The sequence below is a fragment of the Rattus norvegicus genome, chromosome 1, assembly GCF_021556685.1.
Source record: "Rattus norvegicus strain SHRSP/BbbUtx chromosome 1, alternate assembly SHRSP_T2T, whole genome shotgun sequence".
NCBI lineage: Eukaryota > Metazoa > Chordata > Mammalia > Rodentia > Muridae > Rattus > Rattus norvegicus.
Genome location: NC_141534.1, coordinates 85,689,363 through 85,761,451, shown reverse-complemented (window position 1 = coordinate 85,761,451; position 72,089 = coordinate 85,689,363). Strand labels below are relative to the sequence as shown.

General features: G+C 40.4%; 1 protein-coding gene across 3 annotated transcripts; it reads right to left on the bottom strand.

Moving 5' to 3' along the window:
* Positions 1-23,842: 23,842 nt before the first annotated feature.
* Positions 23,843-66,339, bottom strand: Bsph1 (binder of sperm protein homolog 1). 3 transcript variants are annotated; one of them, XR_015626567.1, is made up of 6 exons: positions 66,211-66,339; positions 60,523-60,543; positions 44,322-44,351; positions 33,851-33,982; positions 25,231-27,473; positions 23,843-23,942 (listed from the first exon to the last, which is right to left on the bottom strand). XR_015626567.1 is itself a non-coding variant. In NM_001446954.1 (5 exon segments), coding segments are annotated over 5 exon segments (399 nt in total). In that variant the 5' UTR covers positions 66,284-66,318; the 3' UTR covers positions 27,170-27,330.
* Positions 66,340-72,089: the final 5,750 nt, after the last annotated feature.

The following is a 72,089-nucleotide window of genomic DNA, read 5'->3' as shown; positions in this document are numbered from 1 at the left end:
TTGAAAATTGATTTTATTTGATATTAGAATGGCTACTCCAGCTTGCTTCTTCCGACCATTTGCTTGGAAAGTTGTTTTCCAGCCTTTCACTCTGAGGTAGTGTCTGTCTTTGTCTCTGAGGTGTGTTTCCTGTAGGTAGCAGAATGCAGGGTCCTCGTTGCATATCCAGTTTGTTAATCTATGCCTTTTTATTGGGGAGTTGAGGCCATTGATGTTGAGAGATATTAAGGAATAGTGATTATTGCTTCCTGTTGTATTCATCTTTGGATGTGAGATTATGTTTCTGTGCTTTTCTTCTCTTTGTTTTGTTGCCAAGACGATTAGTTTCTTGATTTTTCTAGGGTGTAGCTTGCCTCCTTATGTTGGGCTTTACCATTTATTACCCTTTGTAGTACTGGATTTGTAGAAAGATATTGTATAAATTTGGTTTTGTCATGGAATATCTTGGTTTCTCCATCTATGTTAATTGAGAGTTTTGCAGGATACAGTAACCTGGGCTGGCATTTGTGTTCTCTTACGGTCCGTATGACATCTGTCCAGGTTCTTCTGGCTTTCATAGTCTCTGGCAAAAAGTCTGGTGTGATTCTGATAGGTCTGCCTTTATATGTTACTTGACTTTTTCCCTTACTGCTTTTAATATTCTTTTTTTATTTTGTGCATTTGTTGTTTTGACTATCATGTGTCGGGAGGTGTTTCTTTTCTGGTCTAATCTGTTTGGAGTTCTGTAGGCTTCTTGTATGCCTATGGGTATCTCTTTTTTTAGGTTAGGGAAGTTTTCTTCTATGATTTTGTTGAAGATATTTACTGGTTCTTTGAGCTGGGAGTCTTCACTCTCTTCTATACAGATTATCCTTAGGTTTGATCTTCTCTTTGAGTCCTGGATTTCCTGTATGTTTTGGACCAGTAGCTTTTTCCACTTTACATTATCTTTGACTGTTAAGTCGATGATTTCTATGGAATCTTCTGCTCCTGAGATTCTCTCTTCTATCTCTTGTATTCTGTTGGTGATGGTTGTATCTACAGCTCCTTGTCTCTTCCTTTGCTTCCAGGGTTGCTTCCATGTGTTCTTTCTTGATTGCTTCTATTTCTATTTTTAATTCCTTCAATTGTTTGATTGTGTTTTCCTGGAATTCTTTCAGGGATTTTTGTGAGTCCTCTCTGAAGGCTTCTACTTGTTTATTTATGTTTTCCTGTGTTTCTCTAAGGGAGTTCTTCATGTCTTTCTCGAAGTCCTCCAGCATCATGATCAAATATGATTTTGAAACTAGATCTTGCTTTTCTGGTGTGTTTGGATATTCTGTGTTTGCTTTAGTGGGAGAATTGGGCTCCGATGATGCCATGTAGTCTTGGTTGCTGTTGCTTGGGTTCCTGCGCTTGCCTCTTGCCATCAGATTGTCTCTAGTGTTACTTTGTTCTGCTATTTATTACAGTGGCTAGACTTTCCTATAAGCCTGTGTGTCAGGGGTGCTGTAGACCTGTTTTCCTGTTTTCTTTCAGCCACTTATGGGGACAGAGTGTTCTGCTTTCGGGCCTGTAGTTTTTTCTATCTACAGGTGTTCAGCTGTTCCTGTGGGCCTGTGTCTTGAGTTCACCAGACAGGTCGCTTGGAGCTGGAAGGTTTGTCTTACCTGTGGTCCCAAGGCTCAACTTTGCTCGTGGGGTGTTGCTTATGAGCTCTCCTCGGCAGCAGCAACCAGAAAGATCTGCACCACCCTTTCCGGGAGCTTCCGTGCACCAGGGTTCCAGATGGCGTTTGGTGTTTTCCTCTGGAGTCAGAGATGTGGGCAGAGTGTAGACTCTTCTGGTTTCCCAGGCGTGTCTGCCTCTCTGAAGGTTTAGCTCTCCCTCCCACGGGATTTGGGTGCAGAGAGAGCTGAACATTTCTTTAATTGCTTCTCAGTCATTCGATATTCCTCAGCTGTGAATTGTTTGTTTAGCTCTGTACCCCATTTTTAATAGGGTTATTTGGTCTCTGGAGTCTAACTTCCAATCACCATTTCTTGAGCATTTATACATAAATACTGTTTGCAACCATCATGTTTAATGAATAGCTCGGCTGGGTATAAAATTGTAGGTTCCCATGTTATCCATACATAACAAATAATGTTGTGTTTTCTTTATTATTTTCTCTTGATATATGTGAAGCCAACATGATAATTATATTCTAGCTAAATGTACAACAAGTGATGAATGAGTAAAAATCTCTGGTACATTTAGACAATGGAATATCACTGATACATTAAATATCATTAAGACATGTCATGCACAGTAACATAAATAGACCTGAAGGATATTATGTTAAGCAAACAACCCAGTGATATAAATAAATATTATATCATTTAACCCATGTGGAATCTAAAAACACTGATCATGTATAATAAAAATATACTATTGTTTACTACAGACCATGGATGGAGAGTGGCAGAGGCATGGAGAAGTTGCATGGCAAATGCAATGTTATGCTTAAATTGAAGGAATAAATCATGTTATTCATGGCACAGTAGGTGGCTATAACTTAAATACTTATTGTGCCACTTAATTTAGATAGAAGTGTGTTTTTTTTTCTTTTTACTGCTGTCTTCTGGTGTGATGCCTGAAGTAATCTCAATGCTTTGAATTGTGTCATTTTGCTTGAACAGGAATCAGCTTCACAACTGAGTCTATTTTTCTAGCATATCCTCATTATATATTGACTTGAGATTTGTCTTATAATGAGAAAAGTTTCTTGAACTATAACATGAAATCGTTTTCTAGACTATGCAATTACTTCTATGTTGTTTCATTTCTGCTGCCTTCTTTGCTAATCTACGTTGCTTTTGTCTTTCCAACACCATCATTTTTACTTTTGTAAAACAAGGCATTCTTCATAAAAAAGTCTATTTCACTTTTATATTCTGCCCTCCTCTACCTTTTCATGTCTCCATTTCTCCCTGTCCTCCTCTTTCTTCTCTTCTGTCTCTCTTCTCTCTCTCACTCTCTCTCACTTTAACTCTCTCTCCTGTTCTTTCTCCCTCTCTCCTCTCTTTCTTTCACTCCTCTCTCTTCTCTTTTCTTTTTTCTCTGCCTCTCTTCTTCTTTCCCACTCCTTATTCTAGATAAGTAAGTTGAGCCTCAAAACTAAGAAAATATCATTCCTTAAAAGTGACTCTAATAACCAGAAAGAGAAAAGCAAGTAATTGTCAATCAATAGAGAAGCACAAAAGGAATAATGACAATTGAAAGACTGAATTCAAGGGAATACCACCCACATCATTCAAATAAAATTAAGAACAAAAATTTAGTGGAGATAATGAAATAATACTATTTAAAAGGTAGAGTATCCACTAATATATTGCTCTTTATGTTGCAGAATGCAAGAGAACTGCCTGTGGCTCCAGCTCAAGGAGATAAAATGCCTCTGGCTTCCATGGACACCTACACTCTGAGGCACATGCATGCACACACACACACACACACACACACACACACACACACTATTGAATAATAATATGGAGGGTTTAGAAGAGAATACACAAAACAGAACTATAAATCACTTTCCCAGAAGAACATAAGTGGAAAAAATTTTACATATACCTGAAAATTGAATTCAGCCGCAAACTAAGATTATACCCACAAGTAAATGAAACCAACTGAAACCAAGACTACATGGCATAACTGGAGTCCAATTCTCCCACCAAAGCAAACACTGAATATCCAAGCACACAAGAAAAGCAAGATCTAGATTTAAAATCATATTTCATCATGATGATGGAGGACTTCAAGAGAGACATAAAGAACTCCCTTAGAGAAATGGAGGAAAACATAAATAAAAAAATAGAAGCCTACAGAGAGAGAGGAATCACAAAAATCTCTAAAAGAATTCCAGGAAAACACATTCAAACAGGTGAAGGAATTAAAAATGGAAATAGAAGCAATAAAGAAAGCACAAAGGGAAACAACCCTGTATATAGAAAAACAAAGGAAGAGACAAGGAGCCTTAGATACAAGCATCACCAACAGAATAAAAGAGATAGAAGAGAGAATCTCAGGAGCACAAGATTCCATAGAAATCATCGACACAACTGTCAAAGATAATGTAAAACAGAAAAAGCTACTGGTCCCAAACATACAGGAAATCAAGGACTCAATGAGAAGATTAAACCTAAGGATAATCTGTATAGAAGAGAGTGAAGACTCCCATCTCAAAGGACCAGTAAATATCATCAACAAAATCATAGAAGAAAATTTCCCTAACCTAAAGAAAGAGATGCCCATAAACACACAAGTAGCCTAGAGAATTCCAAATAGATTGGGCTAGAAAAGAAACTCCTCCCTTCACATAATAGTCCAAACACCAAATGCACAAAATAAAGAAAGAATATTAAAAGCAGTAAGGGAAAAAAGTCAAATAACATATAAAGTTAGACCTAGCAGAATCACACCAGACTTCTCACCAGAGACTATGAAAGCCAGAAGATCAGGGAAAGATGTCATACAGACCCTAAGAGAACACAAATGCCAGACCAGGTTACTGTATCCAGCAAAACTCTCAATTAACATAGAGGAAGAAACCAAGATATTTCATGACAAAACCAAATTTACACAATATCTGTCTACAAATCCAGCCCCACAAAGGATAATAAATTTTAAACCCCAACATAAGGAGGGAAGATACACACTGGAAAAAGCGAGAAAGTAACTGTCTTGAAATAAAACAAAGAGAAAAAAGGACAGACAAACATAATCTCACATCCAAATACGAATCTAACAGGAAGCAACAATCACTATTCCTTAATATCTATCAACATCAATTGACTCAATTCCCCAATAAAAGACATAGACTAACAAACTGGATATTCAATGAAGACCCTACATTCTGCTTCCTACAACAAACACACCTCAGAGACAAAGACAGACACTACCTCAGAGTGAAAAGCTGAAAAACTATTTTCCAAGCAAATGGTCTGAAGAAGCAAGCTGGAGTAGCCATTCTAATATCGAATAAAATCGATTTTCAACTAAAAGTTATCAAAAGTATAAGGAAGGACACTTCATATTAATCAAGGGAAAAATCCACAAAGATGAACTCTCAATCCTACATACCTATGCTCCAAATACAAGGGCAACTACATACATAAAAGAAACCTTACTAAAGCTCAAAGCACACATTGCTCCTCACACAATAATAGTAGATTTCAACACCCCACTCTCATCAATGAAGAGATCATGGAAACAGAACTTAAACGGAGACATAGACAGACTAAGAGAAGTCATAAACCAAATGGATTTAACAGATATTTATACAACATTCTATCCTAAAACAAAAGGATATACCTTCTTCTCACCACCTCATGGTAATTTCTCCAAAACTGACCATACAATTGGTCATAAAACAGGCTTCAACAGATACAGAAAGATAGAAATTAATCCCTGTGTCCTATCAGACCACCACGGGCTAAAGCTGTTCTTCAATAACAATAAGGGAAGAATCCCCACATATACAGGCAAGTTGAACACTATGCCATACTCAGTGATAACCAGGTCAAGGAAGAAATAAAGAAAGAAATTAAAGATTTCCTAGAATTTAATGAAAATGAAAGTACAACATACCCAAGCTTATGGGACACAATGAAAGCTGTGCTAAGAGGAAAACTCATAGCTCTGAGAGCCTGCAGAAAGAAATAGGTGGGCGCATATATCAGCAGCTTGACAGCACACCTAAAAGCTCTAGAAAAAAAGAAGCAAATACACCCAGGAGGAATAGAAGGCAGGAAATAATCAAACTCAGAGCTGAAATCAGCCAGGTAGAAACAAAAAGGACCATAGAAAGAATCAACAGAACAAAAAGTTGGTTATTTGAGAAAAATCAACAACATAGATAAACCTTTAGCCAGACTAATGAGAGGACACAAAGAGTGTGTCCAAATTAACAAAATCAGAAATGAAAAGGGAGACATAACAACAGAATCAGAGGAAATTCAAAAAATCATCAGATGCTACTACAAAAGCCTATATTCAACAAAACTAGAAAATCTGAAGGAAATGGACAATGTCCTAGACAGATACCAGGTACCGAAGTTAAATCAGCAACAGATAAACCATTTAAACAACCCCATAACTCCTAACGAAATAGAAGCAGTCATTAAAGGTCTCCCAACCAAAAAGAGCCCAGGTCCAGACGGGTTCAGTGGAGAGTTCTATCAGCCCTTCATAGAAGACCTCACACCAATACTATCCAGACTATTCCACAAAATTGAAACAGATGGAGCACTACTTCCTTCAAATGAAGTCACAATTACTTTTATACCTAAACCACACAAAGACCCAACAAAGAAACGGTACGTCAGACAACTTTCCCTTATGAATATCAACGCAAAACTACCAACAAAATTCTGGCAAACTGAATCTAATGGCACATTAAAACAATAATCCACTATGATCAAGTGGGCTTCATCTCAGGCATGCAGGAATGGCATAATATGTGGAAAACCATCAATGTAATCCACTATATAAACAAACTGAAGGAACAAAACCACATGATCATTTCATTAGATGCTGAGAAAGCATTTGACAAAATTCAACACCCCTTCATGATAAAAGTCCTAGAAAGAATAGGAATTCAAGGCCCATACCTAAACATATACAGTATATATAAAAGCCATATACAGCAAACCAGTAGCTAACATTAAACTAAATGGAGAGAAACTTAAAGCAATCTCAATAAAAACAGGGACTAGACAAGGCTGCCCACTGTCTCCCTACTTATTCAATATAGTTCTTGAAGTTCTATCCAGAGAAATCAGACAACAAAAGGAGATCAAAAGGATACAGATTGGAAAAGAAGAAGTCAAAATATCACTATTTGCAGATGATATGATAGTATATTTAAGTGATCCCACAAGTTCCATTGGAGAACTACTAAACTTGATAAACAACTTCAGCAAAGTGACTGGGTATAAAATTAACTCAAATAAATCTGTAGCCTTCCTCTACACAAAAGAGAAACAAGCTAAGAAAGAAATTAGGGAAACGACACCCTTCATAATTGTCCCAAATAATAAAAAATACCTCAGTGTGACTTTAACCAAACAATTGAAATATCTATATGATAAGAACTTCAAGCCTCGAAGAAAGAAATTGAAAAAGATCTCAGAAGATGATAAGATCTCCCTTGCTCATAGATTGGCAGGATTAATATAGTAAAAATGGCAATTTCACCAAAAGTACTCGACAGATTCAATGTAATCCCCATCAAAACACCAATCCAATTCTTCAGAGAGTTAGAACAATTTGCAAGTTCATCTGGAATAACAAAAACCCAGGATAGCTAAAACTATCCTCAACAATAAAAGAACTCCTTGGGGAATCACTATCCCTGAACTCAAGCAGTATTACAGAGCAATAGTGATAAAAACTGCATGGTATTGGTACAGAGATTGAGAGATAGACCAGTGGAATAGAATTGAAGACCCAGAAATGAACACACATACCTATGGCCCCTTATGTTTTGACAAGGGAGCCAAAACCATCCAATGGAAAAAGATAGCATTTTCAGCAAATGGTTCAACTGGAGGTCAGCATATAGAATAATGCATATCGATCCATGCTTATCACCCTGTACAAAGTTTAATTCCAAGTGGATCAAGGACCTCCACATCAAACTCTATTCACTCAAACTAATAGAAGAAAAAGTGGGAAAGTATCTCCAACACATGGGCACTGGAGAAAATTTCCTGAACACAATACCAATGGCTTATGTTCTAAGATCAAAAATCGACAAATGGGATCTCATAAAACTGCAAAGCTTCTGTAAGGCAAAGGACACTCTAGGTAGGATAAAATGGCAATCAACAGATTGGGAAAATATCTTTACCAATCCTACAACAGTTAGAGAACTTATATCCAAAATATAAAAAGAATTCAAGAAGTTAGACCGCCGGGAGACAAATAACCCTATTAAAAAATGGAGTTCAGAGCTAAACAAAGAATTCAGAGCTGAGGAATGCTGAATAGCTGAGAAACACCTAAAGAAATGTTCAACATCTTTAGTCATAAGGGAAATGCAAATCAAAACAACCCTGAGATTTCATCTCACACCAGTGACAATGGCTAAGATCAAAAATTCATGTGACAGCCGGTGCTGGGAATGATGTGGAGAAAGAAGAACACTCCTCCATTGTTGGTGGGATTGCAGACTGGTACAACCATTCTGGATGTCATTCTGGAGGTTACTCAGAAAATTGGAAATTTAAGTACCTGAGGACCCAGCTATACCTCTCTTGGGCATATACCCAAAAGATGCCCCAACATATAACAAAGATACATGCTCCACTATGTTCATAGCAGCCTTATTTATACTAGCCAGAGGCAGGAAAGAACTGAGATGCCCTTCAACAGAGGAATGGATACAGAAAAAGTGGTACATTTACACAATGGAATATTACTCAGCTATCAAAAACAATGAGTTTATGAAATTCATAGGCAAATGGATGCAACTGGAAAATATTATCCTGAGTGAGGTAACCCAATCACAGAAAAACACACATGGTATGCACTCATTGATAAGTGGGTATTAGCACAAATGCTTGAATTACCCTAGATGTACAGAACACATGAAACTCAAGAAGGATGACCAAAATGCGAATGCTTCACTCCTTCTTTAAAAATGGAACAAGAATACCCTTGGCAGGGAATAGGGAGGCAAGGTTTAGAACAGAAGCAGAAGGAACACACATTCAGAGCCTGCCCCACATGTGGCCCATACATATTCAGCCACCCAATCAGATAAGATGGATGAAGCAAAGAAGTGCAGGCTGACAAGAACCGGATGTAGATCTCTCCTGAGAGACACAGCCAGAATACAGCAAATACATAGGTGAATGCCAGCACTGAAGTGAGAACGGGACCCCCATTGAAGGAATCAGAGAAAGGACTGGAAGAGCTTGAAGGGGCTGGAGACCCCATATGAACAACAATGCCAAGCAACCAGAGCTTCCAAGGACTAAGCCACTACCCAAAGACTATATATGGACTGACCCTAGGCTCCAACCTCATAGGTAGCAATGAATAGCCTAGTAAGAGCACCAGTGGAAGGGGAAGCCCTTGGTCCTGCCAAGACTGAACCTTCAGTGAACGTGATTGTTGAGGGAAAGGGTGGTAATGGGGGGAGGATGGGGAGGGAAACACCCATATAGAAGGGGAGGGGGAGGGGGAGGGATTATGGGGATGTTGGCCTGGAAACCGGGAAGGAGAATAACAATCGACAATCGAAATGTAAATAAGAAATACTCAAGTTAATAAAGATTAAAAAAAAAGAAGAAATAAATGGCTGTGGTTCGATCAATGGCAGTATCAATAGACATTCTACTGAAAGGGAAAGTTCTAACATGGACCACAGCTCTAGGCAAAAATTTCAAGCGGGCAACTGATGACTGCTGAAAGAAGGAGAACCTAGCATCTCCCAAAGACTTTGTTTTGTTGTTTTTTTTTTCTTTCTTTTTTTTTATTTCCTATATTTATGTATTTTTTTTATTAACTTGAGTATTTCTTACATACATTTCGAGTGTTATTCCCTTTCCCGGTTTCCGGGCAAACATCCCCCTCCCCCCTCCCCTTCCTTATGGGTGTTCCCCTCCCAACCCTCCCCCCATTGCCGCCCTCCCCCCATAGACTAGTTCACTGGGGGTTCAGTCTTAGCAGGACCCAGGGCTTCCCCTTCCACTGGTGCTCTTACTAGGATATTCATTGCTACCTATGGGGACAGAGTCCAGGGTCAGTCCATGTATAGTCTTTAGGTAGTGGCTTAGTCCCTGGAAGCTCTGGTTGCTTGGCATTGTTGTACTTTTGGGGTCTCGAGCCCCTTCAAGCTCTTCCAGTTCTTTCTCTGATTCCTTCAATAGGGGACCTATTCTCAGTTCAGTGGTTTGTTGCTGGCATTCGCCTCTGTATTTGCTGTATTCTGGCTGTGTCTCTCAGGAGAGATCTACATCCGGCTCCTGTCGGCCTGCACTTCTTTGCTTCATACATCTTGTCTAATTGGGTGGCTGTATATGTATGGGCCACATGTGGGGCAGGCTCTGAATGGGTGTTCCTTCAGTCTCTGTTTTAATCTTTGCCTCTCCCTTCCCTGCCAAGGGTATTCTTTTTCCTCATTTAAAGAAGGAGTGAAGCATTCACATTTTGATCATCCGTCTTGAGTTTCATTTGTTCTAGGGATCTAAGGTAATTCAAGCATTTGGGCTAATAGCCACTTATCAATGAGTGCATACCATGTATGTCTTTCTGTGATTGGGTTAGCTCACTCAGGATGATATTTTCCAGTTCCAACCATTTGCCTACGAATTTCATAAACTCGTTGTTTTTGATAGCTGAGTAATATTCCATTGTGTAGATGTACCACATTTTCTGTATCCATTCCTCTGTTGAAGGGCATCTGGGTTCTTTCCATTTTCTGGCTATTATAAATAAGGCTGCGATGAACATAGTGGAGCACATGTCTCTTTTATATGTTGAGGTATCTTTTGGGTATATGCCCAAGAGAGGTATAGCTGGATCCTCAGGCATTTCAACGTCCAATTTTCTGAGGAACCTCCAGACTGATTTCCAGAATGGTTTTACCAGTCTGCAATCCCACCAACAATGGAGGAGTGTTCCTCTTTCTCCACATCCTCGCCAGCATCTGCTGCCACCTGAGTTTTTGATCTTAGCCATTCTCACTGGTGTGAGGTGAAATCTCAGGGTTGTTTTGATTTGCATTTCCCTTATGACTAAAGATGTTGAACATTTCTTTAGGTGTTTCTCAGCCATTCGGCATTCCTCAGCTGTGAATTCTTTGTTTAGCTCTGAACCCCATTTTTTAATAGGGTTATTTGTTTCCCTGCGGTCTAACTTCTTGAGTTCTTTGTATATTTTGGATATAAGGCCTCTATCTGTTGTAGGATTGGTAAAGATCTTTTCCCAATCTGTTGGTTGCCGTTTTGTCCTAACCACAGTGTTTTTTGCCTTACAGAAGCTTTGCAGTTTTATGAGATCCCATTTGTCGATTCTTGATGTTAGAGCATAAGCCATTGGTGTTTTGTTCAGGAAATTTTTTCCAGTGCCCATGTGTTCCAGATGCTTCCCTAGTTTTTCTTCTATTAGGTTGAGTGTGTCTGGTTTGATGTGGAGGTCCTTGATCCACTTGGACTTAAGCTTTGTACAGGGTAATAAGCATGGATCGATCTGCATTCTTCTACATGTTGCCCTCCAGTTGAACCAGCACCATTTGCTGAAAATGCTATCTTTTTTCCATTGGATGGTTTTGGCTCCTTTGTCAAAAATCAAGTGACCATAGGTGTGTGGGTTCATTTCTGGGTCTTCAATTCTATTCCATTGGTCTATCTGTCTGTCTCTGTACCAATACCATGCAGTTTTTATCACTATTGCTCTGTAATACTGCTTGAGTTCAGGGATAGTGATTCCCCCTGAAGTCCTTTTATTGTTGAGGATAGCTTTAGCTATCCTGGGTTTTTTGTTATTCCAGATGAATTTGCAAATTGTTCTGTCTAACTCTTTGAAGAATTGGATTGGTATTTTGATGGGGAGTGCATTGAATCTGTAGATTGCTTTTGGTAAAATGGCCATTTTTACTATATTAATCCTGCCAATCCATGGGCATGGGAGATCTTTCCATCTTCTGAGGTCTTCTTCAATTTCTTTCCTCAGTGTCTTGAAGTTCTTATTGTACAGATCTTTTACTTGCTTGGTTAAAATCACACCGAGGTACTTTATATAATTTGGGTCTATTATGAAGGGTGTCGTTTCCCTAATTTCTTTCTCGGCTTGTTTCTCTTTTGTATAGAGGAAGGCAACTGATTTATTTGAGTTAATTTTATACCCAGCCACTTTGCTGAAGTTGTTTATCAGCTTTAGTAGTTCTCTGGTGGAACTTTTGCAATCACTTAAATATACTATCATGTCATCTGCAAATAGTGATATTTTGACCTCTTCTTTTCCGATCTGTATCCCCTTGATCTCCTTTTGTTGTCTGATTGCTCTGGCTAGAACTTCAAGAACTATATTGAATAAGTAGGGAGAGAGTGGGCAGCCTTGTCTAGTCCCTGATTTTAGTGGGATTGCTTCAAGTTTCTCTCCATTTAGTTTAATGTTAGCAACTGGTTGGCTGTATATGGCTTTTACTATGTTTAGGTATGGGCCTTGAATTCCTATTCTTTCCAGGACTTTTATCATGAAGGGGTGTTGAATTTTGTCAAATGCTTTCTCAGCATCTAATGAAATGACCATGTGGTTCTGTTCTTTCAGTTTGTTTATATAATGGATCACGTTGATGGTTTTCCGTATATTAAACCATCCCTGCATGCCTGGGATGAAGCCTACTTGATCATGGTGGATGATTGTTTTGATGTGCTCTTGAATTCGGTTTGCCAGAATTTTGTTGAGTATTTTTGCGTCGATATTCATAAGGGAAATTGGTCTGAAGTTCTCTTTCTTTGTTGTGTCTTTGTGTGGTTTAGGTATAAGAGTAATTGTGGCTTCGTAGAAGGAATTCGGTAGGGCTCCATCTGTTTCAATTTTGTGGAATAGTTTGGATAATATTGGTATGAGGTCTTCTATGAAGGTTTGATAGAATTCTGCGCTAAACCCTTCTGGACCTGGGCTCTTTTTGGTTGGGAGACCTTTAATGACTGCTTCTATTTCCTTAGGAGTTATGGGGTTGTTTAACTGGTTTATCTGTTCCTGATTTAACTTCGATACCTGGTATCTGTCTAGGAAATTGTCCATTTCCTGAAGATTTTCAAATTTTGTTGAATTTAGGTTTTTATAGTAAGATCTGCTGATTTTTTGAATTTCCTCTGAATCTGTAGTTATGTCTCCCTTTTCATTTCTGATTTTGTTAATTTGGACGCACTCTCTGTGTCCTCTCGTTACTCTGGCTAAGGGTTTATCTATCTTGTTGATTTTCTCAAAGAACCAACTTTTGGTTCTGTTGATTCTTTCTATGGTCCTTTTTGTTTCTACTTGGTTGATTTCAGCTCTGAGTTTGATTATTTCCTGCCTTCTATTCCTCCTGGGTGTATTTGCTTCTTTTTGTTCTAGAGCTTTTAGGTGTGCTGTCAAGCTGCTGACATATGCTCTTTCCTGTTTCTTTCTGCAGGCACTCAGCGCTATGAGTTTTCCTCTTACCACAGCTTTCATTGTGTCCCATAAGTTTGAGTATGTTGTATCTTCATTTTCATTAAATTCTAAAAAGTTTTTAATTTCTTTCTTTATTTCTTCCTTGACCAAGTTATCATTGAGTAGAGCATTGTTCAATTTCCACATATATGTGGGCATTCTTCCCTTATAGTTATTGAAGACCAGTTTTAGGCCGTGGTGGTCCGATAGCACGCATGGGAGTATTTCTATCTGTCTGTACCTGTTGAGGCACGTTTTTTGACCAATTATATGTTCAATTTTGGAGAAAGTACCATGAGGAGCTGAGAAGAAGGTATATCCTTTTGCTTTAGGATAGAATGTTCTATAAATATCCGTTAAGTCCATTTGGCTCATGACTTCTCTTAGTCTGTCGACATCACTGTTTAATTTCTGTTTCCATGATCTGTCCATTGATGAGAGTGGGGTTTTGAAATCTCCCACTATTATTGTGTGAGGTGCAATGTGTGTTTTGAGCTTTAGTAAGGTTTCTTTTACGTATGTAGGTGCCCTTGTATTTGGGGCATAGATATTTAGGATTGAGAGTTCATCTTGGTGGATTTTTCCCTTGATGAATATGAAGTGTCCTTCCTTATCATTTTTGATGACTTTTAGTTGGAAATTGATTTTATTTGATATTAGAATGGCTACTCCAGCTTGCTTCTTCTGACCATTTGCTTGGAAAGTTGTTTTCCAGCCTTTCACTCTGAGGTAGTGTCTGTCTTTGTCTCTGAGGTGTGTTTCCTGTAGGCAGCAGAATGCAGGGTCCTCGTTGCGTATCCAATTTGTTAATCTATGTCTTTTTATTGGGGAGTTGAGGCCATTGATATTGAGAGATATTAAGGAATAGTGATTATTGTTTACCTTTATATTCATATTTGGATGTGAGGTTATGTTTCTGTGCTTTCATTCTCTTTGTTTTGTTGCCAGGACGATTAGTTTCTTGCTTCTTCTAGGGTATAGCTTGCCTCCTTATGTTGGGCTTTACCATTTATTATCCTTTGTAGTGCTGGATTTGTAGAAAGATATTGTGTAAATTTGGTTTTGTCATGGAATATCTTGGTTTCTCCATCAATGTTAATTGAGAGTTTTGCTGGATACAGTAACCTGGGCTGGCATTTGTGTTCTCTTAGGGTCTGTATGACATCAGTCCAGGATCTTCTGGCCTTCATAGTTTCTGGCGAGAAGTCTGGTGTGATTCTGATAGGTCTCCCTTTATATGTTACTTGACCTTTTTCCCTTACTGCTTTTAATATTCTTTCTTTATTTTGTGCGTTTGGTGTTTTGACAATTATGTGACGGGAGGTGTTTCTTTTCTGGTCCAATCTTTTGGAGTTCTGTAGGCTTCTTGTATGTCGATGGGTATCTCTTTTTTTAGGTTAGGGAAGTTTTCTTCTATGATTTTGTTGAAGATATTTACTTGTCCTTTGAGCTGGGAGTCTTCACTCTCTTCTATACCTATTATCCTTAGGTTTGATCTTCTCATTGAATCCTGGATTTCCTGTATGTTTTGGACCAGTAGCTTTTTCTGCTTTACATTATCTTTGACAGTTGAGTCAATGATTTCTATGGAATTTTCTGCTCCTGAGATTCTCTCTTCCATCTCTTGTATTCTGTTGGTGAAGCTTGTATCTACAGCTCCTTGTCTCTTCTTTTGGTTTTCTATATCCAGGGTTGTTTCCATGTGTTCTTTCTTGATTGCTTCTATTTCCATTTTTAATTCCTTCATCTGTTTGATTGTGTTTTCCTGGAATTCTTTCAGGGATTTTTGTGTCTCCTCTCTATGGGCTTCTACTTGGTTATTTATGTTTTCCTGGAATTCTTTCAGGGATTTTTGTGATTCTTTCAGGCATTTTTGCGATTCCTCTCTGTAGGCTTCTACTTGTTCTCTAAGGGAGTTCTTCATGTCTTTCTTGAAGTCCTCCAGCATCATGATCAAATATGATTTTGAAACTAGATCTTGCTTTTCTGGTGTGTTTGGATATTCCATGTTTGTTTTGGTGGGAGAATTGGGCTCCGATGATGCCATGTAGTCTTGGTTTCTGTTGCTTGTGTTCCTGCGCTTGCCTCTCGCCATCAGATTATCTCTAGTGTTACTTTGTTCTGCTATTTCTGACAGTGGCTAGACTGTCCTATAAGCCTGTGTGTCAGGAGTGCTGTAGACCTGTTTTCCTCTCTTTCAGTCAGTTATGGGGACAGAGTGTTCTGCTTTCGGGCGTGTAGTTTTTCCTCTCTACAGGTCTTCAGCTGTTCCTGTAGGCCTGTGTCTTGAGTTCACCAGGCAGCTTTCTTGCAGCAGAAAATTTGGTCTTACCTGTGGTCCTGAGGCTCAAGTTCGCTCGTGGGGTGCTGCCCAGGGGCTCTCTGCAGCGGCAGCAATCAGGAAGACCTGTGCTGCCCCTTCCGGGAGCTTCAGTGCACCAGGGTTCCAGATGGTCTTTGGCTTTTTCCTCTGGAGTCTGAGATGTGTGTGCAGGGAGCAGTCTCTTCTGGTTTCCCAGGCTTTTCTGCCTCTCTGAAGGTTTAGCTCTCCCTCCCACGGGATTTGGGTGCAGAGAACTGTTTATCCGGTCTGTTTCTTTCAGGTTCCGGTGGTGTCTCAGGCAGGGGTCCTGCCGCTCCTGGGCCCTCCCCCACGGGAGCCCAGAGGCCTTATACAGTTTCCTCTTGGGCCAGGGATGTGGGCAGGGGTGAGCAGAGTTGGTGGTCTCTTCCGCTCTGCAGCCTCAGGAGTGCCCACCTGACCAGGCGGTTGGGTCTCTCTCTCACCGGGTCTGGGAGCAGAGAGCGGCTGCGGGCCGGGATCTGCGGGTGTGGGACTTCTGGTAAACACAGAACGTGCCCGGTCCTAGAGAAATTCTGCTTCCGTGTGTCCCAAGCTCACCAGGCAGCTTTCTTGCAGCAGACAAGTTGGTCTTACCTGTGGTCCTGAGGCTCAGGTTCGCTCGTGGGGTGCTGCCCACGGGCTCTCGGCAGCGGCAGCAACCAGGAAGACCTGTGCCGCCCCTTCCGGGAGCTTCAGTGCACCAGGGTTCCAGATGGTCTTTGGCTTTTTCCTCTGGCGTCCGAGATGTGTGTGCAGGGAGTAGTCTACAATGGCTCAGACATAAGCTATGAGAACACCTCTTACTCTTTTATTCTTTGTTTTGTTTTCCTTTTCTTTTTTTCGGAGCTGGGGACCGAACCCAGGGCCTTGCGCTCGCTAGGCAAGTGCTCTACCGCTGAGCTAAATCCCGAACCCCGATTATTCTTTGTTTTTTTTATTTTTATTTTTACATCCCAATCGCTGCCCCCCTCTTGAAGTCCCACACACACAGTTCCTCCCCCCATCCTCCATCCCCACTCCCCTTCTCCTCTGAGATGGTGGAGCCCCCCGCCCTGATATCCCCCCACACCCTGGCACATGAAGTCTCTCCAGAGCTGGGCCTGCATTCCTTCCCACTGAGGCCAAACAAGGCAACCCAGTTAGGGGAACATATTCCACAGACAGGCAACAGCTTCAGGGATAGCTCAAGCCCTAGTTGTTATAGCACCCACATGAAGACAAGTTGCACATTTGCTATATATTGCAGAGGGCCTAGGTTCAACCTATGCATGCTCTTTGGTTGGGGAATCTGTCTCTGAAAGCCCCCATTAGTTCAGGATAGTTGATTCTGTCGGTTTCCTGTGAAGTGTCTATCCTGTTTGGGGCTCTCAATCCTTTCCCCAATTCTTCTATGAGAGCCTCTGAGTTCTGTCCAATGTTTAACTGTGGGTTTATTCATATGTTTCTGTCATCTGCTAGGTGGAGGCTTTCAGAAAAGTCATATTAGACTCCTGTCTGCAAGCATAACAGTATCATTAATAGTGTCAGGAATTGGTGCTTGCCCATGGAATGGGTTTCAAGTTGGGCTGGTTATTGGTTGGCAATTCCCTCAGTATCTGCTCTATCTCCATACTTAATTTCTTGTAGACAGTATAAATTTTGGATTGAAAATTTCTTTTCTTTTTAATTCATCTCTGATGCTTCTATTTGCCATCCCACCCAAGAAAAGAGCAGGCCTCCCAGAGACATCAACCAAATATGGCATAACAAGGTGGAATGAGACCAGGCACAAACTCTCAAATCAAGGCAGCTCAAGCAACCAAGTAAGAGGAAAAGGGTGGCAAGAATAGGCAAAATAGTCAGAGACACTACCACTTCCACTGTCAGGAGTCCCACAACATTCAGCTACATAGCCATAACACAGATGCAGAGGACCTACTGCAGACCCATACAGGCGCCATGATTTCTGTTTCCATCTCTGTAAGCCCTATTTGGTTGATTCTGTGGGCTCTGTTCTTGTGGTGTCCTCAACCCCTTCAGCTACTGTAATCCCTCCTCCTCCTCTTCTGTGTGGTTCCCCTGGCTCTGCCTAATGTTTGACTGTGTGTCTCTGCATCTGCTCCCATCAGTTGCTGGATGAAGCCTCTCTAATGACAGTTGGCCTGGGCACCTATATGATGAGTATAGAAGAATATCATTAAGAATTATTTAATTTACTCTCTGTCTCTCTGTCTCTCTGTCTCTGTTTCTGTCTCTCTCTCTGTCTCTCTCAAACTCACACACACACACACACACACACACACACACACACACACACACACACCCTCCCTCTAGTTGTGTCTAGTTCTACCTTAGGTCTTTGGGCCATCCAGCTTCTGGTTCCCAGCCATTCAGGCAGTGTGAAAAATAGGCATCCTCTGGTACAATGGGCCTCTGGCATAATAATCCCAATTAAACTCTTTGCCTTATAAGTTACCTTAGCTCTAGTGTCTTATCACAACAATAGAAAAGTAACCAATACAAGTGCTTCTCCTACATGTATCTTGATGTACCTTGTGTGAGGTACTTTTGGAAGCCAGATCAAAGTAGAGCATCCCCTGGAACTGGACATTACAAACAATTGTGAGCAAATAATTGAGTGTTGTGAATTGAAGGTGGGACCACTGGAAGAGCAGCAACTACTCTTAACTCCCAAGCTGTCTCTCCTGTACATAAACTCAAAGGTTTAGCATTCAGTAATTCATCATAACAAAGTTGGGACACAGATCATTCATGGCTATAGAAAAGAAGCATGAAACAGTTAATCACATTGTGTTTACAGTCAGTAAACGGCAACAAAGAAAATGGGTTCTAGTGTTCCATTCACTTTCTTCTTTGCACTCAGTTCATGACCCCAGACCATAGAATGGTGTCTTTCATTCAAGGTAAGCCTTCTCTCAATGAAAAGATCCTATAGAAACAGTGAGGCAAAATCAGATATAGGTTGGCATCAGCCAAACCAAAACTTTGAAAAATATAACCAGTTTCTCATTACAGACCATAAGGGCAGTGATAAGGGCTCACAAGGTGATTATAGATCACTTGCCTGCCTCAGAAATGGGTACTCTTCCCATTCAATTTACAGTTTCTTTACTGTGCATCTGCAGTCATCAACATCACAGTAAAAAATGCCTCCTTGCTCTTCAGTCATCAGGACCATGAATCATGGGCCTCCTCGCAGTTTCTGGTGACAGCACTGACCAGGAATACAGCCCATGATGCAGTAGGACAACAGACCTTGATAAGGCCCTCAAAGGCAGCCCAGACTGTAGACATCAACATGGCCCTCAGTGGCATCATGGGCCAAACAGCACACACACCCTAGCTGAACTAGGACCACAAACCCAGACATGACCCTTGGTGGCAGCACAAACCTAGACATCACCATGGTCTCAAGCTGCAGCACAGACTACAGACATCTGCCTGGCCATTAGTCGTAACATGGGCCACAAACATCAACACAGGCCCAAGCCATATCAGGACCATAGACCCAGGCATTGCCCTTGGCAGCATCATGGACTTTGGACCTCAACATGACCCCAAGTGGCAGAACTGGCCACTCACATAATCCTGATCCTTAGTAACAGCACAGCTCATGGGCATGAATATGGCCTCAGGTCTACTCATAAGCTAATAAGCAACAATACTTTGCCTCTTCCAGATTCTTCATGCCTTTGGGCATGTGTAAAAATGTTTGACTCTGATACACAGAATACTCGGCTGCTGTTTCTGGTCCACCATGGAAAAAAGTCTTTAGCCAACAGCTCACATATTCCTCTTTTGTCTCTTTTGTCACCTTACTTAGTGACTTAATACCCTTATGATCAGCTCATATACAAGCCTTACTTCCCTGTACATTTAGATTGTCTGTTTGTCTATCTATCTATCTATCTATCTATCTATCTATCTATCTATCTATCTATCTATCTATCTATCTACATCTCTCTCTGTCTTACTCCATCTCTTTTTCTCTGTCTCCCTCTGTATCTCTATCTCCATCTGTCTTGCTCTGTCTCTGTCTCTCTGTCTCTGTCTCTCTCTCTCTTTCTCTCTCTCTGTCAAAACTGTATTTCTTAAAAAGAAGGGGAAAGTAGAATGGGAGTTAAGAATATGATGACAAAATAATTCATATAGATAGCTCAGGTATTCTTCTAACTTGGTGGGAAACCCAAAACTTGTACCATCTCTCCAAGGTTAAGATTTCAAATATGTCAGAGGTATGCTGTACCCTATGGCCAAGAACTGGCTGAAGGTCTCTGGGATGCATATCCATGAGCTCACAAACAAAAATGCAAATCTTCCAAGTGAGTGTAGCTCAATCCATGTTGGTCACTTGTTCTGACAGGAATGTTAAATAAGAGAATTGCTCCTTTTTTTGTAAACTCCCAATCTCCCCTTTTGAAGAGACCATGTATACAAGAGATAAAATTCACATGAGACTCAGTGGGAATAACACGTCTAAGCCTTGCCACATGCCCAAAGACTTTAGGGGGCAATAGGAACATCCACAAATTTCCTTTTTCTTTGATATAATGTGTCATCCCTTAGTTTCTGTCACTGAATGGGACTGGGTAAAGCCAGGCATCCACATTCCTCTTCTAAAAGACTAAAATGAAGCAGTGAGGAAAAACCCACTGTTAGAACCCTCAACTAGCTCCCAAGAGACCCTGTAGTTAGTGCCAGTAGCATAGGCATAGACATACACATGAAGACTGAAATAGAATGTGAACGTTAGCTAAGACTGAAACTGTAGAACTGAGGTTAAATCATCTATGTACATCTTCCAATAGGCAAACCCTTCCCAAAGGAGGACTCGTGATCAGGCTTCTCTCTGAAGAACATTGAGTCGTCAAACTGTGCAGACCACTCCTGACTGCCCCTCTTCTTTCAGTTCAAGTTTCTTTGGAGAATAGGAAGGTTTATAAGATATTTTGAATTTTCGTGAGTGGAAAAGATGAAACCTATGTGGTCTGGTAACTCTGTCCACAATGTCCTCTGAATTCACAAATGTGTGGCAGATCCCTTCACTAGCATCTCCTTACAGATTTTTGTCTCTTCTAATCATTAGGAGTGAGGATTTTTTAAGATTCTCATATGATTTGTAATTAGATAAATATTGGAGTGTAGAATTGCCTTTCTCATTTATTATTCTCTTAGCCTTCTGCATCACAGCAGCTGACTACTTTATCTCCCTGGCATTTGCCTTTTGTGTCTTTAGATGACCTAACTTTCCTAGGGGCCATTGGTTCTGTACTCAATTCTCCGACTCTTTTCATTCTCTTAAATTTCTCATAAATGGCATGTTTTAAAATTCCTTTCCATTCTCCTTGCTGTTTTATTCTTTCCTTGGAAATGATGAGTATTACTGATAATTTAGGTTTGAGAAGGTTTGGGAAGGGATGTTCTTTTTAGGTTGGTTGGTTTTTGAGACAGGGGCTGGTGTAGCCCAGATAGACCTCAAACCACCAGAATTTCCATGAACTTCTGAGCCTCTTGTCTCTAGCTCCCAAGTTATGAGATTACTGGGTTGCAAAGTCATACCTAGTTTATGAAGTGCTGAGGACAGAACTCAAGGGACTGCACACATTAGGCATGCACTCCATCAGAAGAGCTCTATGTGTAGACCTACTACTGTTGATATATCAATCCTAACTTCCCAAGTTCTGCATTTCCACTTTGACAAGCCTTTATAAATTCAAATTTCTCTTTTCCTTATCAGATGAACAAATAGCATAGTACTGATTTTTTTTCAAAGTCATGTTTTCTGGAGTCTTTCTGCTATGGATTTGCATTGGTACATAATCAATTACAATTACACAGTTGTGATGCCTTGAAGATCTAGTTCTGATTTGGCCATGCCATGTGAGGAGAAATCACTCTCACTGTGGGTAAGCATGATTCCCTGAACAACTTGATCCTTATGTTATTTTTTACCTTTTTAAAAATATAATTTGTTTTTACTTATTCATTTTACATCCCACTCATTGCCCCCTCGATGCCACCTCCTCCTTTCACTTCTCCTCTAGGAAATTAGGGGGCCCCTGGATATACCCCTGACCCTGGCACTTCAAGTCTCTTCAAGGCTAGGCTCTTCTTCTCCCACTGAGGTCAGAAAAGGCAGTCCAGCTAGTAGACCATATCCTACATACAGGCAACAGCTTTTTGGCTAGCCCCCATTCCAGTTGTTCAGGACCCAGATGAAGGTCAAGCTGTACATCTGATACATATGAGTAGGGAAGCCTAGGTTTAGCCCTTATGTTCTTTGGTTGTTGATTTCAGATTCTGAGAGCCCCAAGGGTCCAGGTTAATTGACTCTGTTGGTCTTTCCACTTATTGATGCTTGCCGATGGCATGGGTCTCAAGTTGAGCCAATTATTGGTTGGATATCCTCCCATTCTCTGCTCACCTCCAGGCCTGCATTACTTGTAGACAGGATAAATTTGGGGTTGAAAATTTTGTGAGTGGGTTGGTATCTCTATCGCTCCACTGGGGTTCCTGCCTAGATACAGGAGGTAGTCTCTTCAGGTTCCATATTCCCAACATAGTGGTAGGTCACAGATAAGGTCACCTTCATTGAGTCCTAGATGCCTTCCTTGTCCCAGTCCATGTCTCCTCCTGGGAGATGACCCTCGCAACCCCCTCACCACATCAGGTGCAGATTTCTATTAATTTTCATGGCCATCTAGCCATTTCTTCTCTCTTTTACCATACCTGATCCTAAATGCCCCATTCCCCGCCACACCCCTCCCTCCAAGTTCCCTCCCTACATCTGCCTTTTATGACTATTTTATTCCCATTTCTAAGTGAAATTCAAGCTTCCTCACATGGACCTTCCTTCTTGTTTAGCTTCTTTGGGTCTGTAGAATGTAACATGGCACCCATATTTTATGGCTAATATCCACTTATAAGTGAGGATACCATGCATGTCCTGGGGGACTGGGTTACCTAAATCAGATCAGGATATTCTCAAGTTCCATCCATTTATCTGCAAAATTCATGATATCTTGATCTTTAATAGATGAACAGTATTCCAATGTGTAGATGCATCACATTTTCTTTATCCATTATTCATTTGAGTGTCATTTAGGTTGTTTCCAGTTTCTTGTTATTTTGAATAAAGCTGCTATGAACATACTTGAGGAAGGGTCTTTGTGAGATGTTGGAGCATCTTTTGTTTATATGCCCAGGAGTGGTATAACTATGTCTTGAGGTAGAATTATTCTCAGTTTTCTTTGAGTGTAATCAATATTCCTGACCTCAACCCATACTATAGACCAATAGTGATAAGAAAAATTGCATGGTATTGAAACAGAAACAGACATGTTGATCAATGGAATCAAATCAAAGACCCAGAAATAAACCCACACACCTATGGACATTTGATTTTTGATAAAGCCAAAAACATACAATGAAAAATTGAAAGTATCTTCAATACATGGTGCTGGACTAGCTAGATGTCTACATGTGGAAAAGGAAAAATAGATCCATACTTATCACCTTGCACAAAACTCAAATCCAAGTGGATCAAGGACTTCAATATAAAACGGAATACAGTAAATGTCATAGAAGAGAAAGTGGGAAATACCCTTGAATACATTGGTACAGGAGACAAATTTTTGAATAGATCACCAATGGCTCAGGTTCTAAGATCAACAATTGATAAATGGGAGCTCAGGAAACTGCAAAGCTTTTTGTTAAAGCAAAGGATTTGTCAATAGGACAAATTGGCAGTGCTCAGACAGGGAAAAGACTCTTCACTAACCCAATATCTGACAGAGGGCTAATATCCAAGATTTACAAAGACCTTAAGAAGTTAGGCACCAACAACCCAAATAAACGAATTTGAAAATGGTGTCTGGAACTAAACAAAGAATTTCCAACAGAAAAATCCCCAAATATTCAAAGTCCTTAGTCATAAGGGAAATGCAAATCAAAACAACTCTGGTGTTCCATTTTACACCTATCAGAATGGCTGAAATAAAAGACTCAAGAGACAGCAATACCATTGAGGATGTGAAGCAAGGAGAACACTCCTCCATTGATGACGGGAGTGAAAACTTGTAAAATCACTATGAAAATCATTATTTAACTTTTTGTTGATTCTTTGAGAGTTTTGCATTATGCAGCCCAGTTCTGTTCATCTCCCTGCACCCTCATTTCTATTCTTTACCTTTGCAACCGCTGCTCCAAAATAAAACATACGTAAACAACAAAAATAAAGCATAGAAAACATCTCATCCTGGAAACTGTAATGTGTCACAGTGTGTCCCACAAAATACTATTTTGTCCACACATCTTCAGTTACAAATGTTTATTGCTATGACTTACTTGATTCAAGCTCTCTGGCTTCAGTGAAAGCATCAATATTGGATCTTCATGACTCCTCCCAGTTATCCTGTTGTTGTCCTGTGTCATTGAGATCCTGCAGCTTTGGAACAGGAGGAATGGCACCTTCACATACCCCAACCATTTACAGATGATAAGTTTGGGGGTGGGCCAAGTCAGAGGCCTAGATCTGGACCTGGGTGATAGCTGAGCTAGTCAGCCCACAATCTCTCCCTTTTCCACATTATCAGGGCTATCTTTATAGCATTTCTCTAGCTAGGCTACCCAGTGATACCTACCATTAGCAGGTGGCAGGATCAGCTCTTCTGCTCTCATGCCCATGGGGTTGGCTCACTCACACCCATGCCTCCAGAGTCAGCTACACTGGACTGCCCAGTCAAGGTACAAAACCCACTACCCCAAATGCTATATTCTGTAAGGGGCTTGGCCAACATTCCCACTCTCATACCCTCAGTCCTGAGGTTCACATATACCCACACCACCTAGGACCAGCTTTACGGTGCTGCTCAGGTGAGGTGCAGGTCCTGAGTGCTGTATCTGGCAAGGAACAGCTCTCTCACACTCATGACCCAGGGCCAGATCTTTTGACTGTCATGGGTGGTGAGGAGTTAGTGGGAAAGACATAATTCCCTCACCCATGCTACCTCATGCCAGAATCAGTGTATGGCCAACTCTCTCAAGCTCTTACCCTCAGGGCTGGCTCACCTGTGTCCCTGCCACCAGGACAGCTCTGCTGATCTGTCCAGGAAAGGTGCAGGGCCCATTTCCCTTAGTGCTGCAGCTGGTGAGAGGCAGGGCTAGTTCTCCTTAGCTCAAGACCCTGTAGGCAGCTTTCTGGGCTACAAAAGGTGGCAACAGGGTGGCATCACCTCCATATCTCTGCCACTACATGGCAATATGGTAGGGTCATCTCCCCCACACTCACACCCTTGGGACTATGTCACCTACCACCAGGGCCAGTCTACTATGCTGCCTGAAGTGAGGTGCAGGGCCTGTTCTTCTGAGTGATGCTGAAGGTGAGAGATTGGGCTAGCTTTTCAGAGTGCCAAATCCAGAGATGGGCAAGGCCAATTATGCACAGCCTGCAGACACTGACTTGGTCCCCAACAACTGTCAGAACCAGGGATATCGCCATTTTCTCTAGTGGTAATATGAGCCATGGACATCTTATCAACCCTGCCACATGGCCATAGAATCAGTCATGACCCTCAGGATCAACTCAGACTAGGACCACACCATGGCCTCGGGTGGCAGAGTTGGCCACTCAAAGGCTTCTCCTCTCCACCCTGGGGTCCCCAGTTCCATCCCTCTTCATAATACTCAAGCTGCTTCACTTCTCTTTCTCTCCTATCTGATCATCTGATACTCACACATTATGATGGCTCCTGCTGCAGGCTGGTCACACAGCTGGCAGGTCTCTGGGTGACATCTTCCATCTGTGCTACAAGGCATGGTAGTCAACCTGAGCCATGCACTGGAGAGCAGGACTATGGGTGAAATAGTGGCTTGCAGTTCTCTCTTTGTCTTCCTCTTCCAACAGTGTACTGTTTGGATTTGATTTGATTTGATTTTTATGAGTCCTAGGGGTAAGACAGATTTGGCCACCAAGCCAGGCATCAGGCTAGGCTGAACAAAGGGTTGCTATCTTCTATGCCCCTGACTGAATTAAGAACAACAGGACAAAAAGGTGTCTCTTTATCCGTTGCCAGGAATGTCTAATTTTTAGTTGCATTTATTTATCTTTAATTGTGTGGAAGGAAGAAGAGGTCAGAGGACAACTTGCAAGAGCCTGTTCTCCCCTTCTACTATATAGATTCTAGGAATTGAACTCAGATCATTAGGCTTGGTGGCAAGCAATTTTACAAACTGAGACAACTCAGTAGTCTCTACATTGTGATTTTCGAATGCGTCAGTATTGCAGCAGGCATGATGGTGAGGCACTGTAATCCCAGCACTTGGAAGGCTATGGTAGGAACTCACCAGTTTAAGGCAAACCTTGCTTATATACCAAGACACCATCTTTTTCTGAAATGTTATAAACATTGCAAAATGCAGACACTGAGTGAGGAGGCTCAGTGCAAACCATTTTAAGGCACAAAAAGCTTGGGAATGGAGACCTAGACTTCCAGTTTCTATTGTATTCTTGCATTAACTCTAATGTCCAGCTCTAGAACAGACACTTTTTCAGACAGCTTTCAGGAACCACTGCCTCTGCTTCCTAGATAAGAAAGGACACAGACAAAGATCACTAGTACACATATTATTAGCTTTCTCCTTTCAGGAACCAAGTGGGTGCTGATGTCAGATAAACATACCTAGCAGCCAAGGAAAGCCAAGGCCTAGATATGCATAAAGATTGCTACCTGGGTTCTAAGGTAGGGACTACTCAACAGGGTACTTCTGGCATCCTGTCAATCCTCCACCCAACCAAGTGTCATGTGATCATGCTGACAAGCTCACTGAATTTATGTCAACTATCTTGTTACATATAGCAACAATCCTACAGTAGTTGAGGTTTGCATAGGCTTCTTTATGTACTGGATGAAGTAGGAGACAGTTATAATGCCCACTAATTTGCACAGTGCTAGATTCAGCTCCTACTCTCTAGTGTTGAAAATTCCTCAGTATATTATCTTTGAAATCCATCTTTGAATTCTGCTCAGTTGACTTCACCTATTGGACAATTTAGAAAGATTTTGCTTCCCAGTAGAGTGCTTGAAAGTTGCATTGTGTTGCTGTGGTATTTCCATGGCAAAACACTTTCCTTCTATTAGAATGGATTTAGGGGTCAGCTGTTCCCTTTTGGGTAAAAATGTGAAGCATTTGCTATGTATTCTTCACTGTCAGGTACAAATGGTGTTAGAAGCAGAAAGGGCTGAGCATGATTTGGCTTGGTTCAGATACAAAACAAAGTGGACACAGAGCTGGGGAAGAACTTTGTTCTCAAAATTTGGCCTTTGTTCACAATGAAATTCTAATTGACTTAACTGTACCACTTTCCTCTTCAAAGCAAAAACAAGAAGAATTTATGGAGATTTCCCATACTCACTTTGTCCCCAAACATGCATCATGTCCCCTATAATCAATGTGTCCAATTGAGTAGTGTGACTATGACAACTTACCAAAGACTACATTGGCAGGCCCCTTTTACCCTGATATTATTTTTAATGTTTTAATTTTATAAACATAGCAAATAGAAAGTAGAGGCTGAATAATAACTCTCCATCTTAAAATCCCACATTCCATCATCTATACCCTAAGTCATCTCTAGTCAGAGCATCTTCAACTTGAAGCCCAGAAAAAGAACTATTAAATGTAAACAAAAACTTGCAATAAAGATTCAATCTCTTCCACTCTTGACCAAAAGAAAGGATAGAAAGTCCTTTCTAAGAAGAATTAGTATTTTTCTTCCTTTTCCTCCAAACAATTAATGCATTGATGACATCATCATCTTCCAGTAAATCTCACCACTATATACAATATTTCCAAACATGGTCTTTGTTGAAATTTGGGGTGAGTGAACACCACTTTTTTCCAAACATGTCCCCATCCTTTGTGCAATCCCAGTAGATCATACGTCTGTACCAGAAAGGAAAGGCACATGGAGCATAGTCTGTAAAAGGAAGAGGCAGTGAGAAGTGGAATACTTTCTTCTTTGCAGTACACACACATACACACACACACACACACACACACACACACACACACACACACACACACTTCTGCATAATCTGTCCTTCCATGTAGCTTCTGAAAATGTGATTGCAACTACGTTGTAATTAATTTCTCCTTGATATTCTACTAGGAGTTCTCTTACCAAGATGATGGAATCAAAAACACCTCTAGGAAGCTATACCTTCAAAGGGGCAGACATGCCTGAGAAGCCAGAGGCCACTACTCTGCCCACATTTCTGACTCTAGAGGAAAATGCCTAGCACTATCTGGGCGCCCTGTGCACAGGGTCCCAAGAAAAGGCAGGGCAGGACCTCCTGGTTGCTGCCCTCACAGAGAGCTGAAACCCACTGCTGAGGAGCAGCTTCAGGCCTGGGACCAAAGGTAAGACCAACTTTTCTGCTCCAAGTGACCTGCCTGTTGGACTCAGGACATACAAAGGCAAAATTCTTCTGGGACCAGACACTTCTAGTTTCTAGCAGGAGCCTAAAACTCGCTGATCCCCGAAAACAGCTCCCATGGGAGAGAGAGCTCATTGCCCAGACAGGTGGGTACTCCTGAGACTGCAGGGCAGGAGAGACCGCCAGTACTGCCCACCCTTGCCCACATCCTTGGCCCAAGAAGAAACTGTATAGGGCCTCTGGGAACAGGAAGATAGGGGCACTCAAGCTGCAGGTCCCCTGCAGTCCAGACCTCGCCCGGATCTGAAGGGACCCGATCAAAGAACTCCCAGCACCCAAATCCTGTGGGAGGGAGAGCTAAACCTTCAGAGAGGCAGACACACTTGAGAAGGAGAAGAGACTACTCTCTGCCCACATTTCTGACTCTAAAGGAAAATGCTTAGCAACATCTGGGCCACCTGTACACAGGGTTCAGAGAAAAGGTGGGGAAGGTACTTCTGGTTGCTGCTTTCATGGGTAACATAGAAAGGCAGACCTATCAGAATTACACCAGACTTCTCACCAGAGATTATGAAAGCCAGAAGACGCTGGAAAGATGTCATACAGACCCTAAGAGAACACAAAGGCCAGCCCAGGTTACTGTATCCAGCAAAACTCTCAATTAACATAGATGGATAAACCAAGATATTCCATGAAAAACCAAATTAACACAATATCTTTCTACAAATCCAGCCCTACAAAGGATAATAAATGGTAAAGTCCAACATAAGGAGGCAAGATACACCCTAGAAAAAGCAAGAAAGTAACTTTCTTGAAACAAAGCAAAGAGAAGACAAGCACACAATCATAACCTCACATTCAAACACAAATATAACAGGAAGCAACAATCACTATTCCTTAATATCTCTCAATATCAGTGGTCTTGATTCCCCAATAAAAAGACATAGATTAACAAACTGGATACACAATGAGGACTCAGCATTCTGCTGCCTACAGGAAACAAACCTCAGAGAAAAGACAGACACTACCTCACAGTAAACAGCTGGAAAACGACTTTCCAAGCACATGGTCTGAATGAACAAGCTATAGTAGACATTCTAATATGGAATAAAATCAATTTTCAACCAAAAGTCATCAAAAACGATAAGGAAGGACATTTCACATTCATCGGAAGAAAAATCCACCAGGATGAACTCTCAATCCTAAATATCTATGCCCCAAATACAAGGTCACCTACATATATAAAAGAAACCTTACTAAAGCACAAGCACACATTGCACCTCACACAATAATAGTAGGAGATTTCAGCACCCCTCTCTCATCAATCAACAGATCATGGAAACAGAAATTAAACAGAGACATACACAGATTAAGAGAAGTCATGAACCAAATGGACTTAACAGATATTGATAGAACATTCCATCCTAAAACAAGAGGATATACCTTCTCACCTCTTCTGGTACTTTCTTCAAAATTGACCATATAATCAGTCATAAAATATGCCTCAACAGTTATAGAAAGATAGAAGTAATCCCATGTGTCCTATCAGACCACCACGGGTTAAAGCTGGTCTTCAATAAAAATAAGGGAAAAACTTCCACATAGACATGGAAGTTTAATAATACTCTACTCAATGATAACCTAGGCAAGGGAGAAATAAAAAAGAAATTAAAAACTTCTTAGAATTTGATGAAAATGAAGGTACAACATACCCAAACTTATGGGACACAGTGAAAGCTGTGCTAAGAGGACAACTCATAGCTCTGAGTGCCTGCAGAGAGAAACAGGAGAGAGCATATATCAGCAGCTTGACAGCACACCTAAAAGCTCTAGAACAAAAAGAAGCAAAGGGAAGGAAGGGAAGGGAAGAAGGAAGGGAAGGCAGGAAATAATAAAATTCTGAGCTGAAATCAACCAAGTAGAAACAAAAAGGACTGTACAAAGAATCAACAGAACAGAAAGCTGGTTCTTAAGAAAATCAACAAGATAGAAAAACCCTTATCCAGACTAACCAGAGGACACAGAGAGTGTGTCCAAATTAACAAAATCAGAAATGAAAAGGGAGACATAACTACAGAATCAGAGGAAATTCAAAAATTCATCAACTACAAAAGCCTATATTCAACAAAACTTGAAAATCTGCAGGAAATGGACAATTTCCTAGATGGATAACAGGTACTGAACTTAAATCAGGAACAGATAAACCATTTAAACAACCCCATAACTCCTGAAGAAATAGAAGTAGTCATTAAAGGTCTCCCAACCAAAAAGAGGCCTGATCCAGATGGGTTCAGTGCAGAATTCTATCAGACCTTCATAGAAGACCTCATACCAATACTATCCAAACTATTCCACAAAATTGAAACAGATGGAGCACTACCGAATTCCTTCTATGAAGCCACAATTTCTCTTATACCTAAACCACACAAAGACCCAACAAAGAAAGAGAACTTCAGACCAATTTCCCTTATGAATACCGACGCAAAAATACTCAATAAAATTCTGGCAAATCGAATCCAAGAGCACATCAAAACAATCATCCACCATGATCAAGTAGGCTTCATCCCAGGCATGAAGGGATGGCTTAATATATGGAAAACCATCAACTTAATCCATTATATAAACAAATTGAAAGATAAAAACCACATGATCATTTCATTAGATGCTGAGAAAACATTTGACAAAATTCAACACCCCTTCATGATAAAAGTCCTGGAAAGAACAGGAATTCAAGGCCCATACCTAAACACAGTAAAATCCATATACAGCAAACCAGTAGCTAACATGAAACTAAATGGAGAGAAATTTGAAGCAATCCCACTATAATCGGGGACTGGACAAGACTGCTCACTCTCTCCCTGATTACTCAATGTAGTTCTTGAATTTCTAGCCTGAGAAACAGAAAACAAAAGGAGATCAAGGGGATACAGATTGGAAAAGAAGAAGTCAAAATATCACTATTTGCAGATGATATGATAGTATATTTAAGTGATCCACACAAGAACTACTAAACCTGATAAACACCTTCAACAAAATGCATGGGTATAAAATTAATTCAAATAAATCAATAGCCTTCCTCTACATAAAAGAGAAACAGAGCTAGAAAGTAATTAGGGAAATGACACCCTTCATAATAGTCCCAAATAATATAAATTACCTCGGTGTGATTTTAAGCAAGTGAGTGAAAAGTCTGTATGATAAGAACTTCAAGCCTCTGAAGGAAGAAATTGAAGAAGATCTCAGAAGATGGAAAGATCTCCCATGCTCATGGATTGGCAGGATTAATATTAGTAAAAATGGCCATTTATCAAAAGCGATCTACACATTCAATCCAATCCCCACCAAAATACCAATCCAGTTCTTCAGAGATAGAGCAATTTGGAAATTAATCTGGAATAAAAAAAAAAAAACGGGATAGGTAAAACTATCCTCAACAATAAAAGGACTTCCGGGGGAATCACTATCCCTGAACTCAAGCAGTATTACAGAGCAATAGTGATAAAAACTGCATGGTATTGGTACAGAGACAGACAGATAGAGCAATGGAATAGAATTGAAGACACAGAAATGGACCTACATACCTATGGTCACTTGATTTTTTACAAAGGTGCCAAAACCATCCAATGGAAAAAAGATAGCATTTTCAGCAAATGGTGCTGGTTCAACTGGAGGTCAACATGTAGAAGAATGCAGATCGATCCATGCTTATCACCCAGTAAAAAGCTTAAGTCCAAGTGGATCAAGGACCTCCACATTGAACCAGATACACTCAAACTAATAGAAGAAAAAGTGGGGAGGCATCTCAAATACATGGGCACTGGAGAAAATTTCCTGAACAAAACACCAATGACTTATGGTCTAAGATCAAGAATCGACAAATGGGACCTCATAAAACTGCAAAGCTTCTGTAAGGCAAAGGACACTGTTGTTAAGACAAAATGGCAAAAAACAGATTGGGAAAAGATCTTTACCAATCCTACAACAGATAGAGGCCTTATATCCAAAATATACAAAGAACTCAAGAAGTTAGACTGCATTAAAAAATGGGGTTCAGAGCTAAACAAAGTATTCACAGCTGAGGAATGCCTAATGGCTGAGAAACACCTAAAGAAATGTTCAACATCTTTAGTCATAAGGAAAATGCAACTCAAAACAACCCTGAGATTTCACCTCACACCAGTGAGAATGGCTAAGATCAAAAACTGAGGTGACAGCATATGCTGGCAAGGATGTGGAGAAAGAGGCACACTCCTCCGTTGTTGGTGAGATTACAGACTGGTACAACCATTCTGGAAATCAGTCTGGAGGTTCCTCAGAAAATTGGACATTGAACTACCTGAGGACCCAGCTATACCTCTCTAGGGCATATACCCAAAAGATGCCCCAACATATAACAAAGACACATGCTCTACTATGTTCATAGCAGCCTTATTTATAATAGCCAGAAGCTGTAAAGAACCCAGATGCACTTCAACAGAGGAATGGATACAGAAATTGTGATACATCTACACAATGGAATATTACTCAGCTATCAAAAACTATGACTTTATGAAATTCATAGGCAAATGGATGGAACTGGAAAATATCATCCTGAGTGAGGTAACCCAATCACAGAAAAACACACATGGTATGCACTCATTGATAAATGGCTATTAGCCCGAATGCTTCAATTGTCCTAGATGCACCGAATACATGAAACTCAAGAGGGGTGGTCCAAATGCAAATGCTTCACTCCTTCTTTAAAAGGGGAACAAGAATAGCCTTTGGAGGGAATAGGGAGGCAAAGTTTAGAACATAGGCTGAAGGAATGCCCATTCAGAGCCTGCCCCACATGTGGCCCATATATATACAGGCCACCAAACTAGATAAGATGGATGAAGCAAGGAAGTCCAGGATGACAGGAACCGGATGTAGATCTCTCCCAAGATACACAGCCAGAATATGGCAAATTCATAGGCGAATGCCAGCAGCAAACCACTGAACTGAGAATGGAACCCCCATTCAAGGAATCAGAGAAAAGACTGAAAGAGCTTGAAGTGTCTTGAGTCCCCATATAAACAACAATGCCAAGCAACCAGAGCTTCCAGGAACTAAGCCACTGCCCAAAGACTATACATGGACTGACCCTGGGCTGTACCTGCATAGGTAGCAATGAATAGCCTAGTAAGGCCATCAGTGGAAGGGGAAGCCCTTGGTCCTGCCAAGACTGAACCCCCAGTAAAAGGGGTTGTTGGGGGGAAGACGTTAATGGGAGGAGCATGGGGAGGGGAACACCCATATTAAAGCGGAGTGGGAGGGGTGAGAGTGATGTTGGCCCGGAAACCGGAAAGGGGAATAACAATCGAAATGTAAGTAGAAATGCTCAAGTTAATAAAGATGGAAAAAAAAGAAATGCCCAATTTAATAAAGATGGAGAAAAAACACCTCTACAATATCTTTAATTCCGTGTGATTTTTGATGTTGTCAGAAATACACATCTTGGGGAATTGGAAGACAGTTCAGTATCTAAAGTCCTCACTGTGCAACTTACCTTGGACCCAAATAAAAATTCAGGTATAGAATTACATGCCTCCAATTTCCGAGGAAGGGTAGAGAGAGAAAATCCCCTGCCCTTGCTGAACAGATAGTTTCAACAAATCAGCAACTACAAAGTTTAATGAGAGACCCTGTCTCAAAATATAAATAATAATAAAAAGTTAAAGAGTAATAGAAAGAGAAACATGGCATTGACCTCTGGCCTCTGCACACTCACAGGTATACACCCACACAGCATTTGGACTCACTGAACAGCAACAAAGAAGTTGTGTGACTCTTATTTTCACAACAGAATTTGCTCTGGATTTTGTGTTCTTGTCTATCACAACAAATGATCCCCAAGACAAGGGATGACCCTCCCATCTGTGAATCAAGCACTTACCTGAAAGAGCACAGTACTTCCAGTAACCTTGAAAAGTCTTGTTCAATGAACACCACTTGTGTTTCACATTGAAAGTGACACAGTCATAGAATATTTCACTTCTATACCAGAATGGAAAGACACATACGCCATCTGAAAGAAAACAAAAATGCTTTATCTTTCCCTAAGTGTGTTAGTAGAGTGGTTTTTAGAGGGAGGGAGGGAGGAAGAGAGATAGAGGGGAGGGAAAGGGAATGGGGTGGGGCGATAAGAGAACACGATCTGGTATTAGGTAGGGGAAAAAGACTGAAACCGTGAACACCAGACGAAGGAATGGAAACAGGAGAACTCAGAAGGAAGGAAGTTGAGAGGACCCTCTAGAATGTAACAGAGACCTGGGAAGTGAGAGACTCTCAGAACTCAAAGAGGGGTACCTTAGATGAAATGCCTTACAGTGAGGAGAGGGAACTTATTGAACCCACCTCCAGCAGAAAGTCAGGGCATCAAGTGAGGGATGGGGTTGCTATCCCACAGTCAAAACTCTGATCCATAGTTCTTCCTGTTTGAAAGAAATGCAAGGATGGAAATGGAGAAGAGCCTACTGAACAGAATGTTCAGTGCTAAGTCCAAAGTGGGTTCCAGCTCAAGGGAAGACCCCAAGACCAGACACCATTACTGAAGTTATGGTGCATTCATAAAAAGTGACCTACCAAGAAAGTTCACCGCCCGGATAGGTGCGGACTCCTGAGACTGCAGAGCAGAAGAGACCACCAACACTGCCCACCCCTGCCAACATCGCTGGCCCAAGAGGAAACTGTATATGTCCTTTGGGATCCAGCAGATAAGGGCACTGGAGCATTAGGTCCCCTGCGCCTGAGACACCGCTGGAACCTGAAGGGACCAACCGGATCAACAGTTCTCTGCATGCAAATCCCGTGGGAGGGAGAGATAAACCTTCAGAGAGGCAGACACACCTGGGGAGCCAGAAGAGACTACACTCTGCCCACATTTCTGACTCCAGAGAAAAAGACCAAACCCCATCTGGGACCCTGGTGTACGGGGGCACCCGGAAAGGGCAGCGCAGGTCCTCCTGGTTGCTGCCCTCTCGGAGAGCTCATAAGCAACACCCCACGAGCAAACTTGAGCCTCGGGACCACAGGTAAGACCAAATTTTCTGCTCCAAGCGGCCTGAATGGTGACCTCAGGACACACAGAGGCAAACTTCTTCTAGGACCGGACACTTCCGGTTTTTACCTGGATTCCCAACCTCGCTGATCCCCGTCGGCAGCTCACTGCTCTGAAACACCTTGGGAGAGAGAGGTCACTGCCCGGACAGCTGGGCACTCCTGAGCCTGCAGAGCGGAAGAGACCACCAACACTGCCCACCCCTGCCCACATCCCTGGCCTGAGAGGAAACTGTATGTGTCCTCTGGGATCTGGTAGATAAGGCCACTGAAGCTGCAGGTGCCCTGGGCCAGGAGGCACCACAGAAACCTGAAGGGACCGACCGGATCAAAAGTTCTCTGCACCCATATCCCATGGGAGGGAGAGCTAAACCTTCAGAGAGGGAGACATGCCTGGGAAGCCAGAAAAGACTACACTCTATCCACATTTCTTATGCCAGAGGAAAACACCAAACACCATCTGGGACCCTGGTGCACGGGGGTTCCCGGAAAGGGCGGTGCAGTTCCTCCTTGTGGCTGCCCTCGCGGAAAACTCATAAGCAATACCCCATGAGCAAACTTGAGCCTCCCGACCACAGGTAAGATCAACTTTTCAGCTCAAAGTGACCTGCCTGGTGAACTCAGGACACAGGCCCACAGGAACAGCTGAAGACCTGTAGATAGGAAAAACTACACGCCAAAAGCAGAACATTCTGTTCCCATAACTGGCTGAAAGAAAACAGGAAAACAGGTCTAAAGCACTCCTGACACACAGGCATATAGAACAGTTTAGGAACTGTCAGGAATAGAAGAACAAAGTAACACGAGAGATGATCTGATGGTGAGAGGCAAGCTCAGGAACCCAAGCAACAGAAACCACGACTACATGACATCATCAGAACCCAATTCTCTCACCAAAGCAAACACTGCCTATCCAAACACACCAGAAAATCAAGATCTAGATTCAAAATCATATTTGATCATGATGCTGGAGGACTTCAAGAAAGACATGAAGAACTCCCTTAGAGAGACGCAGGAAAACATAAATAAACAAGTAGAAGCCTATAGAGAGTAACCACAAAAATCCCTGAAAGAATTCCAGGAAAACACAATCAAACAGTTGAAGGAATTAAAAATGGAAATAGAAGCAATCAAGAAAGAATACAGTGAAACAACCCTGGATATAGAAAACCAAAGGAAGAGACAAGGAGCTGTAGATACAAGCATCACCAACAGAATACAAGAGATAGAAGAGAGAATCTCAGGAGCAGAAGATTCCATAAAAATCATCGACACAACTGTCAAAGATAATTCAAAAAGGAAAAAGCTACTGGTCCAAAACATACAGGAAATTCAGGACTCAATGAGAAGATCAAACCTAAGGATAATACGTATAGAAGAGAGTGAAGACTCCCAGCTCAAAGGACCAGTAAATATCTTCAACAAAATCATAGAAGAAAACTACCCTAACGTTAAAAAAGAGATGCCCATAAGCACACAAGAAGCCTAAAGAATTCCAAATAGATTGGACCAGAAAAGAAACTCCACCCGTCACATAATAGTCAAAACACCAAATGCACAAAATAAAGAAAGAATATTAAAAGGAGTAAGGGAAAAAGGTCAAGTAACATATAAAGGCAGACCTATCAGAATCAGACCAGACTTTTCGCCAGAGACTATGAAAGCCAGAAATCCTGGACAGATGTCACACAGACACTAAGAGAACCCAAATTACAGCCCAGGTTAGTGTATCCTGCAAAACTCTCAATTAACATAGGTGGAAAAACCAAGATATTCCATGACAAAACCATATTTTCACAATATCTTCCTACAAATCCAGTGCTACAAAAGATAATAAATGGTAAAGCCCAACATAAGTAGAGAAGCTACACCCTAGAAAAAGCAAGAAACTAATCACCTTGGCAACAAAACAAAGAGAAGAAAAGCACACAAACATAACCTCACATCCAAATATGAATATAACATGAAGCAATAATCACTATTACTTAATATCTCTCAACATCAGTGGTCTCAACTCCCCAATAAAAAGACATAGATTAACAAACTGGATATGCAATGAGGACCCTGCATTCTGCTTCCTACAGGAAATATACCTCAAAGACAAAGACAGACACTACCTTAGAATGAAAGGCTGGCAAACAACTTCCCAAGCAAATGGTCTGAAGAAGCAAGCTGGAGTAGCCATTCTAATATCGAATAAAATCAATTTTCAACTAAAAGTCATCAAAAAAGATAAGGAAAGACACTTCATGTTCATCAAAGGAAAATCCACCAAGATGAACTCTCAATCCTACATATCTATGTTCCAAAAACGAGGGCACATACATACGTAAAAGAAACCTTACTAAAGTTCAAAACACACATTGCACCTCATACAATAATAGTAGGAAATTTCAACACCCCACTCTCATCAATGGACAGGTCATGGAAACAGAAATTAAACAGATAGACAGTCTAAGAGAAGTCATGAACCAAATGGACTTAACAGATATTTATAAAACATTCTATCCTAAAGCAAAAGGATATACATTCTTCTCAGCTCCTCATGGTACTTTCTCCAAAATTGACAATATAATTGGTCAAAAAACGGGTCTCAACAGATACAGGAAGATAGAAATAATCCCATGGGTGATATCATACCACCTTGGGATAAAGCTGGTCTTCAATAACAATAAGGGAAGAACGCCCACATATACGTGGAAGTTGAACAATGCTCTACTCAACGATAACCTGGTCAAGGAAGAAATAAAGAAAGAAATTAAAGATTTCTTAGAATTTAAGGAAAATGAAGGTACAACATACCCAAACTTATGGGACACAGTGAAAGCTGTGCTAAGAGGAAAACTCATAGCTCTGAGTGCCTGCAGAGATAAACAGGAGAGAGCATATATCAGCAGTTTGACAGCACACCTAAAAGCTCTGAACAAAGAGAAGCAAATACACCCAGGAGGAGTAAAAGGCAGGAAATAGTCAAACTCAGAGCTGAAATCAACCAAATAGAAAAAAAAGGACCATAGAAAGAATCAACAGAACCAAGAGTTGGTTCTTTGAGAAAATCAACAAGATAGATAAACCCTTAGCCAGACGAATGAGAGGACACAGAGAGTGTGTCCAAATTAACAAAATCAGAAATGAAAAGGGAGACATAACTACAAAATCAGAGGAAATTCCAAAAATCAGCAGATCTTACTATAAAAGCCTATATTCAACAAAACTTGAAAATCTGCAGGAAATGGACAATTTCCTAGACAGATACCAGGTACCGAAGTTAAATCAGGAACAGATAAACCATTTAAACAACCCCATAACTCCTGAAGAAATAGAAGTAGTCATTAAAGGTCTCCCAACCAAAAAGAGCCCAGGTCCAGATGGGTTTAGTGCAGAATTCTATCAGACCCTCATAGAAGACCTCATACCAATACTATCCAAACTATTTCACAAAATTGAAACAGATGGAGCACTACCGAATTCGTTCTATGAAGCCACAATTTCTCTTATACCTAAACCACACAAAGACCCAACAAAGAAAGAGAACTTCAGACCAATTTCCCTTATGAATATCGACGCAAAAATACTCAATAAAATTCTGGCAAACCGAATTCAAGAGCACATCAAAACAATCATCCACCATGACCAAGTAGGCTTCATCCCAGGCATGCAGGGATGGCTTAATATATGGAAAACCATCAACGTGATCCACTGTATAAACAAACTGAAAGATAAAAACCACATGATCATTTCATTAGATGCTGAGAAAGCATTTGACAAAATTCAACACCCCTTCATGATAAAAGTCCTGGAAAGAACAGGAATTCAAGGCCCATACCTAAACACAGTAAAATCCATATACAGTAAACCAGTAGCTAACATGAAACTAAATGGAGAGAAAGTTGAAGCAATCCCACTAAAATAAAGGATGAAACAAGGCTGCCCACTCTCTCCCTACTTATTCAATATAGTTCTTGAAGTTCTAGCCAGAGCAATCAGACAACCAACGGAGATCAAGGGGACACAGACTGCAAACGAAGAAGTCAAAATATCACTATTTGCAGATGATATGATAGTATATTTAAGTGATCCCAAAAGTTCCACCAGAGAACTACTAAAGCTGATAAACAACTTCAGCAAAGTGGCTGGGTATAAAATTAACTCAAATAAATCAATAGCCTTCCTCTACACAAAAGAGAAACAAGCCGAGAAAGAAATTAGGGAAACATCACCCTTCATAATAGTCCCAAATAATATAAAGTACCTTGGTGTGACTTTAACCAAGAAAGTAAACGATCTGTACAATAAGAACTTCAAGCCTCTGAAGGAAGAAATTGAAGAAGACCTCAGAAGATGGAAAGATCTCCCATGCTCATGGATTGGCAGGATTAATACAGTAAAAATGGCCATTTTACCAAAAGCGATCTACAGATTCAATGCAATCCCCACCAAAATACCAATTCAGTTCTTCAGAGATAGATCAATTTGGAAATTCATGTGGAATTAAAAAAAAAAAACGGGATAGGTAAAACTATCCTCAACAATAAAAGGACTTCCGGGGGAATCACTATCCCTGAACTCAAGCTGTATTACAGAGCAATAGTGATAAAAACTGCATGGTATTGGTACAGAGGCAGACAGATAGAGCAATGGAATAGAATTGAAGACCCAGAAATGAACCTACATACCTATGGTCACTTGATTTTTTACAAAGGTGCCAAAACCATCCAATGGAAAAAAGATAGCATTTTCAGCAAATGGTGCTGGTTCAACTGGAGGTCAACATGTAGAACAATGCAGATTGATCCATGCTTATCACCCAGTACAAAGCTTAAGTCCAAGTGGATCAAGGGCCTCCACATTGAACCAGATACACTCAAACTAATAGAAGAAAAAGTGGGGAAGCATCTCAAACACATGGGCACTGGAGAAAATTTCCTGAACAAAACACCAATGACTTATGCTCTAAGATCAAGAATCGACAAATGGGACCTCATAAAACTGGAAAGCTTCTGTACGGCAAAGGACACTGTTGTTAAGACAAAATGGCAAAAAACAGATTGGGAAAAGATCTTTACCAATCCTACAACAGATAGAGGCCTTATATCCAAAATATACAAAGAACTCAAGAAGTTAGGCCACAGGGAGACAAATAACCCTATTAAATATTGGGTTCAGAGCTAAACAAAGAATTCACAGCTGAGGAATGCCTAATGGCTGAGAAACACCTAAAGAAATGTTCAACATCTTTAGTCATAATGGAAATGCAAATCAAAACAACCCTGAGATTTCACCTCACACCAGTGACAATTGCTAAGATCAAAAACTGAGGTGACAGCAAATGCTGGCGACGATATGGAGAAAAAGGAACACTCCTCCATTTTTGGTGGGATTGTAGACTGGTACAACCATTCTGGAAATCAGTCTGGAGGTTCCTCAGAACATTAGACATTGAACTACCTGAGGACCCAGCTATACCTCTCTTGGGCATATACCCAAAAGATGCCCCAACATATCACAAAGACAGGTGCTCTACTATGTTCATAGCAGCCTTATTCATAATAGCCAGAAGCTGGAAAGAACCCAGATGCCCTTCAACATAGGAATGGATACAGAAAAAGTGGTACATCTACACAATGAAATATTACTCAGCTATCAAAATCAATGAGTCTATGAAATTCATTGGCAAGTGGATGGAACTGGAAAATATCATCCTGAGTGAGGTAGCCCAATCATAGAAAAACACACATGGTATGCACTCAGTGATAAGTGGCTATTAGCACCAATGCTTGAATTACCCTAGATGCACAGAACACATGAATCTCAAGGATGATCAAAATGTGAATGCTTCACTCCTTCTTTAAAAGGGGAACAAGAATACCCTTGGCAGGGAATAGAGGCAAACTTTAAAACAGAGACAGAAGATGACAAAATCATAAAAAACTGAGTTTATGGAAGACAGCATTTTAAAACAATGCATTTTTAAAAAGATATTAAAACTGTATTGACATGCATTTATATAAAAGGATAAAAGATAATGATGAAAGGTTTATAGGTTGGACAATATATGTAATTCTCCCTTTTATTTTTACAATGTTCTTTACTATATTACCTGAGCAATCTGAGAAAAAACATTAAAGAGGCAATGATAATCAAAGATATAAATAAAAGACTTGAATAAATTTATTTCTCAAAAAAAAAACCCACAAAAAACAGAGACAGAAGGAACACCCATTCTGAGACTGCCCCCCATGTGGCCCATACATATACAGCCACCCAATAAGACAAGATGGATGAAGCAAAGAAGTGCAGGCAGACAGGAACCGGATGTAGATCTCTCCTGAGAGACACAGCCAGAATACAGCAAATACAGAGGCGAGTGCCAGCAGCACACCACTGAACTGAGAACAGGACGCCTGTTGAAGGATTCAGAGAAAGGACTGGAAGAGCTTTAAGGGGCTGAAGACCCCATATGAACAACAATGCCAAGCAACCAGAGCTTCCAGGGACTAAGCCACTACCTAAAGACTATACATGGAATGACCCTGGACTCTAACCTCGTAGGTAGCAATGAATATCCTAGTAAGATCACCAGTGGAAGGGGAAGCCCTGGGTCCTGCTAAGACTGAACCCCCAGTGAACGTGATTGTTGGGGGAGGGTGGTAATGGGGGGAGAATTGGGAGGGGAACACCCATGATGAAGGGGAGGTGGAGGGGTTAGGGGGATGTTGGCCCGGAAATCGGGAAAGGGATTAACATTTGAAATGTAAATAAGAAATACTCAAGTTATTAAAAAAAAGGAAAAAAAGTGACCTACCATGACTGTTCTCCAAAAGACCCAACAAGCAGCTGAAAAAGTCAGATGCAGATATATGCTCATTGGTTAATGAGCAGAAGCTGCTGGCCTCTTTGGTTGCATTAGCAAAAAGCCAGAGGAAGCTAAGGAGGAAGGAAACCCTGTAGGAAAACCAGCAGTCTCAATTAACCTGGACCCCTGAGATCTCTTAGACACTGGATCACCAACCAGGCATCATACACCAGCTGAGATGAGACCTCCAACACATAAATAGCAGAGGACTCCTGGGTCAGAGAAGATGCACCTAATCTTCAAGAAACTGGAGGCCCCAGGTAATTTAGAGGTCTGGTGGAGTGGGTGAGGTGGAGACATCCTTGTGGAGACTGGGGGAGGGGGAGGCAGAAAGGAGGAATGGAATGTGGAACAGTTGGGGGGAGTGGACTGGAAGGGGAATAAAATCTGGAGTGTAAAAACAAACAAATAAATAAATAATTTATACGGAACCACAAAAATGAAGAATGCCTGAACTAAATGAGACATCTACATCAACACCCACATACACACACACAAGGTTCAGGGAATATCTCATAAATGGGGTGAAAAGAATGTAATGACACAAGGATGGAAAGGAGAGTTGTGGCATGCTGTCTTCTAGACATGGCATGGCCATTCCTCTCATCAACTCACTGCAGCTGTGGGGAGATGCCTAGCATTAAGCCAACAGGCATCACTGATTGAACTCAGTTAAAATGAAAAAAAAAAGGAAGAGGACATGAAAGGAGGAGAGAAAGAAATGTGAGAAGTTGGATTGAGTGTTAGAAATGGACATGATCAAAATACATTGTCTACATATATGAAATTGACATTTATAAACCATTTTGTATAAGACATTTTAATTAAAATAGAATTACGGGCTGGAGACATGAGTCAGTGGTTAAGAGCAGTGACTGCTCTTCCAGAGGTCCTGAGTTCAAATTCCAGCAACCACATGGTGGCTCACAACCATCTGTAATAAAATCTGATGCCCTCTTCTGGTGTATCTGAAGACAGCTACAGTATACTCACATATATAATATAAATAAATAAATAAATAAATAAATAAATAAATAAATAAATAAATAAAATAGAATTACATCACACTCCCTTTTAATGTATTAGATTTATATTTTTAAAAACATTATTCTATTTTAAATCTTTAAGTGAGTTCTTTCAGGGCTAAAGGGATGGCTGAGTGGTTAAGAGCTCATATTGTTATTTCATAGCATCCATGTCCAGTTCTAAGCACCCCAGTGTGGCAACTCACAATTTCCTGTAACTCAGGCTCCAGGGAAGATCCTATACCTCTGACCTCCAAAGGCATTTGCACTCACATGAGCACACCCAAATTCAGACACAAACACATACACAACTAAAAGCTAAATGTAACTTTTTTAAAAGCTGAGTTATTCCTCAGAATCCTTTACTTTAAAGATCAAAGCCTCTATTAGAACTGTGATAACCATTGCGAAAAAACAGGCAGGACCTGGGACTCAGGTTTCTATTGCTGTGAAGGGACACCATGAACATGGCACCTCTTATAAAGGAAACATTTCTTTGGGTTTACAATTTCAGAGGCTTAGTCACTTATTGTCATGGATCCAGTAAGGCAGCATGCAGGTAGATATGGTGCAGGAGAAGGAGCTGAGAATTCTACATCTGGATCGGCATGCAGCACAAACTGAAATGACTTGAGCTTCTAAGACTTCAAAGTCTGTTCTCTAGTGACTGATTCCAATAAGGGCATACCTACTCCAGCAAGGCCACAACTCCTAATAGTAGCACTCCCTATGAGACTATGGGGTCATTTTTATTCAAACTACCACAACCTGAATCCCACAAGTATTAAAAAAATATTACTTATTTGATTCAACCTAGGTCAATACCATGTTTTTTATATTGAAACATCTATAACATGGTTAGACAACTGATTATAAGACAACATATTTTGCTCCTTAAGTATTGTTTTGTTTGCAATATCCCAAATTATTATTGGCTGATTTTTATATGATTTTTTAAAATCTAGCATTCCCTTTTAGAATGGCAGAAATTTAAAAGTATAAATTTTTAGTGCTGGGTAAGGATTCATGGAGGCATATTTCACTCTTTTATCTATTTAAAAGGGAAACATACAGTGTTTTATGAAAAAAGAGAAAAACTTACTAGAAAAAAATCACTGAGTTCACATTTTTATGGAATCAGAAGAGAACACTCAGGGACTAAAGAGATAGCTCAGTGATTAGGAGCACTGGATGCTCTTCCAAAAGACCTGAGTTCAGTTGTCAGAACCTATATCACTTCTCAAAACCATTTGTAACTTCAATTCCATGGAATGTGGTGCCTTCTTCTGGCCTCCACTGACAGTAGGCATTCATGTGGTGAACACACATACAGACAGGCAAAACACCCATACACATAGAATTAAAATAAAGAAAAAATTTAAAGATAACAAACATACATTAATAATGAAAATTTCTGATTAACTTACCTTCTGTCTCTGGATTTCTAATTATAGACTCTGAAAAATAAATATTTAAGTAAAGTTGATTTCATTCATAGGCTTTAAAACAGACTTTTCTGGCACATGACATTAACAGATGTGTTAGTCTTAGGAAATGAGTATTGGCATGAGATTGTATCAAGGAAGAATCACATGACCACAGCAACTCTTCGGCAAAAAAAAAAATACTTAATTGGGACTGGCTTACAGTTTCAGAGGTCTAGTCCATTATAATCATGATAGGAAGCATGATAGTGCATGAATAGACATGGTTCTGGAGAAAGAGCTGAGAATTTTACATCATGATGCACAAACAGCAGAAGACTGTATATCATACTGGGTACAGCTTTGGCATAGGAGACTTTAAAGCCTACCCCTACAATGACACACTTCCCTTTAGCAAGGCCACATTTATTTCAATAATGTCACACTTCCTAATGGTGCCACCCACTATGGGCCCCACATTCAAACCCATGAGTCTATGGGAAGTATACCTATTCAAACCATCATAGATACCACACATACTCTATTTTCAGATCTAGTTTTATGCTCCTGAAATAGTTTACTGTTTAGAAATCCTACAATCCTACATCTTTTTCATTGCTAATGATTGAACCTCCAGACCCTCACTTGGGAAATTTTTGGTAGGTTCTCTACTTATCCTATACATTTCTTAATGACTTCATTATCCATGTAAAACAGAATAGTACTTCCTCTTTTATCAGTTTCTTAATGTTAATTATCCAGAAAAAGTATTTATAATATATTTATCCTATAAGAGCCACAAAGCCAGATTCTAGTAATTTCTGCGAGGTTGACTAGTAGCCTATTGTTTTATATCAGCTTATACATTATTTCTCATTCATAATATCATATATATTAGAAGTTCCCTCTCTAGTCAAGTTAACTAGTATTTTTGACAATATATAGTCCTGTGTTTTTCGCTTTAGTTGGAATGGTGTTCTAATTAAAATTCCAATCCCATTGCAAATCACAACTGGTCAAAGTGCAAAGAATAAGTGTCTGTGGAGTGTTTGGCCACAGATAAAACATCTATGACATATACGCCTCCCCTGAGGCTCAAGGAATATCATGGTTGAGGGAAGGAAAATTTGTAACATTCAAAGAACAGGTAAGACTGAACCAGAAAATCTAATGCTCTCTCTCGGCCTCAGTAGGCACCAGCACTAATATATACATACCCATAGGCAGACATACACACATATGCACAACCAAAACTGAAATAACTCTTTTCAAAATAGTAAATTAAAAATAAAATATCAATCAGAAAGGGAATTTTAAAGAAAAATATTTTTATAATATATTACCAAAAATGTTACCAAAAATGACCTTAGGAACAGATACAGAAAAAGAGTCTGATTTGTTACTTTTTGAAGTATTCAGTCTTTGAGAAAAGAAAATAACAGTTTGATATATCCATAATGACACATTAAATTGCTCTGTCAGAGACATATTTTCCTTTTAGCCTACAACTCAACCCAGGGCAGAGACTGCACTCCAGACCACCTCCAACACCTAGAGATAGCTTGACAGCCAGGGATCCATCACAACCAAGCTCACAGGAGGGTCAGGATCTAGTGAGAAACAGTGAAGGCAATTTACACTTGAGATACTAGATGGTGAGAGGCAAGCACATAAACATAAGTAACAGAAACAAATGCCACTTAGCAATATCAGAACCCAATTCTCCCTCCATAGAAAGCCTTGGATACCCCAACTCACCTGAAAATCAAGATTCTGATCTAAAATCCCATATCATGAAGATGATAAGACAACCTTAAGGAGGACATAAATAGCTCCCTTAAAGAAATACAGGAGAACACAGGTAAACAGGTAGAAGCCCTTCAAGAGGAAACACATAAATCTCTTATACAGAAAACACAATCAAACATGTGAAGAAATTGAATAAAACAGCTGAGGATCTAAAAATGGAAATAAACAATAAAGAAATCACAAAGGAAAGCATACTAGAGATGGAAAAACTAGGAGGGTGATCAGGAGTTACAGATGCAAGCACCACCAACAGAATACAAAGGATAGGGATAGGGAGAATCTCAGGTATAGAAGATACCATAGAATATACTGACATTATAGTTAGAAAAATACTAAGCACAATATGCTTCTAACCCAAAACATCTAGGAAATTAAGGATACAATGAAAACACCAAACCTAAGAATAATAGGAACACAATAGAGTGAAGATTCCCAATTCACAGGGCCAAGAAACATCTTCAACAAAATCATAGAAGAAAACTTTTCTAACCTGTAGAAAGAGATGATCATAAATATGCAAGAATCCCACAGAACACCAAATATATTGGACCAAAAATATTCCTCCCATCACAATATATTCAAATTAGGAAATACACATAACAAGAAAACATATTAAAAGCTCTAAGAGAAAAAATCTAAGTAACATATAAAGGCAGATCTACCAAATTACAACAGACTTCTCATCAGAGACTCTACAAGCTAGATGATCTTGGAAAGATGTTATGCAGTTCATCAGAGAACACAAATGCCAGCCAAGGCTACTATATCCAGCAAAACTCTCAATTAATGTAGATGGAGAAACCAAGATACTCCACAACAAAAATAAACTTAAACAAAAAAAAATAAACTTAAACAATATCATTCCACTAATCCAGCCCCACAGAAAATGATAGGAGGAAAACCCCAACACATGGAGGAAAAATATACTGAAGACAAGCCACAAAATTAATAACTTCATAAGAAACCAAAAAGAAGAGAACCACACAAATATAATACCACATCTAAACAAAAATAACAGTAACAAAGAATGATTGCTCTTTGATATCTTTCAACATCAGTGAACTCAATTCCCCAATAAAAACACATACGCTAACAGACTGGCTACATAAATAGCATGCAGCATTTTGTTGTATTCAAGAAACACACATCAGTGACAAAGACAGACATAACCTTGGAGTAAAAGGCTGGAAAAAATTTCCCAAGCAAATGGTTTCAAGAAACAAGCTGGAATAACCACTGTAATACACAAAAAAATCAACTTTAAACCAAAAGTTATTAAAAGAGATGAGAAAGGACACTTTTTACTAATCAAAGGAAAAATCCACCAAGACCAACTTTCAAATCTGAATATCTACCACCCAATGCAAGGGCACCCATATTTGTAAAAGAAATGTTATTAAAGTTCAAAACACACACTGAATCCCCCACAATGATAGTGGGAGACTTCAACACCCCACTCTCAACAAGAGAAAGATCATGGAAACTGAAACTGAACAGAGACACACAGAAACTAACAGGAGTTATGAATCAAATGGATTTAACAGATATCTAAAGAGCATTTCAACCTAAAACAAAAGAATATTCCTTCTTCTCAGCACCTCATGATACTGTCTCCAAAACTGACCATATAATGGGACAGAAAACAAGCCTCAAAAGATACAAGAAGATTAAAATAATCCCATACATTCTATCAGACCTCCACAGAATAAGAACCATCTTCAAAAACAACAAAACAGGAAGTCCACATACCCATAGAAAGTGAATAACTCTCTACTTGGTCGATAACTTGGTCAGGTAAGAAATAAGGAAAGATATTAATGACTTTAGAATTTGATGAAAATGAAGGCAGAGCATACATAAACTTATGAGTCACAGTGAAAGCAGTGCAAAGGGGAAAATTCATAGCATGGAGTGCCTTAATAAAAAAAATGGAGAGAACATATATTAACAACGTAACAGCACATCTGAAAGTTCTAGAACAAAAGAAGCAAATACACCCAAGAGGAGTAAACAGCAGGAAATAATCAAACTCAGGACTGAAATCAACCAATTAGAAACAAGGAGAAGTATACAAAGAATCAACAGTACCAAGAGCTGGTTCTTTAATAAAACCAACACAATAAACTCTTAGCCAAAAGAAATAAAGGGCACAGAGAGAGTATCCAAATTAACAAAATTAAAAGTGAAAAGGTAGACATAACAATAGAAACTGAGAAAATTGAAAAAAAATCAGATCTTATTACAAAAGCCTATGCTCAACAAAACTGGAAAATCTAAATGAAATGGAAGTCTTATATATGTATTCCCTATTCTGAAGTTGAGTCAATACCAGATAAACTATCTAAACAGTCTTATAACCCCTAAGGAAATATTAGCAATCATTAAAAGTCTCTCCCCACCTCCCAAATGCCCAGAGCCAGATGGTTTTTGTGCAGAAATCTATCAGACCTTCAAAGAAGCCCTAATATCAATACTCTTCCAACTATTCCACAAAATAGAAACAGAATGAATACTGCATAATTCATTTTATGAAGCCACAGTTAGGCTGATAACTCAACCAGATGAAGACTCAACAAAAAAGGAGAACTTCGGACAAATCTTGCTTAGGAATATCAAGGCACAATACACAATAAAATTCTCACAAATCAAATCCAAGAACAAAACAAAATGATAATTTACCATGATCAAGTAAGTTTCATCCAAGGGATGCAGGAATGGTTAAATATGTAGAAATTGAGCAATATAAATCACTATATAAACAACTCAAGGAACAAAATCATACAATCATTTCATTAGATGTTCATAAAAAGTCTTTGACAAAATACAACACCTCTTCATATTACAAGTCTTGGAAAGAACAGGAATTCAAGACCCATACATAAACATAATAAAAGCAACATCCAGCAAACCAACAGCCACAATCAAATTAAATGGAGAGAAATTTGAAGCAAACCAACTAAAATCAGGGACAAGGCTGCCCATTCTCTCCTTCCCTATTTAATATAGTACTCAAAAGTTCTAGCTAGAGCATTTAGAAAACAAAAGGAGATCAAGGGGATACAAATTGGAAAGGAAGATGTCAAAACATCACTATTTTCAGGTGATATGATAGTATACATAAGCAACTCCCAACATGTTACCAGGGAACTCCTACAACTGATAAACAATGTCAGCAAATTAGCTGTATACAAAATAAACTCAAACAAATAAGTAACCTTCTTCTACACAAAGGATAAATGAGCTGAGAAAGAAATTAGGGAAACAACACCCTTTGTAATAGTTACAAATAATATAAAATATCTTGGCATAACTCAAAACAAGCAAGTGAAAGACCTGTATGACAAGAAATTCAAGTCTCTGAAAAAAAGAGTTTGAAGAAGACCTCAGAAGATTGATCTCCCAAGCTTTCAATTGGCAGGACTAAAGTAGTAAAAATGGACATCTTACGAAAATCAAACTACAGACTCAATGCAATTCCTGTCAAAATTCCAACTCAATTCTTCAAAGAGATAGAAAGAACATTTCTCAACATCATATGGAATAACAAAAAATCCAGGATAACTAAAACAATCTGCAACAATAAAAGAACTAAGGGAATCACCATCTCTGATCTCAAGCTGTACTAAACAGCAATATTGATAAAAACTGAATGATGTTGGTTCAAAGACAGGAAGGCAGATGAATGAAATAGAATTGAAGGCCCAAAAATGAACCCACACACCCATGATCATTGATCTTTGACAAAGAAGCCAAAAACATACAGTGGGGAAAAAGACCACATCTTCAACAAATGGTGCTGATGTAACTGAGATTCTGCATGTAGAAGAATACAAATTAATCCATTTTATCTCTTTGTACAAAGGTCAAGTACATGTGGATCAAGAACCTCCACATGAAACCAGATACAATGAATCTAACAGTAGAAAAAGTAGGGGAATAGCTGAGAAATACCTAAAGAAATGTTCAACATCCTTACTCATCAGGGAAAGGAAAAGCAAAACAACCCTGAGATTCTACCTCACAGGAGTCAGAATAGCGAAGATAAAACACTCAGGTAGAGACACCGCCGGAACCTGAAGGAAACAGACCGGATAAACAGTTCTCTGCACCCAAATCCCGTGGGAGGGAGAGCTAAACCTTCAGAGAGGCAGACACGCCTGGGAAACCAGAAGAGACTGCACTCTGCACACACATCTCGGACGCCAGAGGAAAACAACAGACGCCATCTGGAACCCTGGTGCACTGAAGCTCCGGGAAACGGCGGCACAGATCTTCCTGGTTGCTGCCGCTGCGGAGAGCTCGTGGGCAGCGCCCCGCGAGCAAACTTGAGCCTCGGGACCACAGGTAAGACCAACTTTTCTGCTGTAAGTGACCTGCCTGGTGATCTCGGGACACACAGAGGCAGAATTCCTCTAGGACCGGGCACCTCCTGTGTTTACCGGGAGTCCCACACCCGCGGATCCCGGCACCCAGCAACTCTCTGCTCCCAGACACCATGAGAGAGAGACCCAACTGCCTGGTCAGGTGGGCACTCCTGAGGCTGCAGAGCGGAAGAGACCACCAACACTGCCCACCCCTGCCCACATCCCTGGCCCAAGAGGAAACTGTATAAGGCCTCTGGGTTCCTGTGGGGGAGGGCCCAGGAGCAGCAGGAACCCTGCGCCTGAGACACTGCCAGAACCTGAAGGAAACAGACTGGATAAACAGTTCTCTGCACCCAAATCCCGTGGGAGGGAGAGCTAAACCCTCAGACAGGCAGACACGCCTGGGAAACCAGAAGAGACTGCACTCTGCACACACATCTCAGACACCAGAGGAAAACACCAGAGCAATCTGGAACCCTGGTGCACTGAAGCTCCCGGAAACGGCGGCACAGATCTTCCTGGTTTCTGCCGCCGCAGAGACCTCGTGGGCAGCACCCCGTGAGCGAACTTGAGCCTCGGGACCACAGGTAAGACCAACTTTTCTGCTGCAAGTGACCTGTCTGGTGAACTCAAGACAGAGGCCCACAGGAACAGCTGAAGATCTGTAGAGAGGAAAAACTACATGCCCGAAAGCAGAACACTCTGTCGCCATAACAGGCTGAAAGAAAACAGGAAAACAGGTCTAAAGCACTCCTGACACACAGGCTTATAGGGCAGTCTAGCCACTGTCAGAAATAGCAGAACAAAGTAACACTAGAGATAATCTGATGGCGAGAGGCAAGCGCAGGAACCCAAGCAACAGAAACCAAGACTACATGGCACCATCGGAGCCCAATTCTCCCACCAAAACAAACATGGAATATCCAAACACACCAGAAAAGCAAGATCTAGTTTCAAAATCATATTTGATCATGATGCTGGAGGACTTCAAGAAAGACGTGAAGAACTCCGTTAGAGAACAAGTAGAACCCTACAGAGAGGAATCACAAAAATGCTTGAAAGAATTCCAGGAAAACATAATTAAACAAGTAGAAGCCCATAGAGAGGAGTCACAAAAATCCCTGAAAGAATTCCACGAAATCATAAATAAACAAGTAGAAGCCCATAGAGAGGAGTCACAAAAATCCCTGAAAGAATTCCAGGAAAACACAATCAAACAGTTGAAGGAATTAAAAATGGAAATAGAAGCAATCAAGAAAGAACACATGGAAACAACCCTGGATATTGAAAACCAAAAAAGAGACAAGGAGCTGTAGATACAAGCTTCACCAACAGAATACAGGAGATGGAAGAGAGAATCTCAGGAGCAGAAGATTCCATAGAAATCATTGACACAACTGTCAAAGACAATGTAAAGCGGAAAAAGCTACTGGTCCAAAACATACAGGAAATCCAGGACTCAATGAGAAGATCAAACCTAAGGATAATAGGTATAGAAGAGAGTGAAGACTCCCAGCTCAAAGGACCAGTAATTATCTTCAACAAAATCATAGAAGAAAACTTCCCTAACCTAAAAGAAGAGATACCCATAGGCATACAAGAAGCCTACAGAACCCCAAATAGATTGGACCAGAAAAGAAACACCTCCCGTCACATAATTGTCAAAACACCAAACGCACAAAATAAAGAAAGAATATTAAAAGCAGTAAGGGAAAAAGGTCAAGTAACATATAAAGGCAGACCTATCAGAATCACACCAGACTTTTCGCCAGAAACTATGAAGGCCAGATGATCCTGGACTGATGTCATACAGACCCTAAGAGAACACAAATGCCAGCCCAGGTTACTGTATCCTGCAAAATTCTCAATTAACATAGATGGAGAAACCAAGATATTCCATGACAAAACCAAATTTACACAATGTCTTTCTACAAATCCAGCACTACAGAGGATAATAAATGGTAAAGCCCAACATAAGGAGGCAAGCTATACCCTAGAAGAAACAAGAAACTAATCGTCTTGGCAACAAAACAAAGAGAAGAAAAGCACACAAACATAACCTCACATCCAAATAGGAATATAGCAGGAAGCAATAATCACTATTACTTAATATCTCTCAACATCAATGGCCTCAAGTCCCCAATAAAAAGACATAGATTATCAAACTGGATATGCAACGAGGACCCTGCATTCTGCTGCCTACAGGAAACACACCTCAGAGACAAAGACAGACACTATCTCAGAGTGAAAGGCTGGAAAAAAACTTTCCAAGCAAATGGTCGGAAGAAGCAAGCTGGAGTAGCCATTCTAATATCAAATAAAATCGATTTTCAACTAAAAATCATCAAAAAAGATAAGGAAGGACACTTCATATTCATCAAAGAAAAAATCCACCAAGATGAACTCTCAATCCTAAATATCTATGCCCCAAATACAAGGGCAGCTACATATGTAAAAGAAACCTTACTAAAGCTCAAAACACACATTGCACCTCACACAATAATAGTAGGAGATTTCAACACCCCACTCTCATCAATGGACAGATCATGGAAACAGAAATTAAACAGAGACGTAGACAGACAAAGAGAAGTCATGAGCCAAATGGACTTAACGGATATTTATAGAACATTCTATCCTAAAGCAAAAGGATATACCTTCTTCTCAGCTCCTCGTGGTACTTTCTCCAAAATTGACCATATAATTGGTCAAAAAAAGGGCCTCAACAGGTACAGAAAGATAGAAATAATCCCAGGCGTGCTATCGGACCACCTCGGCCTAAAACTGGTCTTCAAAAACAATAAGGGAAGAATGCCCACATATACGTGGAAATTGAACAATGCTCTACTCAATGATAACCTTGTCAAGGAAGTAATAAAGAAAGAAATTAGGGTTGGGGATTTAGCTCAGTGGTAGAGCGCTTGCCTAGGAAGCGCAAGGCCCTGGGTTCTGTCCCCAGCTCCGAAAAAAAGAACCAAAAAAAAAAAAAAAGAAAGAAAGAAATTAAAGAATTTTTAGAATTTAATGAAAATGAAGGTACAACATACCCAAACTTATGGGACACAATGAAAGCTGTGCTAACAGGAAAATTCATAGCGCTGAGTGCCTGCAGAAAGAAACAGGAAAGAGGATATGTAAGCAGCTTGACAGCACACCTAAAAGCTCTAGAACAAAAAGAAGCAAATACACCCAGGAGGAGTAGAAGGCAGGAAATAATCAAACTCAGAGCTGAAATTCACCAAGTAGAAACAAAAAGGACCATAGAAACAATCAAGAGAACCAAAAGTTGGTTCTTTGAGAAAATCAACAAGATAGATAAACCCTTAGCCAGACTACCGAGAGGACACAGAGAGTGTGTCCAAATTAACAAAATCAGAAATGAAAAGGGAGACATAACTACAGATTCAGAGGAAATTCAAAAAATCATCAGATCTTACTATAAAAGCCTATATTCAACAAAACTTGAAAATCTGCAGGAAATGGACAATTTCCTAAACAGATACCAGGTACCGAAGTTAAATCAGGAACAGATAAACCAGTTAAACAACTCCATAACTCCTAAGGAAATAGAAGCAGTCATTAATGGTCTCCCAACCAAAAAGAGCCCAGGTACAGACAGGTATAGTGCAGAATTCTATCAGACCTTCATAGAAGACCTAATACCAATATTATCCAAACTATTCCACAAAATTGAAACAGATGGAGCACTACCGAATTCCTTCTATGAAGCCACAATTACTCTTATACCTAAACCAGACAAAGACCCAACAAAGAAAGAGAACTTCAGACCAATTTCCCTTATGAATATCGACGCAAAAATACTCAATAAAATTCTGGCAAACCGAATCCAAGAGCACATCAAAACAATCATCCACCATGATCAAGTAGGCTTCATCCCAGGCATGCAGGGATGGTTTAATATACGGAAAACCATCAACGTGATCCATTATATAAACAAACTGAAAGAACAAAACCACATGATCATTTCATTAGATGCTGAGAAAGCATTTGACAAAATTCAATACCCCTTCATGATAAAAGTCCTGGAAAGAATAGGAATTCAAGGCCCATACCTAAACATAGTAAAAGCCATATACAGCAAACCAGTTGCTAACATTAAACTAAATGGAGAGAAACTTGAAGCAATCCCACTAAAATCAGGGACTAGACAAGTCTGCCCACTCTCTCCCTACCTATTCAATATAGTTCTTGAAGTTCTAGCCAGAGCAATCAGACAACAAAAGGAGGTCAAGGGGATACAGATCGGAAAAGAAGAAGTCAAAATATCACTATTTGCCGATGATATGATAGTATATTTAAATGATCCCAAAAGTTCCACCAGAGAACTACTAAAGCTGATAAACAACTTCAGCAAAGTGGCTGGGTATAAAATTAACTCAAATAAATCAGTAGCCTTCCTCTACACAAACGAGAAACAAGCCGAGAAAGAAATTAGGGAAACGACACCCTTCATAATAGACCCAAATAATATAAAGTACCTCGGTGTGACTTTAACCAAGCAAGTAAAAGATCTGTACAATAAGAACTTCAAGACACTGAAGAGAGAAATTAAAGAAACCTCAGAAGATGGAAAGATCTCCCATGCTCATGGATTGGCAGGATTAATATAGGAAAAATGGCCATTTTACCAAAAGCGATCTACAGATTCAATGCAATCCCCATCAAAATACCAATCCAATTCTTCAAAGAGTTAGACAGAACAATTTTCAAATTCATCTGGAATAACAAAAAAACCAGGATAGCTAAAACTATCCTCAACAATAAAAGGACTTCAGGGGGAATCACTATCCCTGAACTCAAGCAGTATTACAGAGCAATAGTGATAAAAACTGCATGGTATTGGTACAGAGACAGACAGATAGAACAGTGGAACAGATTTGAAGACCCAGAAATGAACCCACACACCTATGGTCACTTGATTTTTGACAAAGGAGCCAAACCATCCAATGGAAAAAAGATAGCATTTTCAGCAAATGGTGCTGGTTCAACTGGAGGTCAATATGTAGAAGAATGCAGATCGATCCATGCTTATCACCCTGTACAAAGCTTAAGTCCAAGTGGATCAAGGACCTCCACATCAAACCAGACACACTCAAACTAATAGAAGAAAAACTAGGGAAGCATCTGGAACACATGGGCACTGGAAAAAATTTCCTGAACAAAACACCAATGGCTTATACTCTAAGATCAAGAATCAACAAATGGGATCGCATAAAACTGCAAAGCTTTTGTAAGGCAAAGGACACTGTGGCTAGGACAAAATGGCAACCAACAGATTGGGAAAAGATCTTTACCAATCCTACAACAGATAGAGGCCTTATATCCAAAATATACAAAGAACTCAAGAAGTTAGACCGCAGGGAGACAAATAGCCCTATTAAAAATGGGGTTCAGAGCTAAACAAACAATTCACAGCTGAGTAACGCCGAATGGCTGAGAAACACCTAAAGAAATGTTCAACATCTTTAGTCATAAGGGAAATGCAAATCAAAGCAACCCTGAGATTTCACCTCACAACAGTGAGAATGGCTATGATCAAAAACTCAGGTGACAGCAGATGCTGGCGAGGATGCGGAGAAAGAGGAACACTCCTCCTTTGTTGGTGGGATTGCAGATTGGTACAGCCATTCTGGAAATCAGTCTGGAGGTTCCTCAGAAAATTGGACATTGAACTGCCTGAGGATCCAGCTATACCTCTCTTGGGCATATACCCAAACGATGCCCCAACATATAAAAAAGACACGTGCTCCACTATGTTCATCGCAGCCTTATTCATAATAGCCAGAAGCTGGAAAGAACCCAGATGCCCTTCAACAGAAGAATGGATACAGAAAAATGTGGTACATCTACACAATGGAATATTACTCAGCTATCAAAAACAATGACTTTATGAAATTCGTAGGCAAATGGTTGGAACTGGAAAATATCATCCTGAGTGAGCTAACCCAACCACAGAAAGACATACGTGGTATGTACTCATTGATAAGTGGCTATTAGCCCAAATGCTTGAATTACCCTAGATGCCTAGAACAAATGAAACTCAAGACGGATGATCAAAATGTGAATGCTTCACTCCTTGTTTAAAAGGGGAACAAGAATACTCTTGGCAGGGAAGAGAGAGGCAAAGATTAAAACAGAGACTGAAGGAACACCCATTCAGAGCCTGCCCCACATGTGGCCCATACATATACAGCCACCCAATTAGACAAGATGGATGAAGCAAAGAAGTGCAGACCGACAGGAGACGGATTTAGATCGATCCTGAGAGACACAGCCAGAATACAGCAAATACAGAGGCGAATGCCAGCAGCAAACCACTGAACTGAGAATAGAACCCCTATTGAAGGAATCAGAGAACGAACTGGAAGAGCTTGAAGGGGCTCGAGACCCCAAAAGTACAACAATGCCAAGCAACCAGAGCTTCCAGAGACTAAGCCACTACCTAAAGACTATACATGGACTGACCCTGGACTCTGACCCCATAGGTAGCAATGAATATCCTAGTAAGAGCACCAGTGGAAGGGGAAGCCCTGGGTCCTGCTAAGACTGAACCCCCAGTGAACTAGACTGTTCGGGGGAGGGTGGCAATGGGGGGAGGGCTGGGAGGGGAATACCCGTAAGGAAGGGGAGGGGGGAGGGGGATGTTTGCCCGGAAACCGGGAAAGGGAATAACACTTGAAATGTATATAAGAAATACTCAAGTTAATAAAAAAAAAAGTTCAAATCCTAGTGGATCAGGGACCTCCACATAAAATCAGACACATTCAAACTAATAGAAGACAAAGTGGGGGATAACTCGAACACATAGGCCTAGGGGAAATTTTCCTGAACAGAACACCAATGGCTTATGCTCTAAGATCAAGAATCGACAAATGGGACCTCATAAAATGGCAAAGCTTCTGTAAGGCAAAGAACACTGTGGTTAGGACAAAACAGCAACCAACAGATTGGGAAAAGATCTTTACCAATCCTACATCTGACAGAGGCTAATATCTAATATATACAAAGAACTCAAGAAGTTAAGACTTCAGAGAACCAAATAATCCTATTAAAATGGGGTACAGAGCTAAATAATGAGTTCTCAACTGAATAATTCCAAATTGCAGAGAAGCACCTAAAGAAATGTTCAACATCCTCAGTCATCAGGGAAATGCAAATCAAAACAACCCTGAGATTCCACCTCACACCAGTCAGAATGGCTAAGATAAAAATCTCAGGTGACAGCAGACCCTGGCAAGGATGTGGAGAACGAGGAACACTCCCCCAGTTGCTGGTGGGATTGCAAGGGGATAGAAAAAAAAACACTCAGGTAACAGCAGATGCTAGTGAGGATGTGGAGAAAGAGGAACACTCCTCCATTGTTGGGGGGATTGCAATCTGGTATAACCACTCTGGAAAGCAGGCTGGAGGTTCCTCAGAAAATTGGACACTACGCTACCTGAGGACCCAGTTATACCTCTCCTGGGCATACACCCAAAAGATGCTCATACATAAAATAAAGACACATGCTCTACTATGTTCATAGCAGCCTTATTTATAATAACCAGAAGTTAGAAAGAACCCAGATGCCCTTCAACAGAGGAATGGATACAGAAAATGTGGTACATCTACCCAGTGGAATACTACTCAGCTATCAAAAAGAATGACTTCATGAAATTCAGAGGCAAATGCATTGAACTAGAACATATCATCATGAGTGAGGTAACACAATCACAGAAAAAACACACATGGTATGCACTCACTGATAAGTGGATATTAGTCCAAATGCTCAAGCTACCCAAGATGCAACCACAGACCACATGAGGCTCAAGAAGGATGATGGAAATGAGGATGCCTCACTCCTTCTTAAAAGGGGGATATGGAGGCAAAGTTTAGAACAGAGACTGAAGAAATGGCCATTCAGAGCCTGCCCCACATGTGGCCCATATATATACAGCCACCAAAACTAGATAAGATTGATGAAACTAAGAAGTGGAGGCTGACAGAAACTGGATATAGATCTCTCCTGGGAGACACAACCAGAGCATGTCAAATACAGAGGTTAATGCTAGCAGCAAACCACTGAACTGAGAATGGGACACCCATTGTAGGAATTATAGAAAGGATTGAAAGAGTTGAAGGGGCTTGCAACCCCATAACAACAACATTGCCAACCAACCAGAGCTTCAAGGGACTAAACCACTACTCAAAGACGATACATGGACTGACCCATGGCTCCAACTGCATATGTAGCAGAGGATGGCCTTGTTGGGCACCAATGGAAGGAGAAGTCCTTGATCCTGTCAAGGTTGGACCCCAGTATAAGGTAATATGGGGGGAGGAGTAAGGGGGATGGAACACCCTTATAGAAAAGGGGAGTGGAGGGAATAGAGGACTTATGGACAGGAAACTGGGAAAGGGAATAACATTTGAAATGTAAATAAAGAAATATCCAATTTTAAAAACAAAAGAAAGAAAAAGTGAGGGAAAGCTTTAAACACATCAGCACAAGAGAAATTTTCCTGAACAGAACACCAATAGAGCAGGCTTTAAGATAAACAATTGACAAATGGGACCTAATGAAACTGGAAAGCTTCTGTCAGGCAAAGGAAACTGTCAAAAGGACAAAATGGCAACCTGTTGCTTGGGAAAACGTTTTTTAGTGAGCCTAGATCTGATAGAGGGTTAATATCCAAAGTATACAGAGAACTCAAGAAGTTACACTCCAGAAAACTAAATAACCCAATTAAAAATGGAGTAGAGCTAAACAAAGATTTCTCAACTGTTGAATACTGAATGGCTGAGAAGCACCTAAAGAAATGTTCAACATCCTTAGTCATCAGGGAAATACAAATCAAAACAACCCTGAAATTCCACATCCCAGCAGTCAGAACGGCTAAGACCAAATACTCAGGTGACAGTAGATCCTGACAAGGATATGTAGAAAGAGGAATACTCCTTCATTTTTGGTAGGATGGCAAGCTAGTAAAACCACTTGGAAAATTAGCAGTATTTCTTTCTGAAGACAGAGGTATACCACTACTGCACATTCACCCAAAAGAAGCTGCAGGACACATGCTCCACTACGCTCATAGCAGCCTTATGTATAGCAGCCGAAAGCTGGAAACAAACCAGATGTTCCTCAATGGAAAAATTGATACAGAAAATGTGAAACCTTTATAGAATGAAATAATACTCACCTGTTGAAAATGACAATTTCATGAACTTTGTAGGCAAATAGGTGAAACTAAAAAATATCATCCTGAGTGAGGTTAACCCATACCCAAAAGGACATACATGGTATGTACTCATTCATAAGTGAATATTAGTCCTATATCTCAGAACACCCACGATTCAACTCATAGACCATATGAAGTTTAGCAAGAAGGAACACCAATGTGTGGATGTTCCAAATCCACTTAGAAATGGTAACTACATAATCATGGGAAGCAGGGTGAGGGACCTGGGTGGAAGAGGGCAGGGGGAGGAAAAAAGGGAGGCAGACCATGAATTTGTAGAGAAAGGATAGAAGTTTAGAGAGCCAGGAGAATAAATAGAAATAAGTAACAGTGGAGTGTGGGGAAGTTGGGGAACTACTAGAAAGTTCCAGACACCAATGATGTGAGACATCTCCAGAACCCAATGTGAATGACATTAACTGAAAAACGCAACATTGGGGAGAGAGAACCTGAATGCACCACCTTCAGTAGATAGACATGTCCCCCAGTGGAGGGATGGGGCCACCCACCCATCAAAAAATTTCTAACCCAGATTTGTCTTTGGCTAAAGAAAATGCAGAAACAAAAATGGAGCAGAAATTGAAGGAATCTTGAGATCTATCAACATGCACAGGACCCATGCAAATTCAAACCATATAAAACCCTTACCTATTTTAAAGGAGCTCACTTTGCTTTGTATAGTATATATACATAAAATGATATTTTATCCTTTAAAAATATGAAATATCCATTGATACCACTTACTACAACATTTTTTACAACACCTAATAAAAGGTTTTTAAAAAGCAAACTCACCTATAGTTGCTGCATAATATTCTGAAAAACACAATTAGGAACAAATATTTATTTCACTAATTTTTTTAACATTTAGAATTAGAGACGAAAATATCTCGCTAAATTTATGTAAAAATTTTTATTCCTAAATTGTACATTGAACTCACAGTGGTTGTAACAGGATGCACAAGACCTGTGTAAGTTCAAGTTACACAAAATTTTTAACTACTTTAAAAGTAAGTATTAATGTATCATGGCTTCTACAAGACAAGAGAGTACCCTGAGTGACTATGACTCTAGTTCAGTGTCCTTAGAGGTCAGTGCATGGCTTAGCTTTGACTCTAGTGCCCAGGGTTCCATAAATAAGTGGAGCTTTTCATAGAGACTAAAGTGGCAATCATGAAACCTGCATGAGTCTGAGGTAGGTCCTGTTCATATGTGTTAAGGTTGTTGGCTTGGTGTTTTTATGGGACTCCTAATGGGAGTGGGGAATATCAGATTGTTTCACTGCAGTGGTGGAGATAGAGAAAGGACTGAAGGAGTTGAAGTGGTTTGCAACCCCATAGGAAGAACAATAATATCAACAAAGCAGACCCTCTTAGAGCTCCCAGGGACTAAACCAATCAATGAATACACATATATGGCTGTAGCCACATATGTAGCAAAGGATAGCATTGTCTGGCATCAGTAGGAGAAGCCCTTGGTGCTCTGAAGGCTAGTTTCACCAGTGTAGGGGAATGCCAGGGCACTGAGTTGGGAGTGGGTGGGTGGGAGTGGGAACATCTTCTTAGAAACAGGGGTAGGACATGCTCCACTATGTTCATAGCAACCTTATTTATAATAGCCAGAAGCTGGAAAGAACCCAGATGCCCTTCAACAGAGGAATGGATACAGAAAACATGGTTCATCTACACAATGGAATACTACTCAGCTATCAAAAACAATGACTTTATGAAATTCGTAGGATGGAACTGGAAAATATTATCCTGAGTGAGGTAACCCAATCACAGAAAAATACACATGGTATGCACTCATTGATAAGTGGATATAAGCCCAAATGCTGAAATTACCCTAAATGCACAGAACACATGAAACTCAAGAAGGATGACCAAAATGTGAATGCTTCATTCCTTCTTTAAAAGGGGAACAAGAATACCCTTGGGAGGGGATAGGGAGGCAAAGTTTAGAACAGAGGCTGAAGGAATGCCCATTCAGAGCCTGCCCCACATGTGGCCCATACATATTCAGCCACCAAACTAGATAAGATGGATGAAGCAAAGAAGTGCAGGCTGACAGGAACTGGATGTAGATCTCTCCTGAGAGACACAGCTAGAATATAGCAAATACATAGGCGAATGCCAGCAGCAAACCATGGAACTGAGAACAGGACCCCCGTTGAAGGATTCAGAGAAAGGACTGAAAGAGCTTTAAGGGGCTTGAGACACCACATAAACAACAATACCAACCAACCAGAGCTTCCAGGGACTAAGCCACTACCCAAAGAATATACATGCACTGACCCTGGGCTCCAACTGCATAGGTAGCAATGAATAGCCTAGTAAGAGCACCATTGGAAGGGGAAGCCCTTGGTCCTGCCAAGACTGAATGGGATTGTTGGGGAGAGGGCGGTAATGGGGGGAGAATGGGGAGGGGAATACCTATAGAGAAGGGGAGGGGGAATTAGGGGATGTTGGCCTGGAAACCGGGAAAGGGAATAACAATTGAAATGTAAATAAGAAATACCCAATTTAATAAACGTGGAGGGAGAAAAAAGAAACAGGAGTAGGGGAATGGGAGGGGGGAGATAACCTTTGAAATGTAAATACCTAAAATATTCAATAAAATAAACAAACAAGGGTTGGGGATTTAGCTCAGTGGTAGAGCGCTTGCCTAGGAAGCGCAAGGCCCTGGGTTCGGTCCCCAGCTCCGGAAAAAAAAAAGAACCAAAAAAAAAAATAAACAAACAAAAATGTTTGGGATCACAGGCATCAGAAGACACTTAGGCCTCCTTGCTTTCATGAACAAGTGGTGGGCACAATTATGAAGAGCAATTAGAAAGATAGAATAAAAGGAGAAAAATCTGCTTCTTGCACTGTGGAAAGAGACAGATCTGGAGACATGATGAGATGCAGCACCACTGAGAACCAGGCTGATGTGAGTGGACTGCACTGCCACCTAACACCATGGTGATGTCTATATCTGTGCTACCTCCAAAGGTATGTCTGTATCTATGGTCCTACTGTATTGAGGGTCTCTGTTGATGTCTGTAGCCCATGTTACCACAAAAGGCCCTGCAGATGACTATGGTCTGTACTGCCTCCTGAAACCATGTTGAATTCCTTGGGCCATACTACTGTTGGGGTCACATGGATCTGAATAATCTGAACTGCCACCTGAGGCAATAGTGATGTCTGTGCTAGTGTTGTCCTCAAGGGCCATGACTGGACTTTTGGTCTTGAAGATATGGAGTTTGTGTTGATGTCCATAGCCTGCAATAACACCAAAGTTCTTCAGATGTCCATGGTCCATCCAAAGCTATGCTGATATTTGGGAACTGTGCTTCCTCTGGGAGACATATTTTATCTGAATGGCCTGTGCTGCCATGTGAGGCCATGATGATTTCCTGATCCATACTGACACTGAGCAGTATTCCTGGGCCCATGGTCCTACTGAAGCCAGGGTCTGTGTTGATATCCATGATCTATGTTACTACCAAAAACCATGTGAATGCTTGTGGTCAGTGTTGTGGCCTAGGTCCATGTTGATACCTGTGGACCATCCTACTACAGGGGACCATATTGTTGTGGGTGGCTTGGGCTATCACCTGAAGCCCTGGCGATATTTGATTCATGCTGCTACCCAGGACCATGTCTGGGTCAGAGGTCCTACTGTATCCTGGGTCTGTTTGTGGTCAATGTTGCCACCAAAGAGCATGAGGATGTCCATGGTCTGAACTGCCACCAAATCCATGTTTATATTAATGAACCTTGCTGCCACTGGGGCCATGTTGATGTGAATAGTTTTCATGACCATCTGAAACCATGGTGATTTCTGAAGTTCAGGTTGCCTTTAAGGGCCTTGTATATGTCTTTGGTCCTCTTGCAGTCTAAGGCCATGTTCATTGTCCGTACTGTCACTAGAAGCTATGTGGAAGCCCATGGTCCATGTTCCAGATGACTGTAAAGACCAAAAAAGCTACTTCTGTAGTTATGTCAATGACTGTTAATGCATAGTTGAGAAAGAGGGACATGAAAGGCTTCTATGACAACCTTTACCATATCCCCAACCACCACCACCTCCCCAAAATAGTAGCAGCCTAATATTGAGCCACTGAATAGAACTATTAAAGTGTGATAAGAATGCTGGAGTTAGCTCTCCACAATTGATGGCTTCTGGTATGGAGTGCGAGAGCAAAACAATTCAGTTCTATTTAAGGGGCAGGCTAAGAGAGTTTGACCATGTTCCAGTGAGTATAGAAATAACACAAATTGGACTTGGTTATTTTAGGGGAGGGGTTACTAGGGGGAGGGTATACAGGGGAGGACTGTGAAATAGGTGTGATGGGGTACATGACATAAAATTCCCTAAAACATTTTCAGAAAAAATAATACGTTTAAAAAACATTTGTGGATAGGACATGTAGGTGTAAATCAAAGGGAAAATAAGTGTATAATTATTTTTATTGTATGTATGTATGAAATTCTTAAAAATAATTACAATTCTAAACAAAAGTGGAAGAAACAGTATACAGGAGGGGTTACCATTTGCTAGCTATTGGTTATATATTTTATTCCTAAAATAATAATTTCAGCCCTGGAAAGAGATCACTCAAACCAGTCCTCTGTGAAGTGTTTCCAACTCTAACTTCTCCATCTTCAGACTATGATCATAATGGTTTCAGTATGTACCATTCAAATCCTGTTTCTTCTGTCTTCCCCCTTGCCTGTTCAATCATTGACTAAAGATATTTGTGATCTTTAATTTTTCACTTCAATCCTACCACGATATCACTGCCAAAGTGCTAAGATTTGATGATTTTCATTATTGGATTTCTCTGAAAGCATAATGCTTCTAACTTCTGATCATATTCTTTCATCTTTAGACTGGCTATTACAGTAATATGATCATTACAGCCCACACTGACTAGAGTTAGCACCACAAGCCTTCAGGATGCATTTCAGCGGCTCAAACAAAAGGCCTGTAGGCACTTCCACCAAGCCAAGTCTGAGGACAAAAGTCAGATTCCTAGCACCCACATGGTGGAAAGAAGAGATTGGGGTCTCACAAGTTGTCCTCTGATCACCACTATGATGAGCTACCACTCCCCCCAAAAGACAACATGATACAAAAACTGAGGTGACATCTGGGGATGGCTCAGTGTTTAAGAGCCCTCACTGCTTTTGCAGGGGACTTGAATTCAGTTTTCAGGATCCACATGGCAACTCACAACCACCTGTAATGCCAGTTCCAGGGCATATCTTCCACTGTCCATGGTCACCAGGCATGCACATGGTATATGTATAATCCTGAAGCCAAAACACTCATACATATAAGTCTTTTGGGAAAAAAGGCAATGATGGTATCCTTTGTAACTCCAAAAGCAAATGTTTGTAAGCTGTCTAAAGGAGGATCATAAATAAGCAATAATTGGATGACTAAAAACAAAACATCACTGCATCATTCTAAGTTCAGGATAACATGAGAAAAGTCTTAGGAACATCTTAAGTAGTTTATTGGATTATGTACTGTGTGTACATGATAAAAGAGAGAACTGAGCCAACAGCATGGCTCAGGGGATAGAGGTGCTTGCTGACAAAGCTGGTGGCCTGAGTTTAGTCCCCCAGAATCTATGTAGTGGAAGGAGAGAACAGACTCCTGCAAGTTTTCCTTTGATCTCTATATGCGCACTATGATATACAAGTGTACATGCACATACACAAATAAATATCATTTAAGTTTTTCAAATAAAAATATATATAGAGGGGGGAGGGGATGTTTGTCCAGAAACCGGGAAAGGGAATAACACTCGAAATGTATATAAGAAATACTCAACTTAATATATATATGGAAATAAGTGCTGCCTTTCAATAATCATAAAATAGGAATTCCAGTTGATATAAAAGTGATTATACAAAGAGCATCTTCCTTTTTTCTCTTTCACTTTTAAAGACTTATCCACTCTTTTAATTATTTTTCGATGCAAAGATGTGCTGAGGAGTACTCAAGTGACTCTTAGCCACTCCATAAAGCATAGTTTGCAGAGCTCTGCACAGTCCTCACAACACTAAGACAGGAACTGGAAAGCAATCCTTCAGTAAATAGCCATTTCAGAGTCACTCAGGACAACACAATTTTACTAAGGGAATAGAATAGACTTTACAAAACTCAGTCTCCTTTCACCTTATGTAGGCATTTCAAACATATCACAATGAAGAGAATACTTGTTCTGTCATGTGATTCCTGCCACAAGAATACCCCAATTATCATTCTCATTCTTTCTCCCCTGTTAGTTTTTTCTTGCTAGGTTTGAGCCTTTTGTAAGATCATGTTTTGTAGAGAACTTGCCTTTCCTTTTCATTTATTAGAACACACGAAATCATAATGGCCTCTCCCCTCCAGGACATCTCAGAGTTTGTTATGTATGACAATGATGTACCAGGCTGCTTCATCAAAAATCCACCACAAGACACACTCACTTCACTCCCTTACCTTCTTCTTGAAAACTGAAAAGGCTGTGAAACAGGCAGATTGAAACCAATAGAAAGCCGACATGCAGGGTCATGTTCCTCCTGTCAGGTGGCAAATGTAGCTCACTCTGAAGGTCTTACAGGCCTGGGATCCAATTATACCTTCTGTCTCCTCCTTGTTACATAATTTCTTCCCTCCTCCCTCCTCTTCCCACTCTTTTCTCTCCACAACTAGACTCAGTCTGGTACTATTTCTTATATTTTTGTATTGAAAATGACCACTTGCCTTCCTCTCTTCCTTCTTCCTTCCTCTCTTCTTCCTCTAATGCTTTTTCTCCCCCACCTCATCCATTTCCATCTCTTCTTCCTCACCATCTGCTCCACTCACTTCATTTCTAACTCCAGTTCATCTTGTCTTCTACCACCTTCTTCCTCTAATCCCTTCAATGCCTCCTGTATTTTCCCCCCTCCTCTACTTCCCCTTCTTCTTCTCTCCATTCCCCTCCTTCAACTTCCTCTACTGCAGACTCTGATTCTCCATCTGCCCCTCCAATTTCTTCTCTCCATCATCTTTCCCTCTCTCCAGACTACAAACTAAGCACCTAGCCTTGCAATTGAATATATACATTAAAAGAAACACTTCATATCAATGGCACTAAGTGTAAACAAAGAAACTCGAGGTGTTCCCAGGAAGAAAATCATCCACATCACATGGGGAGTCATGTGTATAAGGATACCTTAATCCATCTTCTTATGCCAGAGTTGAGGAATGTGTTGTAGAAACCCAGGAAAGTTTCTTGTTCCAGAGTCCTATGACTTAATACATTGGTAGAAGCGTGGCTTGATAGATCCCTGAATTGTGTTCTTTTCATGCTGCACAAAGTATTTAAAATCAGGGACTAGGCAAGGCCTCCTGCTCTCTTCCGACATATTTGATATAGTACTCAAAGTCTTAGTGAGAGCAAGCAGACAACAAAAGAAGATCAAAGGTATTCAAATTGGAGAGCTCCCAAGGACTAAACCACAAACCAATGAGTGCAGATGGGGGAAACCATGGCACCAGCTGCATATGTAGCAGAGGACAGCATTGTCCAGCATGATTAGAAGGAGAAGCCTTTGCCCCGTAATGGCTCCTTTCCTCAATGCCAGGTCACTGAGGTGAGAGTGTGTGGGAGTTAAAGCATCTTCATAGAAGCAGGAAGATGGAAGAGGGGATAGGGGAAAGGGGAAAAAGGGCATAACATTTGAAATGTAAATACATAAAATATCCAAGAAATACAAAATATTAAGGAAAGAAGTCAAAATATCACTATTTGCTGATGATATGATACTATACATAAGTGACCCTAAAAGTTCTACCAGAGAAATCCTAAATATGAGAAACAACTTCAGCAAAGTCTCTGGATATATAATTAATTCTAACAAATCAGTAGCCTCCCTCTACTCAAAAAATAAACAGGTTGTGAAAGAAATTAGACAAATGACATTCTTCACAATAGTCACAAATAATATAAAACACCTTGGTGTGACTCTAACCAAGCAATGGAAAGATCTGTATGAGAAGAACTTCAAGTTTCTAAAAAAAAAGAAATCAAAGATCTCAAAATATAGAAAGCTCCCCCATGCTCATGGATTGCCAGGGTTAATATAGTAAAAGTGTACATCTTGCCAAAAAGCAATCTACAGATTCATTACAATCACCACCAAAATTCTAACTCAATTCTTCATAGAGATAGGAAGAGCAATTTTCAAACTCATTTGGAATAACAAATAACAAAAAACCCAGGATAGCAAAACTATTCTCAACAATAAAAGAACTTCTGGGGAAATCATTATCCCTGAGATCAAACTGTATTGCAGAACAATCATGATGGTATCAGTACAGAGACAGGAAGGTAGATCAATGAAATAGAATTGAAGACCCAGAAATGAACCCACGCACCTGTGGTCACTTGATCTTTGACAAAGGAGCTGATACCATCCAGTGGGAAACACACAGCATTTTCTTTACTTTCTTAATTTAATTTTGGTTTTACTGGATATTTTCTTTAATTAAATGTTAAATGTTATCCCCTTTACTGGTTTCCCCTTCAGCAACCACCTATCCCATCCACCATCCCCTTGCTTCAGTGAGGATGCTCACCCACCCACCCATCCACTCCCAGCACCCTGCCCTGGCATTCCCCTACACTGGGACATTGAGCTTTTACAGGACAAAGGGTCTCTACCACCATTGATGCCCAACAAAGCCATTCTCTGCTATATATGCAGCGGGAGCAGTGTTGCTTCTTGTGTGCTTTTTGGTTGGTAGTTTAGTCCCTGGGGGCTCTGTGGTGTCTGGTTGGTTGATATTGTTTTTCTCCTAAAGGGTTGTTCCTGAAGGTACCCCTTCAGCTCCTATGGTTTTTTCTCTAACTCCTCCCTTAAGGCCAACATTTTAGTGCTGGTTCAACTGGAGGTTAGCATGTAGAAGAATGCATATCAACCAATTATTACCTCCTTCTACAATGCTCAAGTCCAAGCATATTAAAGACCTCAACATAAAACCAGATACACTGAAACTAATAGAAGAGAAACTGGGGAAGAGCCTAGAACACATAGGCACAGGGGAAATTTTCTTGAACATAACACCAGTGGCTTATGCTCTAAAATCAAGAATCGGGTTAGGGATTTAGCTCAGTGGTAGAGCGCTTGCCTAGCAAGCTCAAGGCCCTGGGTTCAGTCCTCAGCTCTAAAAAAAAAAAAAATCAACAAATGTGACCTCATGTAAATGCAAAGCTTCTGTAAGGCAAATGACACTGTCAATAGGACAAAATGGCAACCAACAGATTGGAAAACGATCTTTACCAATCCTACATCCCATAGAGGGCTAAAACATAAAGAACTCAAGAAGATAGAGTCCAGAGAGCCAAATAATCCTATTAAAAATGGGATACAGAGATAAAGAATTCTCAACTGAGGAATATTGAAAGGCTGAGAAGCACCTAAAGAAATGTTCTACATCCTTAGTCATAGGAGAAATGCAAATCAAAACGACCCTGAGATTCCACCTCACACCAATCAAAGTGGCTAACATCAAAAACTCAGGTGACAACAGATGCTGGCAAAGATGTGGAGAAAGAAGAACACTCTTCCATTGTTGGTGGGATTGCAAGCTGGTACAACCACTGTTGAAATCAGTCTGCCATTTCCTCACAAAACTGGACATAGTACTACCTGAGGAACCTGCTATACCTTTCTTGGGCATATACCCAAAAGATGTTCCAACATATAACAAGAACACACGTTCCACTATGTTCATAGCAGCCTTATTTATAATAGCCAGAAGCTGGAATGAACCCAGATGTCCTTCAACAGAGGAATGGATATAAAAAAATATGCTACATTTACACAATGGAGTACTACTCAACTACTGAAAACAAAGACTTCATGAAATTCTTAAGCAAATGGATGGATCTCTGTACAGGGGAGCATAGGTCCAGCCCGCGTATGCCCTATTGATAATATTGAATTTTGTCAAAGGCTTTTCCAGCATTTAATGTTATGGTCATGTGATTTTGTCTTTCAGTTCATTTAGATGGTGGGTTACATTGATGTATTTTCATATATTGGTCCCTACATCCTGGGTTGAAGTCTACTTGATCATGTTTTTTGATATGTTCCTGGATTTGTTTTGTATTTTATTGAGTATTTTTGCATCAATATTTATAAGAGAATTCAGTCTGAAATTCTCTTTCTTTGTTGAGTCTTTCTGTGGTTTAAGTTTCAAGGTATCTGTGACCTTATGGAATGAGTTTGGCAGTATTCCTTCTGTTTCTATCTTGTGGAACAGTTTGAGGATTGTTGGTATTAGCTCTTCTTTGAAAGTCTAATAGAATTCTGTGCTAAAATCATCTGGACCTGGACGTTTTTGGTTGTGAGACTTTTGATGACTGCCTCTATTTCCATAGGGGTTATATGGGTGTTTAATACAGAGAAATAATAATAAAACCACAAGATATTCACATAACAACAGGCTGCTCGATGGAATTGAAGTGAGGACCCAGAAATAAGCCCACACATGTGGACTTTTGGTGTTTGAGAAAAATGCCCATAAAATGAACTGGAAAGAAAGAGAATATCTCTGAGAAACGGTACTGCTCTACTTTTATGTCTTCATATACAAATGAAAATAGATCCACATTTATTACCCTACACAAAACACAAGTCCAAGTGGATCAAATACTTCAACATCAAACTCAATATACTAAAACTAATAGAAGACAGTATAGAGAATAGTTTTTAAAATAAAAAAACAATTAGAATTAATTTAATGTGACAGATACTAAAACACTTTCTTTTTTGTTTATTAACTTGAGTATTTCTTATTTACATTTCGATTGTTATTCCTTTTCCCAGTTTCTGGGCCAACATCCCCATAACTCCTCCCACTCCCCTTCTATATAGGTGTCCACCTCCCCATCCTCCCCCCATTACTGCCCTCCCCCCAACAAACACATTCACTGGGGGTTCAGTCTTAGTAGGACCAAGGGCTTCCCCTTCCACTGGTGCTCTTACGAGGCTATTCATTGCTACCTATGAGGTTGGAGCACAGGGTCATTCCATGCATAGTCTTTGGGTAGTTGCTTAGTCCCTGGAAGCTCTGGTTGGTTGGCATTGTTGTTCATATGGGGTCTCGAGACCCTTCAAGCTCTTCCAGTTTTTTCTCTGATTCCTTCAACGGGGGTCCCATTCTCAGTTCAGTGGTTTGCTGCTGACATTCCCCTATGTATTTGCTGTATTCTGGCTGTGAGTCTCTCAGGAGAGATGTACATCCGGTAACTGTCAGCCTGCCCTTCTTTGCTTCATCCATCTTGTCTAATTGGCTGGGTGTATATGTATGGGCCACATGTGGGGCAAGCTCTGAATGAGGGTTCCTTCTGCCTCTGTTTTAATCTTTGCCTCTCGATTCCCTGCAAAGTGTATTCTTGTTCCCCTTTTAAAGAAGGAGTAAAGCATTCACATTTTGGCCATCCCTCTTGAGTTTCATGTGTTCTGTGCATCTAGGGTAATTCAAGCATTTGGGCTAATAGCCACTTATCAATGAGTGCAAACCATGTGTGTTTTTCTATGACCTCAGGCAGGATGATATTTTCCAGTTCCATCCATTTGCCTATGAATTTCATAAAGTCATTGTTTTTGATAGCTGAGTAGTATTCCATTGTGTAGATGTTCCAAATTTTCTGTATCCATTCCTCTGTTGAAGGGCATCTGGGTTCTTTCCAGCTTCTGGCTATTATAAATACGGCTGCTATGAGCATAGTGGAGCATGTGTCTTAGTTATATGTTGGGGCATCTTTTGGGTATATGGCCAAGAGAGATATAGCTGGGTCCTCAGGTAGTTCAATGTCTAATGTTCTGAGGAACGTCCAGACTGATTTCCAAAATGGTTGTACCAGTCTGCAATCCCACCAAAAATGAAGGAGTGTTCCTCTTTCTCCACATCCTCACCAGCATTAGCTGTCACTTTAATTTTTGATCTGAGCCATTCGCACTGGTGTGAGGTGAAATCTCAGGGTTGTTTTGATTTGCATTTCCCTTATGACTAACAATGTTGAACATTCCTTTAGGTGTTTCTCAGCTGTTCGGCATTCCTCAGCTGTGAATTCTTGGTTTAGCTCTGAACCCCATTTTTAATAAGGTTATTTGTCTCCCTGCAGTCTAACTTCTTGAGTTCTTTGTATATTTTGGATATAAGCCCCCTATCAGTTGTAGGATTGGTAAAGATCTTTTCCCAATCTGTTGGTTGTGGTTTGTCCTAACAACAGTGTCCTTTGCCTTACAGAGGCTTTGCAGTTTTATGAGACACCATCTGTTGATTCTTGATCTTAGAGCATAAGCCATTGGTATTTTGTTCAGGAA